This window comes from Dromiciops gliroides, chromosome 5 (genome assembly GCF_019393635.1).
Source record: "Dromiciops gliroides isolate mDroGli1 chromosome 5, mDroGli1.pri, whole genome shotgun sequence".
NCBI classification, from domain to species: domain Eukaryota; kingdom Metazoa; phylum Chordata; class Mammalia; order Microbiotheria; family Microbiotheriidae; genus Dromiciops; species Dromiciops gliroides.
In genome coordinates, this window is record NC_057865.1 from 14,350,530 (window position 1) to 14,411,477 (window position 60,948).

The 60,948-nt window shown below is 43.1% G+C and overlaps 1 protein-coding gene across 1 annotated transcript; it reads left to right on the top strand.

Annotated features, from left to right (window-relative positions):
* The first annotated feature begins 12,372 nt into the window (after window positions 1–12,372).
* KLHL7 (kelch like family member 7) lies at window positions 12,373–60,662 on the top strand. The gene is given in 13 exon segments (XM_043969251.1): window positions 12,373–12,628; window positions 27,431–27,533; window positions 28,315–28,408; window positions 28,833–28,957; window positions 33,439–33,531; window positions 33,534–33,559; window positions 33,562–33,615; window positions 35,489–35,663; window positions 41,188–41,330; window positions 51,289–51,529; window positions 53,284–53,485; window positions 58,499–58,596; window positions 60,259–60,662. Coding segments are annotated over 13 exon segments (1,758 nt in total). The 5' UTR covers window positions 12,373–12,508; the 3' UTR covers window positions 60,543–60,662.
* Window positions 60,663–60,948: the final 286 nt, after the last annotated feature.

A 60,948-nucleotide genomic window follows, 5' to 3' on the forward strand; every position in this document is an offset into this window, starting at 1 on the left:
ACAATCAGATTGGGGATGGGGCAATGTACGCATCACACACTTTTTTAGCTTAACAGTATTAACATTTACTCCATCACTTTCTGAAGTCTAGACAATCCACAGGACAAGAAATCAAATCCCATTATGTAGCACCTTGCTGATTTCCGAGGTGTTAATGCTCACACTGAACATTTAAGCATTACCTCTCACAAGCCAGTCAGAGCTGGCTCAAGCCTGTGACTAATTATAGACCAAAGTCAAAATAGAAGCAATGTATAAGAATAGCTAACCTGTATCATCTCATTTATTCCTCATAATAGCCCTATGAGGTATCATTATTCCCATTTTACAGATGAGGCCTATGATGTTCAGAGAGGTTAAGTAAGTTACCCAAAGTCACATAGGAAATGTCAGAGGTAGGATCTGAAACCACATCTCCTCTGATTCTAAGTCCAACACTTTTTCCACTGATGAAGGCAGGAGTTAGGAGTGGGAATTGATGGAGTTCTAAATACAAAGGCAGTGGGAGATCTGGCAGCAGGTGCCAGGGATGCCAATCTAACAGGGGATCAGAGCTGAGATGTTGGCAGGGTCAGTCACAGACACTGGGGTCGCCAACATCAAGGGTCAGCAGCAGTATAGCCTGGAGACTGAGCCAGAGAATGAGCACTCTTGGTTTTCTGTCCCAACCAGCATTGGTCCTAGAACATGCAGCAAAGAGGAACGAACATGTAGCAGGTGATTGGGGACAGCTGGTGGCACACGAGGGCTGAAGAAGGGAGTGGATAGGCCGACCAGAGACCATGCTCTTGGAGGGCGGGTGCTGGGAGGTGAGGGGGGAATATTTCCATGGAGAATTATAGACCCAGAACTTCACAATGGAGACCTTGAGGTGAGTGGGAAAAGCTGGCCAGAGCTTAGAGATGTGCTCCTCGGGCTTCACCATGAGGCACGGCCTGGTGCAAGAGGACAGGCAGGCAGGCAGGCGGGCAGGAAGAACTGGGGTAAGGTCCTACCCCAGACACTTACTAGTTGTGTGTCTCTGGGCAAATCATCTCAACTCTCTGAGACTCAGTTTCCCCTTCTGTAAAATGGGGTCATAGTTGGGAGGCTCAGATGAGATCATGCATGCAAATGCCCTTGAAATGCTTTATAAGTGTGAGTTAGTTACTCCTGTGACTTCACTGACTTATTAACTGTGTGAGCTGGGGCACAGGACTGAGCTGCTCAGTGTGTAGAGGATACTTAGAAACAATTAGCAGAGAGGCCACTCAGTCATCAGCTTAGTTTCCAGCTAATGTTTTTTTCTACATATGGAGAATTCAGGGAGAGAAGGAGAAATGAGGGGGGAAAGGCCCTTCTTCCTTATGCCCTATAGTCACACAGTCCCCTGTAGGAGATGCCTGCTTGGGCTTTCCTGGGAATGAAATGGAGAATCCTGTGATTCTCAGGCTCTGTGCTGGAAGCAGTTCCAAGGTCATTCCCACTATAGCAACCCTGGTACATTGCCCACACTTCCCTTTACTTTAAGTTACCCCCGAAGATGGCCCAGCCCTCTTTGGGAGAACTCAGGATGTTTGAAGATTACCTTTTTTTTTTCTTGATTTGCTCATTTTTTATGTTGTTGGTTTTTATTATCAGTGAGTGGTTTCATTTAGACATTTCTCTTTACTTTTTGCTTCTATTTGATTTTTTTTTTTTGGTAGGGTGTGAAAATACTTACTCTTTTCAATCAGTCTTCTGACTCCAACATCTTCAATCCAACTCATTTCCTCCAAGGAGCTCCCATTCTAATGGGGGAATATAATATATAAAAAGTATCTGCAAATCAGAATACTGTTTCAAAATACTGAGGAGAGGGGGCAGCTAGGTGGCACAGTGGTTAAAGCACCAGCCCTGGATTCAGGAGTACCTGAGTTCAAATGCAGCCTCAGACACTTGACACTTACTAGCTGTGAGACCCTGGACGAGTCACTTAACCCCCATTGCCCCACCAAAATAATAAAAGTACTGAGGAGAGGAGGAAGAGTAAAGGGTAGAGGCATGATGAAGCTCTGCAGCCTGGCAGGAAGTCTGAAGGTTAACTTTGATGTCAAAGCTCAAATGTGACTACCTGTACCAATTAGCAATCAAGTTATATATGTAAAGTGCTTTGTAACCCCATTTCCCAGGGTTACTGAGAGGAAGTCCTACCTCTGACATATCCTGACTGTATAACCCTTACCAAGTCACCTACCCTCTCAATGCCCCAGGAAACCCTCCAAAAATACACATTATAGCCAAATCAGCTGATCAATATTAGCGTAGAAGGAGTTCTTGTGAAGAACTCCTGATGAACTCCCAATGAAATCATAGGACTGAACCCCTAAATTCCCCTCCCCCAAAAGAATAAATGTATTCTATCTATTGAGCTCAGTTTTGTCCTGTGGAGACATTTAAAACTAATCTAAGGAGAAACTAGCTGAATAAAATAAATATTTATTGATAATAGTATACTAATGACAGGCAACATGGTACAGTGGTCAGAAGACTAGCCTGGGTGTCAGCAAGAACTGGATTCAGGTCCTTCTATGTGCATATAAATGCCCATTGGGATGTCTCAGTTGCTCAAGTCAAGGAGAAGAATTATTGATCTGTCCCTATTAATAATTCTATAACAAGCATTTTGTACACTCTTGAAATCCCAGATCCACATCTAAAACCCCAGAAATGATATTCAAATACACTAATGTATCTGTGATCTTCTCAATCTAAACCTTTCCTACAATGGTGAACATCACTGTCTGTTCTCTACCCATGAGTTTGCCACAGGCGACCCCATGAAACAAAGAACAATAATAAAAATAGCAACTCACATTTCCATTGTGCTCCAAGGTTTGTAAACCTCACAACCAATTTGAGTCAGGTAGTACAAACATTGTTTCCATTTTACAGATGAGAAAACTGATGCTTTGAGAGGTAACATGATCATGGTCACATGGCATGGGGTTGTCATGTGAGATCAATGGCTTGGTTTTTAGCTGCTTAAGGGAAAAAAAATGTTTTTAATTCAAGTCTCCTCCACGAATATAGATTGGACACCAATTATGAGCAAGACAATAGTCAGATCCTTGCTTTGGTAAGTAGTAAGTCAGGGAGCCAAGCCAGGTGGCCCACACCTGTAACCCCTATGGCCTGGAAGCAGGAGGCCAACAGATCTCTGGAGTTCAGCAGCTCTGAGCTGCAGGGGAGTGGGTCCATCGAGGCTCTTCCCTGAGTTTGGCATGACTGTGCTGAACCCTGGGATAGAGGAGGAAGGAAACACCAACCTGCCTAAGGAAGGACAAAGCAACCCAGGTCTGAAAGAGCAGGTCCAAACTACTGCTGATCGGCAGTGGGGCCTGACTTTTGTATTGTCAGCCTGGGCCAGAGAAGGAAAGCTCGTATGAAAAATACAAATGACAAAATGAAAGCAAGGTATCCACTAGAAAAGGTGTGCACCGGAAGGAGACCCCCCAAGGTGCTCCTTGAGTGAAATACAAAAGTTTTAGAGAGAAGAAAGTAGAAACAAAAGACTGTCCTACCTGAATGGCCTCCAGCCAACTCATTAAAGCTGGAGTCTTATTAGACACACAGCAGAGCTGGTTCCACCAAGACAATTAGACAAAGCATCTTGCAAATGTTAGCATGAGATGTAATCGTTAGTTTTTATCATTATTTTTCTAAGGTCAATCATAATTAGGAAAATGAGAACATGTGTATGCTAGCAGTGTGTCAAAGTCAATATCCACATCTCTTGAGGTTTAGTAAATGATCAGTAAGTTACAGGAACATGTACAATTGTTGACAGTCTCTTGTTCAACTTCTGTTTGTTTCCGTCGGCATGCTCATTTTTTCTCCTTTCTAATGCTTTTGTTCATATATTTGAAAAGCTGTAGTTATCACTGTAAGTCAAAATACAATTTATATTTTTTTAAAAGAATTCACAAGCATGGTACCTGGCTCATAAAAGGAATTTAGTAAATGTTTGCTGATTGACTGATAGTTCCCTATAACATACACATAATTCAAAAGTCCTATTTGTGATGTGGATATCTCTCCCTTGCTGTTGGCCATTGTGGCAATTAAAAGGTTCAAGAGACATTTTCTGATTAATTTACTCATTTTATTAATAAGGCCAACACATTTATTAATAAAATTATGGACATTTGACCATCTCTTTTCCACCAAAGAACCCTAATGGTAGTAGGTTCACAGTTTTTATGCCCTTCAAAGACTAGGTATTCTTGAGGGGTGCCAATCAACTCTGATTGGTTAACACAATGGGAGGTGGGCTATAATACAATGAGGGTCTTGGGGTATGTGAATTGGGTCACCCAAATCTTGGTCAAAGACATCAATTTTCATATCACGGATCTTGATGAAAGGAAAAAAAATCAAGATTTCCCCAGAGTTGTCTGAGCAAACCCAATGAGAAGGAGTACATCCACTGGCCCAAACTTAGAATTTCTTTTACTGTCTCATTAGATCTTAGCCTGGGTAAGTCTGTAAGAGAGATATCCCACACTGGTTGGTTTCTGTATGAGGAAGTAGAAAAGGGGGAAAGCCTTGGTCCTAATACAACAATTAGTTATTAAATACAAGAGAGAAATATTAATTGCTCACATCATAAAGGGTGCTGATAATCCAAGTGATTAGGCAAAAAATAAGTTTGTTTCTGTTTTATTATCAAATGTAATTAGAATCAAGTTTTAAGGGCCCAGGGGACACAAATATCTATAATAATTGTTATCGTGTCAGAGAGACATACCCTTTCTCAGTATTAAAATATCACTGGCAAGAGAAATCTTGGCTTACCAGACAAAGAACCTTGAGTTCTGTCACTGTCTTATAGTCTCAGAGTCAATTTGAAGATCAAATGCCCCAAACTGGCAGAGATAATGAGCCAGGGATATTGATGCCACAAGCTCACTGGTCAAACCCAAAGCCAAGCTGGGTCTTTTCAAGGACCTTTCCCAAGCAATACTGTTAGAAGTGGTTTACTGACAGCTGGCTCCATTGGGTATCCACAGGCCATCTCGAACAAGAAAACAGCGTAGTTACAGAAGAGAAAGTCATTGCTGAAGCCATTCGGCGCGCTCCCTTATGATACGGGGAAATCAAGGGAGATTGTCACTAAGTAAGAGAAAAACAGGCAAGGGTGCCAATTCTACCGTCCCCCACTCCCAATCACAGTCCATTAGAGTGCCATAAAGTGACAGAGAGGTGGGAGAGGGTTTTATGGACTCATCCCACCAGGAATAATCTAATGTCCTACATTTAAACTTTCCCAAGATAAAAATAATTTGTCAGTCAAGTCAATTGCCTCTCAAATCAAAGTGGAAACTCCCCATCACGGTCTAACTGTCAGACCCTCCTCTCCTCCTGGAGTCAATTTAGCCTTAAGAGGATTGATCTGTACTTTATCTACTTTATTTCTCCATAAATGGCAGCTAAAGTAAGCTTGGGAGAGATTATTGTCATCTTCAAAACAAATTTAAATTAATTTTAGACAAAAAAGTTCCCACGCTAAAGCCAAGATGCTATCTATCCCCATCACTGGAACAATCAGTGGGAAATTACAGTCACTCGGAAAGGTTCAAAAAGAACATTTCCTTTTGACACAACTACAGGCCAACTTCCTATAACTGGAACTCAACTTCTTTGGATCCTCCATAAATTGGGTCTTTGGGGCCCTTCACTTTTAAGAAGCAGGGGCCAAGGACAATAAAACACCATGGCACTGAGAGCAGAGCTATGGCCTACTCTAGGCTGGGCCCCCTGGGCCCCTTCTCATATTCACTCTTTTCCCCTTTCAAAGTGACTTTAGGGGGCAGCTAGATGGCGCAGTGGTAAAGCACTGGCCCTGGATTCAGGAGGACCTGAGTTCAAATCCGGCCTCAGACACTTGACACTTACTAGCTGTGTGACCCTGGGCAAGTCATTTAACCCCCATTGCCCTGCAAAAAAATAAAACAAACAAACAAACAAAGTGACTTTATATTGCCTTTCATAGCCTCTGTGCCTACTTACCTGGGTATAAGGTATATCTCCCCAGGAGAATGTAAATACCTTGATAGGAATATCTTTGCCATTGCATCTGCAGTGCCCAGCACAATGCCTTGCACATAACAGGCACTTAATAAAGGTTTGTTTGATTGAATTGGATTCAAAAAGCCCCTTCGTTTATAACTAAGGATGCAATATTTCCAGGAAGGTATAATAAGAACATTTCCTCTGTCTCAACTTAAATTCACTACTTAGCATTCATAGACAAATTACAGCCTGATGCCAGGGAAAACTACCTTCCAATGAGAGCTGTCCCAGAGGGAAGCAGGGTCTCCCCAGACCCATGGATCTCCCTTCCTTGAAGGCAGTCAGAAGCTAAATGGTGGTGGCCACTCAGGGACATTCTGGCAGGGACTCCCTTTGGGTAGAGGCTGCAGAATTCCCAGCCAAGTGCCCCATCCTGTTATTTAAGACCCTCCACAGCTGGCTGTCATCCTGATTTTGGTCTCATCCACCCCTTGCATGTGCTTTATGTTCCTATCTTGCTGGGCAATGTTGCCCTGTCTTTCTCTCTCTTTGTGTCTCTCCCCCAACCCCTGACCCCTCCCTTATGCTTTTACTTAGAGAAAGCATCATTTGAGTTGCATTTAAAGTGTGAGGAGACAAAAGGAGGAAAGCTTCCAGGTTGTATGAATGTTGGTATTCTCTTCTGCGAAAAGAGACTTTTCCAATATCTTCCTGAAGGGATCTATTGTCTGCTAATGCAGCAGCCCTGTTATCACCCCCTGAGGTTTCTGCCTTTAAGGACTGGATCCTTTGCTCTCAAAGTCACCAAGCTAGGGAAGTTGGTGTGTGTGTGTGTGTGTGTGTGTGTGTGTGTGTGTGTGTGTGTGTGTGTGTGTGTGTGTAGAAATAGGGAAATATTCAGTTCTATCTTACTTCCCAATCTTTGGTTTAACTCTCTAACTCAGCTCTATTCTTTTGAAAATTCAATAACTAGTTCTTTTCACATGAAAGACAAGGACCACAAACCATACCTAAGACAAAGAGCAGTTGACTTGCTCTGGGTACACAGATAGTGAAGCCATGTCCTCTGATTGAATCCAGTGTCCTTTCCACCACAGTAAGCTGCACGTATTGGGAAATTAATAGAGGCAGAGCTGTACAGGAGAGGGATTAATTTTGTAATCAGGAAATCTGGGTTCTAGTGCCAGAGTTCTTGGACATTAACTTGCCAGTTGATCTCAAGCTTCACTTGAGAGGTATTATCAGAGATCAGGGATAGGAATTAAAGCAAAACAAAAAAACAAAAATGAAGGCCAGAGAGAATCCCACAGGGGTCCAGGAAGGGCCTGCAATGAATCTGGCAGCTGGCATTGTCTGCATGTCCCAAAGAGAAAGGAAACACTGAAAGAAGGTTCTTAGAATGTGAGGCAGCCTGGAGACCTGGTGCTGTGCTTGTTACTAACAGAAAGTCTTCTTGCTTTTCCAGTTGTTTTTTCAGTCTCCAGGCTCATGTGTCTCATTGCTTAACATTGTCACGAGGTTGCCTCATCTTCACTTCTACCTCAGCACTCCTGGCATGGGCCTGATCTCTCCTCTAATTCCCTGGACCTGATTTCCCTCCTTCTGCCAATAGCACCTAAGTTCAGGTCTTCAGCCCTCTGTAGCTCCTCTCTGTTTCAACTTCTATGTTATCAACAAATCCCTTTGACTCTGTTTTTAAAAGAAATATTATTGGGGTAGCTAGGTGGCTCAGTGGATAGAGCACCGGCCCTGGAGTCAGGAGTACCTGAGTTCAAATCCGGCCTCAGACACTTAACACTTACTAGCTGTGTGACCCTGGACAAGTCACTTAACCCCAATTGCCTCACTAAAAAAAAAAAAAGAACAAAGAAAAGAAATATTATCGGGGCAGCTAGGTGGCATAGTGGATAAAGCACTGGCCTTGGATTCAGGAGGACCTGAGTTCAAATCCAGCCTCAGACACTTGACACTAGCTGTGTGACCCTGGGCAAGTCACTTAACCCTCATTTCCCTGCCAAAAAAAAAAAAGACAGAAAGAAAAGAAAAACAAAAGAAAAAAAGAAATATTATCAATCTAACAGTCTCAACAAGACTAACTAAATTACAAAGAAGAAACACAACACAATATAACCCTATCATCAAAACTATTGACATCAAGATACATTTCACCAACAACATAACTTGGTTATTCCATCTCCTTCTGCTGTTTCTTCTGTCCATTTCCATGGAGTTTTGTTGTTTTTGTATTTGTTGTTGTTGGTCAGTCACTCTTTGTGACCCCATTTGGGGTTTTCTTGCCAAAGATGCCGGATTACTTTGCCATTTTCTTCTCCAACTCATTTTCTGTATATAGAGATAGACATGCTCTTTGTTCTGCATTAGTTAATAGATTTTCCCCCTGTAGTCTTCCTACTTCTCATTTTTAAGGATAAAGTAACATTCCATTCCATTGACATGTGATAATTTGTTCTGTCATTCTTCAATTTAATCCAACAAATATTTATTAAGCTCCTACTCTATGCAGGACCTTGTGCTGCTTATTAGTGATACTAAGACAAATATTAGTCCCTAACTTTGAAGAGTTTACATTCTACTTTGAGCATACAATGTATACAGAAAATGACAAAGCATATGCAAAGTGATGCAAATCCACCAACAATTAACTAGTATTTATTAAGTTCTTTCTGTATACCAGACACTATGCTAGGTATTGGAAATAGAGTCACAAAGAATGAAATCATCCCTACTCTTAAGGAGCTTTCATTATTTCAAGCATTAGAGAAAGGTCAGGTGAGAGCCCCTGTAAGATGAAACACCTGAGCCATGCTTTGAAAGAATTGCTGAATGAAGAAAAGATTCAGTAAGCACTTACTATGTGGAAAGTGCCAGGGATGCACACAGCAAAGTAAAACAATGCACTCCTTCTAGGGTCTGACATGTTGGAGGCTTTAGCAGCGAGTCATATGGAAAGGTCCGATGGTCTGTAGGACTCATTGGCAAAGCAAAGGGTAATTTATGTCCTTTAATGGCATTTCCTTTGACAAAGTGATGTCCATTTCTGACATTGAACCATTTGATGGTGTCAAGGATTCTAGTGGCAAGATTAGACAGGGAAGAAGAGATAAGGAGAAAAGGCCTTCCAGACAAGATGGAATGCCATACATCCATTTGTATGAATTAATGGTTTGGTTTGTTTGTTTCTGAATCCAGAGGAGTAAATGGATAGGGGAGATAATCAATGTCTCTGGTCCATATTACCCTACTATTTAGTAACAAATGCTTCTCTACATGAGCAATTGTTTTATGGGGGTGGGGGGATGGTGGGAGTTAGTCTGCAGCCACACTAAGAAAGAACAAGCCCAAGCACAAAACCTATATATGCTAATGAGATTTATTGAAGGGTTTCTTTTGAGGTGATTGAGACCTCAGGAGGGCTGCAAGTTGTTCAGATCTGGTTTTTAAAGTTTTGTTGTTGTTCAGTCATTTCAGTCATGCTGGACTCTTCACGACCTCATTCTTGGCAAAGATACTGGAGTGGTTTGTGGGCCTCCACTATCTGGGCAGCTAATTGCCTGTTATGTAAGATAAATGGGGGTGCAGCCACAAAGATGGCTTTCCAACTTTCCCTTATTATATAGAAATGAGGGACAAACGACAAACAACAATTACAAAGCAAAGGTCCCATCTCTGAAATGTCCCTGATGAGAGGCAGCTTGGTTTAGTGGACTGAGCACAAGACAGGAAGGCTTTCGGTTGGAATCTCTCTTCAGGCATTTAGTAAGTGTGGTTCAGTTTCCTCATCTGATAAATGGGTATAACTACCTAATCAGATTGTTGTAAGAAGCAGATATGAGATAACGAGGGTAAATAACCAATGAGGAATTGGAAAGGGAATTGAAAACCTTGAAGTGTTGTGGAAATGTTGGCTATTATGTCTTCCTTCCCAGGGACTGGTGAGAAGCAGCAAAGTGTTATAGGAAGCCTCTGCTTTGGAATCTTCTGCTTTAATTGCCGAGGAAAATGCAATAGAAAATGAAGGGGAAAGAGAATCTGACTCACTACTTGGCTGATTGTCTTCATGGAGCTAGGTGCCCACTCTCAACACTTTGGCTGGACTCTGGGAAACATTTATCCATGAAAAATATCCCAGAGCTCAGGGACTCAGTCCCTACAGAAAGCTCTGAGCTCCCTAGGAGTTTGCATTGGGGGCATCATGCTACATTGACAACATCGAGAACATGTTACCATGAAGTTTGTTCAAGACCTACATTTCTGACTGAATTCTCCAGAGACCGTCTGGCCCTCTGTAAAGGACTGTACCTCAGAGTCTTAGATTCAGGCCACCTCTGACCCAGTTTGGTCATCGTTTGTCCACAGAACCACAGAAACGCCCAGACACCACTTCTACTTATGTGTCATAGAGGGAGTGCTCATCATGAGAAAACCCCAGAGCTTCAAAGTATCCAAATCTGTTTCATAGTATCTCCTTTGGGGAGCTCAAGGGGCTCCACACCTTGGATGGTCGACTGTGGAGCCTGATACATAGTAGGCAAGGAAAAACTTCTCACTAGGTTACATTTTCAGCAAGGAGAGTTTTCCTCAAAGTGAGTCAAGGGGCTGATCAATGGAATCTGCAATTGAGGCCAGTCTGCGCTTGCCCAAGAATGGGCTCTCTGTCACCCCTCATCTTTGCTTGAAGACCTCCAGTGGGGAGAGCCCCTGAGCTCCCAAGGCAGCCATTTTGGACAGTCCAAATTGTTAGGAAGCTTTTTCACATAACAAGCTGAAGTCTGTGTCTCCCCATTTCTGCCCTCTGAGGCCAGGCAGACATAACAGCTATCATGTTCCTCCTAAGTTGTCAAAACTGGATGTGGTGCTGCAGTGAACAACTGGGGTCTGATCAAGAGTGATGCGTAATGAATAATGCTTATTGGAAAGGCAGGTGTGCATGCTTAGGGCCAGGGATGGTGTTGGGCAAGACCGATGGGAGCTGTCCCCCAGGAGCTGTCCGTGCTTACAGGGGTACAGGATCACCCCATCAAGGCTACTGGATGTGGCTCCCCTTGGGCAGAATCAGCCTAAGTGACAAGCTGGCTGGCTTGTTCTGGCCAAGGTTGGCTGCCCACTGGACAAAACCATGGGTTTTTTCAAAATACTTTTTAGTATGTGCAGGGGCTTTATCTGGGGTACACACACATTGTGAGCTCAGACAGTGGCTGAGGGCCCCTTCGACTTACCTATATGAAACATATGTCTAGGGGTTGTAAGCAGTGGGTGTGATTGAAACATATGCTTCTTTAAATTAAGAAATGAGCTATTTTGCTAAAGGAGGAAGGAGGGAAAAGGCGGGGAGACATGGCTTGCAGTTACCTTCACACCCAATATGGGGACTTTAGGAATTTCATAATTGTACAGAGTCCAAATTTGGTTCTCCTCAGAATCTCAGGTTTAGAAGGGACTTCAGGGGCCTTCTCCTCCAGCCAGTCTGGAGTCTCCTCTATAAGATCCACAGCTAGTGACCATCCAACTCCTAGTTGAAACCTGGTGAGCAGAAGCCAAATACCTTCCGAAGCGGTGCATTCTACTTTGGGAAAACTGGAGTCCTGATCTCCTTCATCTCAGCATCCAGAAGAAAATGATCCACCCAGTTTCCCTGAATTTGAGTGCTTGTCAATGGAGGACCATCATAGGACCTTGACTCCAAATTCTGTACCATCCCCTGTCCACCTCCAGGCAGAGAAGCTGCCATTTACATGGGGCAGAAAATGTTCTGGATTTTTCATTAACTCAGAGGACTCGTGTTCCCCATTTTTAAATGAGAGTTGGACCAGATGGCCAAGGGCCCTTATTAGACTTAGGTGACCATGTGTTAACTACCTTCCTTTATGCCTCAGTTTCCCCATCTAGATATGGGGTGGGTTGAACCAGGTGACCTCCAAGGACCCTTAATAGACCTTGTGTCTTTCCTTTCTGCCTCAGTTTCCCCATCTATATATGGGGTGGGGTTGGACCAGGTGACCTCCAAGGGCCCTTCCAGCTCTGCGTAGGTGACTTTGTGTACGTTTTTTCCCCTTCGGCCTCAGTTTCCCCAGCTGGAGAAGGGCGCTGGCCCCCGGCACCCAGTCCCGCGCCCGCGCCCGCGCCCGGCGGTGACGTGGGTTCGCGGCGGGCCCTCCCCCCTTTCTCCCTCTCTCCCGAGCCCTCCGGGAGACCCTGTGCGCAGACTCGGCGGCCGGGCTCACGTCTGGCCGGCCCAACGTAGCGGGGCCTCCGCGTTCCAAGGGGCGGGGGCGGGAGGGGCCCAAGGCGGGCCGAGGGGCGGGGGAGGGGGCCCGGGGTGTTCCATCTGCCGCTCGCAGGGTTGAACGGGTGTGTGTGTGTGTGTGTGTGTGTGTGTGTGTGTGTGTGTGTGTGCGTGCGTGTGTATGCGTGTGCGCGTGCGCGCGGGGTCGTGCCGCGCGTGTGCCCAGGGAGGATGGCAGCGTCCAGCGCGGAAAAAAGCAACAAGAAGAAAACCGAGAAGAAGCTCGCGGCCCGGGAGGAGGCCAAGCTGCTGGCGAGCTTCATGGGCGTCATGAATAACATGCGGAAGCAGGTACCGCCTCCGGGAGGAGGGGCAGGGCCGGGGAGGGGGGGAGGGGCAGACCCAGGATGGGGGGGAGGGGCAAGGATGGGGCACCCTTCCCCGCGGCCCTTCCGGGGCGCCCGCCCCTTTCCTCCCCCTGGAGTCTGACCACCGAAGGAGGCCCTGGGGCACCGCGGATCCTCCCGTCGTAGCCCCCTGGCTTCAGAGTGAGAAGGGACCTTGACTTGCCCAAGGTCACCCAGGGAGTGAGAGGCCCTACTGGGATTCGAATTCAGGCCTTGTGACTCCAAGCTAGCACTCTGCGTCAAACAAGGAGCATCTATGGTTGTTTAAAAGAAAAAGGCACACCATTCGACTTGCTGGCGATAAAAAGACAAAAGTGAAACTGACCCTGCCCTCAGGGAACTTACTTGGGAGTGGGGGGAGGGGGTACACAAAACCAAAGTGAAACTGACCCTGCCTCCGGGAGTTTACATAAGGGGGGGGGGGAGAAGGAGGGGGAGAATACACAGACAAAAGTGAAACTGACCCTGCCTTCAGGGAGCTTACACTGTGGTGAGGGGAGGGGGGGTACACAAAACCAAAGTGAAACTGACCCTGCCTCCGGGAGCTTACATGGGGGGGGGGGAGAAGGAGGGGGAGAATACACAGACAAAAGCGAAACTGACCCTGCCTTCAGGGAGCTTACACTGTGGTGAGGGGAGGGGGGGGTACACAAAACCAAAGTGAAACTGACCCTGCCTCCGGGAGCTTACATGGGGGGGGGGGGAGAAGGAGGGGGAGAATACACAGACAAAAGCGAAACTGACCCTGCCCTCAGGGAGCTTACACTGTGGTGAGGGGAGGCGGGGTACACAAAACCAAAGTGAAACTGACCCTGCCTCCGGGAGTTTACATAAGGGGGGGGGGGAGAAGGAGGGGGAGAATACACAGACAAAAGTGAAACTGACCCTGCCCTCAGGGAGCTTACACTGTGGTGAGGGGAGGGGGGGTACACAAAACCAAAGTGAAACTGACCCTGCCTCCGGGAGCTTACATGGGGGGGGGGAGAAGGAGGGGGAGAATACACAGACAAAAGCGAAACTGACCCTGCCCTCAGGGAGCTTACACTGTGGTGAGGGGAGGCGGGGTACACAAAACCAAAGTGAAACTGACCCTGCCTCCGGGAGCTTCCTTTCTCTGTTTTGCGGTGGGAGCCCGAGGGTTCCTGAGCTGCTGCCTGGCTGGCTGGGCAGGGAGTCTTGCTCTTTCTCTACACCTCGGCTGCCAAAGGTGCAATGGAAAGCGCACTGGATTTGGCATCAGAAGACCTGAATTTGAATCCTTCCTCTACCAGGTCCTAGTTGGGTGACAAGTCACTTCACTGCTCCCCGTAGTTCTCCTCATGTCCCCTCCAGTTCTGCATCTGTGCTTTGGGGCACATTTCTCATGGTGCTACCAGGGAGGGGATTAGGGAAGGCTGCTTTATTCTACTAAATATTGATGGGGAAGGGAGGGGAGAGAATCATGAGAGCAGGTAGAGACTTCTCCTTCTGTTTCTGTTTATCCAGAACAGAAACATTCACCAATAATCGTGGTGGTGCCTCATGGAAACAGTCGTCTCCCAGGTAGTCGTGCTACTATCTTTTCTCCCCGGGCCGGTGGAGAAAGGAAGGTGTGTTTTGGGAAAAACTCTGGTGATGAGTATAAACTTTAGACTGCTCCAGACTCATGAGCTGTTTATTCAGACTTGCCCTGACATTCAAGTCCCTTCCTCTGACAATCCCAGGGCAGATCTCAGGAGCAGCTGTCTAGGACAAATGCTGTTTCAGCCAGACTGGAGTCATCACAGTACTCTTCTCACTGGGCCTTCACCCATCTACAAGCCTCTTCTCTTGTCCTTCCAGCTCCGCCCCCCCCCCCCCCAAACCTTTCTCCAGGAAGTCTTCCCTGAAGCCAGTGCAGCAGTCAGTCAGCTTCCACACACCTCTCAGCATCTGGCCTGAACTGTAGCTCTTCCTGTATGAATGTTTCCTCTATTGTTGTATAGGCCCCTTGAGGTAGGGACTGGATTGGTTTATCATCTTTCTACTCCCAGCACAGAGGGTTTGGAGGGAAAGAGAGAGTAAGAAGTCTGTTTTGGACCCATTGAGCTTAAGATGACTCTGGGACACCCACTTTGAGGTGTCCAACAGGCTGGTAGTTGGCAGCATGGGACTGAAACTCAGGGGAAAGACTGGGGACTGGATGTGGGGACCTGGGAGTCATCTGCATAGAGCTCCTTCAGCCCCTGGAAGCTGAGTAGGTCACCAAGAAAAGAGGGTTAGAGTTAGGGAGCAGAACAGAGGGCCCAGTGCACACAGTAGGCACCTATTAAATGTTGGTGGAGTTGCACTGCCACCACCCGCTCCAGCACTCTTTGGTTTGCAATGGTTGTCTTCCTCCTGCATTGTTTGCGTTGCTTTCACCCATGGGAATTAAGAACATGAACAATGGTAGGCAGTGGGCAGTTAACTTCAGTGAAGAGGTCAAATCTATTGCTCTTTGTTGTTGCTTTGTAAGTTTGGCCCATGCACATGGGGGAATGGAGAAGCCTGGCTTTGGAGAGAGAGAGCCAGGATACCGAGTGCTGCTCTCTTCATTGAGCCAACGGACTTTGAGTACATGCAGCCCTCTGCTTTGTGCAGGGAAGCTGAGGCCCAAGGGTGGTACCTGACTTGCAAGGGTGGTACAGAAATGTTAGTAGGCTGGTAGCTGACCAGTGTGCCCTGGAAGGCCACAGAGAAGGCCAGAGGCCTGGTGTCCAGGCCAGAGGAGATGATGACTAGGCCTGCCATTCTCAGCCCTAGTCAGACCACCTCTGGAATATGGGGGGGCTAGACTGGAGGACATCCAGAGGATGGCACCTGGGGAAGATGGGATAAGGGCCTCAAGCCAGTGTCAAATGAGGCTACAGGAAGAAGTGGGAGCGGTTTTTTGCCTAAAGAAGAGAATCCTGGGAGTGGGGGTTGGGGGAATGGTACCATTCTTTCAGGATTTGAAGGACTGTCATGTGAAAGAGTGATGGATTTGCTTGGTTTGGTCCTGAGAACAATGGGGAGAAGTGGCAGTAAGGCCCCCTGGCGCTCGGGGGAGAGCTGCCCACACTGACCAGGGGCTATCTCAGCTTGGGGCTGGGGTAGGGTCCCACTCACCCACGTTGTTTAGGTAAAGGCTGAAGCAGGGCCCTCCTCTTGTGGTGGAGACACTTTCCTGGGTTTGGGCTGGATGACAGCTCCACATCCTATGGACAAAGGGTCTGAATGAAGTGATTTCTGGGATTCGGGTGTTAGCAGGTGGCAGGTCTTCCATTTGGATTGAAATGGTGGTTTGGGTCCTCCACAGGTATCCGACGTCGCTGCCTCCTCTCTCCAGGTACCCGATTCACTAACTGAGCTAAATTTATGAAGCTTTTACCTTATGCCGGGTACTGGGCTAAACACGGGACCTAGAAATACCAGCCAGGAAGACAGTCCCTGCCCTCAAGGAGCTTACAGTCTGCCGTGGGAAGATAGCTTATATGGCAGCACTAGAAAGCAGGGACCCATGTGGCAAGGAGGCTTCAGACTGTGGCTCGGAGCATTGGGTCCCAGCAAGAGAAAGCAAAAAGCTCCCCTGGCAGAGCTGGGCAGGGCCAGGGTCCGACCCACGGGTGATGCCAGAGCCACCACCCATGCGTGGCCACAGAACCAACTCCACTCCAACATGGACATCACTTTTGGATTTTTCACATACTTTCCATTTTTTAAGCAATATCAATTTCAGGCAAAGTAAGGAACAAAATTCCAAATAAAACCTACAGATCCCAACTATTTACATTTCAATAAAAGTCCAGCACTTGACCCAAACCTTGTTTGTTCTCTCTTCCCTCCCGGCTTCTGCTGTTGTAGTCTGTAGGTTTCTTTGCTGCTGTGAGAATGGCCACTTCTGCAGTGCAGTCACATTTTGTTACACACTAGGCAAACCCCCTCTTTGGTCACAGAGGGGCTTCCAGTCTTTCACAATTAGAAGTAAAGCCGATACAAATCTTTTTGTACAGCTTGGCCAACTTCTCTATGCTGAATCCTGTTATTCTCTTGTACATGTCCTCCTTTGGTGCCCCTGGACTCTGGGACCCGCCACTGGACAGTGCCTTTGGAGGACCAGCCTCCCTCAGTGCCTCCTGTGTCCCAGGCAGCCGGCGGATAGCTGGAGCATCCCGACCAACCAGGGATGGGCCACTGAGGTGAAGCAGAGACGGCTTGGCAGGGAGATCAGGGACCTGAAGGATGGGATCCCTTTTCTCATCGTATCTATGTTTTTACATGACTTCTTAACGAAATGTGGCTGAAAGAGACCAGAGGACACACCACCAATTAGACAGCTTTACTTAGGTGTTGGTTTGGGTTTGGAAAAGCAATAAATGAATAGAAGCACCGTTGTTTCCAAACAGCAGGACATTTGCCCTCCATTGCTTTCCGTCTGCCCTGCTCCAAATATCTTTGGAGAGATTTGGATGGGCCGCCAGAGAGGAGCTCTGGCATCTACTTCACTGCTTCTGGACACCGTTGGCCCTTGAGCAAGCACTTAACTTATCTCAGCTTCCTCATCTGGAACCAGGAGACCAGAGAAAGGACCCCTCCCCACCCCCACCAGGGTCCTTCTTCCACCCTGGGACTTCTCCTTGTTTGTGTACTGGAACCCTTGGGCAACCTGGCCAGGCCTATTGGCGCCCTCTTAGAATTGGGTTGTTACAGAATTGCAGGAAATGCTAAATTTCAGTTAGAAATGAGTGAAAGTAGAGATGTAGGGCTTTTTCCCATACTAGTTCATAGAGCCATCCAGAAAGTCTGTGCACCACAGGTTGAGAATTCTAATAACACAGAAAAGATTTTGGGAAGAGGTGATGAGTATGAGAGCAAAAAGAGGGAGCCAGAATTGGAAGGGAAGGGGAGGGAACAAGCATGGATTAAGCACCTACTATGTGCCAGGCGCTTTCCTCAGTACTTTACAAAGATTCTCTTATTTAGGCCATAAATGAGGTCTAATTTCTGTGTGGGCTGTGCTGTAGAGCCCAAGCAGGGCACGGTTTTCGGGCAGCAAATGTTAGAGTTCTTTGGTGGAAAGGGGCGTAGGGTCTCACACATGTACACATATTTATATACATATGTGACTATATAAACAGATTTTATATAGAAGAGATACAGATATTTTACACATACATACATAACCTCTTTGGCAACATCAGAATAGACATTCTACACATTACATTCTTCAGGTAGAGTGAAAGCTCTTTGAGGGTAAGGATTTTTTTTTCCGTCTTTGTCATCCCACTGCCTAAGATTTGCCTGAAGCAGGTACTTAATAGCTATTTGACTTGAATGAGCAGAAGTGAAAATAACCTCCTTTAACTAGCCCCAGAAATTAGAATGGGCTGAGATGTGTCACTGTCTTTCTTGATGCCTCCTAACTTCCTCCCTCCTCCTTCAGTCAAAGAATATCTGCCAAAGAACAAACTTCCACAACAGTCAAAGGTAAATGAAGGAGGGGAAAGGCCTTCGCTAGGCATTGTTTTTTGTAGTTGTTACTTCCTCATTTTTCATAAGGTAAAAAAGTTTGATTTCTTTTAAAAAAGCCTTAACACCCCCCCCTCCTTTCAGGGAAGAAATGGGGGCTACCTTAGTAGTAGTTTGGGTGTCATTAAGTCAGGATGTCATGGACAGAGCCCCTGGATGCCGCCAACTAGCAAGTGAGATTAACTGGCATCTTGGTCAGTTTCCTTGACTATAGATACATGAATCAGACAAGGCCTCCAAAGTCCAAGGGATTTTGAGCTAGAAGGGATGTTTCATGGGTCTCCTAGTCCGAGCCCCTTGTTTCTCAGATGACAAATGAGACTCAGCCCAGCCTTGACCTTAGGAAGTGGCATCACCAAGGCTGGTGGTAAATTGCAGAACTCAGATTAGGGCTGTTTGTGGCTTCTAAATTAAAAGCAGGCTGCTTAGATGTTGAAAGGTAAAAATAACAAGGGGAAAATACCTAAATTATCTTTCTGATAGTTCCAGCAAGACTATTTTCTCAAAGGCTGCTTTTCCAAGCTAGTGGCTATGCCAATAAGCTCTGGTGCTTGGCCTGAGTTAGATGATGGTCCTGTCCATTGAGGGTTGTTTGACCCTCACTGGTAGCAGAGACATTCAGATGCAAGAGCAGAACACCATCAGAGGCCCAAGTTGTTTAAAAACAAAGATGCCACAACACTATATGTAGTTGGTCCTTTTTCTTCTTCAAGTTAGCCAGGAATAGAGAGGGAAATTCTCATTCATCATCATCACCATCCTCTTTTAACATCAGTTGGCAGAGAGTGGAGAAATCTCATGAAGCTGAGACCAGCCAGAGAATTCAGAAGAGAATTTCTCAAAGATTGATTGCTGCAGAGAGAAGTCCCATGAACTCTTTGGCATGATATCTTATTTATACAAGGATGTTTGTGTGTGTGTGTGTGTGTGTGTATATATATACATATATACATACATACATATAGATAGATATAGATATACACATATATATTTAAACATCCTTGTCAATTTTTAACCCCTCCCCATAGTGGAGAACCAAGAAGGGCTATTAAACAAACCCAACCCCCGCCAATCTCATGTGACTGCTCACCTGACTGCTCACGTGAGCCTGGCCTCCACACCTCCAGGCCACCATCTCTTGGAAAGTCAAGAAGAAGCCTCCTTGACTGTTTAGCTGGCAAGGACTCTGCTGGTCAGCAAACATTGATCAGAGAGCAGAGAGAGTCGTGATGCTTTCCTGATTCTGTCGTGGTCTTATATCAGTTGCTCTCCTGTGTCTTTACTATGCTCACATTAGATCTCGTGGCCGTGTGGCTCTCACTGGGGGCCGTAATGGGCTGTCTCTGTCAGGCTGAGGGGCTGGAGGTTGGAGTTCTGTCTAAACCCCCAAATCCCAATAAATGAATGTTTACTAAATGCTTGCTATGTGCAAAGACTCAAACTATCACATCAGGGATACAAAGTTGATTAATAAGTAGCCTTTTCTTGGCCCGCATCCATTTCGATCTCACAGTAGCAATGGCCATCGATGGTTCCCTATTCCTTCTCAGTAATCCCCTTCCCTTGGGCTACTGAGATACTAAGTTACTTTCCACTGTCCTTTCCCTGACTCCTCTTCATTTGGTACTTATTGTGGTTCTAATTTTCCTCCAGTCATCTCCTCCAGTCTTTCCTCCTGCCATTTTCTCATTCATTCCCAACCCTTTAGTGTAACTTTCTTGGCTACCTTCAGAATCTATCGGATAAACTGACTTCCATCATCTGACTCCAACTGATCTTTCCATTGTTCTCGTTCTTGTGTCCCTTCCCACCCCACTCCATTTTTCTTTTTCCAGGGCCCACCTCAATTTGTCACTTCCTATCTCTTTATTTTTCTCTCCTTTTTGGAATATTTTAATTTTTAATTTAATTCATTCTAACTTAATTAATGTTTTTATTTTGGTTTTACATAACACCTTCATTTTCAAACATATCTTTTCTCCTCCAGTCATTCTTTGTAACAAAGATTGAGAGAGAGAATAGAAGGATTTATTAAGAGTGCACTGCTAAGTGATTTACACATATCTCATTTCACAACAACCCTATGAGGTAGTTGCATTATCCTTATTTTACAATTGAGGAAACTGAGGCACATGTAAAGTAAGTAACTTACCGGGGGTCATACAGCTAGTAAGTGTCTAAAGTGGGATTTGAACTCAGGTCTTTCTGATGCCAGGCCCAGTGCCCTGTCCAGTGTGCCACCTAGTTGCTTCACTTGTTTATTTGTATAAACTGTTCTGTTTTGCTCACTTGATTCTGCATCACTTTATACAAGTCTTTCTTGGTTTCTCTGAAATGATTTTCATCATTTCTTACAGTAAGATAGTATCATTCCATCACATTTATATACAGAATTTATTTAGCCATCATCAGAAACTGGAGCAGAGATGATGGCAGGTGATGTTCCAGGCAGGGATACGATAGGAGAGAGGGAAGTGGGAGCTCTTGATAATGGTCTCAATTTTTTTTTTTTTATTAAAGCATAAGTTGATGTTTTCAGCAGAGAGGTTAGAGAAGATAGTGGAATGGAAGGCTTATCCTTCTGCTTTTATGTATATTCCCAGGACTCTTAGCATAGTGCCTGGGACACAGGAAGCTTAATAAGTACTTTTTGGCTATTAAGAGAAGAAAAGTTTTGGAAGAACTGATATGGTGGGGAAAGTGGAGCATGGGTAATAAATTAGGAAGAAGGAATAGGATTGCCTTTCTGCACTGAGGGCTCCATTGAGATTACTCTCTATTTGTAGTAGACTCAGCTGTTGTTCAGTCATTTCATTTGTGTCCAACTCTTTGTGTCCATTTGGGGTTTTCTTGGCAGAAATATTGGAGTGGTTTATCATTTCCCCCTCCAGCTCATTTTACAGATGAGGACACTGAGGCAACCAGGGTTATGTGATTTACCCAGGGTCACACAGCTCATAAGTGTCTGAGGCCAGATTTGAACTCAGGAAGATGAGTCTTCCTGCCTCCAGGCCTAGCACTCTATCCACTTTGCTACTTAGCTGTCCCAGTCAACACAATATTGTTATTCCTCTAGTTCTGTGATCAGGAGTGAAGGAGTCAGATGGCAGGAGTAATCCAGAATTGGGATTTAGTAAGACATGAGCAGTGATAGTATAAGGGAACAAGAAATTCAACATGCTAGCACAGTAGAGAGTTGGACTAATTCACCAAGGTCAAGATTAGGAAGGAAGGAGAATTTGGCCAGAGGGATGGATAGCAGAATTAGAGGTCATTGTAAGGGGGCAGAACAGGTTTAGGAATCATTGGGCATAGGAAGAGATGAAAAGAGAAAAGATTCACATTGGTTGGAAGGAAGTTAGAGTTCTCCAATATGGAAAGGAAGAACTTGGATTTAGTACCAAGATCAAGGTGTGTTTTTTGAAATTAATTACTATGGCTATTACTAGATGTCAGTTTTGAGTAAGTATATTTTAATTTAATATTGTATATCAGTAAAGAATTGCACCCTAACTTCTCATGGTCTTGGTCAGTGTGGTAGAGAAAGCAGGGAGAGAGCCTCAGCATGGCAGTTAGTGAGAGCAAAAGAAAAGCCCTAGTAGACTCATACTGTCTCTCAGAGAGACAGCACTTGGTCTCATGGAGACCCAAGAAAGTTCAGAAGACCTACCAGACCTTGAAGACAAAGAAAAAAAAGAAAATATCTGCATAATTGAAGTCAAAATATGTGCAATGTATAACATTTGTTGATCCCCCACCTCTGCCAAGGGAGATGGTATTTTTCAAGTCCTTTATAATTTCACAACATTCATTTAGATTTCTCTGTGTAGTTGTTCTTTCCATTTACATTGTTGGAATCACTGCAGGTTGTTTTCTAGGTTCTGCCTCTTTCACTTCGCGTCAATTCATGGATCTCTATCTAGGTTTCTCTGTCTTGACCACATTTGTCTTTTTTTTTTTCTTTTTTTTTTTTTAGTGAGGCAATTGGGGTTAAGTGACTTGCCCAGAATCACACAGCTAGTAAGTGTTAAGTGTCTAAGGCCGGATTTGAACTCAGGTGTACTCCTGACTCCAGGGCCGGTGCTCTATCCATTGTGCCACCTAGCTGCCCCTTGTCTTTTCTTATGGCACAGGAATCTTCCATTATACTCATGGACCATACCATGTCTAGCCATTCCCCATATTTGTTTCCAATTCTTTGCTCTCACAAAAAGTGCTACTATAAATATTTGGGTATATTATAGATTTTCTTTTATGAATGATCTCCTTAGAGTATAAGCCTAGTAATAGAATCTCTGGATTTTAGTCTCTTTATTTACAGAATTTGAAATTTCTTTCCAAAGTGCTTGTACCCATTCACAGTTCCACCAACAATGCATGATTAGTGTGCCTATCTTCCCACAATCCCTCCAGCATTGACTATTCCTATCTTTTGGCAACTTTGCCAATTTGCAGGGTCTGAGGTGAAAACCTGGAGTTACTTTAACTGGCATTTCTTTTTATTATTGGTGACATGGAACATTTTTCCTTATGGATGCTAATAGTTTGCAATTTTTCTTTTGAGAACTGTTTGTATTTGGTCACTTGTCTATTAGGAAATGTGCACAGTACTTGCTACCTTACCTGGGCCTTTAACACAAAATATGGAAGGATATTAGCATATATGTCTTGCTTCTCCTATTTGATCAGAAACTGTGGGAAGACAGGGCCTTTGTGTTTAGCTTGTGGCCTAGCATAGCATTTTACACACGGAAATCTCTTAATATATGGTCCTTAGATTCAGTGGAAATAGTCCTTTTGTTGGATGAGCATAGTAGAGAAGACAAATTACATAAAAATACTGTATTTTGCTTTGTTTTCTAGTTAAGTGCATAGAGAGGTCCCAAAAGAAAGAGCTCTCTTCAGATTAAGGGGATCAAGGAAAGAAATCTTTGTGGAGGGAATGGCCTCACATTGGACCTTAAAAGATGAATAGGATGCCAGGCAACAGAGATTGAAATTGGGAAGAGGAGGATGAAATCTCTAGGGTGGGGATGGTGAAGAAAATATGCTTAGATGGGTCCCTGCTGGGTACCTGTTAGTACTCTAAGCCTGTCAGCCATGTAACAATGTTGAGAAAGTATATTTCAAGCTATTATAATGATTCAAATGTCCTTACCATTTGCTCTCAAGTGCAGAAGCCACCAGTTGTACTTTTGCTGTTACTTCTTAGAAGCAGCTTAATGTAAGGGAAAGATGGTGGGATATAGAGTTAGGTCTAGAGTTTGAATCCTAGTTCCACTACTTATTACCTGTGTGACATTGGAAAACTTTCTTAACCTCTCTGGGCTTCATCTTTCTCATCTGTAAAAGGAAAGGATAAGACTCAATGACCTCCAAGATCCCTTTCAACTCTGAGAGTCTGATTTTGTAATAATAAAATGGTAGAGATGGGAGATGCTGTAAGAGGGAAGGCAGTGGGCAGTGGCTCTTGGGTAAAGCCAGTGAGTTTCTTGGAGAAGGTAGATCTTCAGCCTGAGGGATGGCTAGCATTGGGATCAGCAAACAGAAGGGGATGGAGTGGTCCTGGTCTGAGGGTGGGGAGAATAATATGAACAGGGCATGAAGCTAGAGAGGTGTGTGTTTGGGGTGGAGAAGGATAAAGAAAGGAGGTGAGCTAGACTTGGGAAGAGCTTGGCAGCCTCCAGTCAGATGAATAATATCAATTGTCTCTAAGGATCAGGCATTTTGCTGGGTTCTGTGGTTATGTAAAGAAGCTTAACATATGAGCTCAACCCTCAAGAGGCTTATGGTTTTGTTATTTTATTTTATTTTATTTTATTTTGGTGAGGGAATTGGGTTTAAGTGACTTGCCCAGGGTCACACAGCTAGTAAGTGTCTGAGGCCGGATTTGAACTCAGGTACTCTTGAATCCAGGGCTGGTGCTTATCCACTGTGCCATCTAGCTGCCCCAGATGTGTTATTTTATTTTATTTTATTTTATTTTATTTTATTTTATTTTATTTTATTTTATTTTATTTTATTTTATTTTATTTTGGTGAGGGAATTGGGGTTAAGTGACTTGCCCAGGGTCACACAGCTAGTAAGTGTCTGAGGCCAGATTTGAACTCAGGTCCTCCTGAATCCAGGGCCAGGAGGCTTATGGTTTTGTTGTGGTGGTAACATGCAAATAAAATGACTAACTCTATCAAGCAGGTACGAAATGAGAAGCAATGGTGGAAGCAAGGCAGGCAGGTTACTTTAGCCTGGGTGCATTTGGAGGTGCCATTTGAGTTGGACTAAGACTTGAACTTTGGATTGAATCAAATCCAGTAGGGATCAATGTAAAGTCTTATGCTTGGGTATAAGAAATCAACTCCACAGGGCGGCTGGGTGGCGCAGTGGATAAAGCACCGGCCCTGGATTCAGGAGTTCCTGCATTCAAATCCGGCCTCAGACACTTGACACTTACTAGCTGTGTGACCTTGGGCAAGTCACTTAAGCCCCATTGCCCTTAAAAAAAAAAAAAGAAAGAAATCAACTCCACAAGTGTAAGATGATAGAGACTTGGAGAGAGAGCCTTGGGCAGGGAGGGAAGATCTGGGTTTTTTTGTGGACAGCAAGTTCATTATACATCAACAGTGTGAGGAGGCAGCTGAAAAAGCAGATGAATGAAGCACTTACTATGTGAAAAGCACTGTGTTAAGCTCTGGGGATACAAATAGGAAAGTCAGAGGATCTCACATTCTAACTGGGGAGACACCGTACCAGGAAGGTTTCAGCTACAGGTGAGCAAGGAAAGTCTTATGGTCCTTAGAGTGTAGCAGGAAAGCAGATGGTCCAGCCTCATCTTTAAAGTCATTTCCACAGATAAAATTCTGTCTCGATGTGGAGCCATTTGACAGGCCTGTGGATTGAGGTGATGAGCACTTTCTTTTCTGAGTCTTTAGTGGCTGTAGGCCCAGCAGGAGCAGGTGCCAGGCTCCATCTCCCTAGAGTTTGTTTCCCAGGATAATGGCTGAGGGCACTGGGTTCTTGGGCTCAGAGTACTGGGCTGAGAGCAGACGGTAGCCTAGACAGTGGCAGGACTAGCATGGGTTATTCAACTTGCAGTCTGAATTGGGGGGGAGGGGTCATAGCTTCCAAGAATAGAGAAGTGCTATTTCCCCCATCCTCTGCCTTGGTCAGATATATTTGGAGTCTCGTGGCTCCCAGATATTGGGAGCCACAACTTGAGAAGGACGCTGATAAACTGGAGTGTCCAGAGGGCAGCAACTGGGATGGAGAAGAGCCTTAAGTCTATGATAGAGGAAGACTGGTTGAAGAAACATATATCACGAAGAAGCGAAGACTCAAGGCAGACATAATAGCTGACTTCAGGTATTTGAAGGACTTTTGTGTTGGAGAACAATTAGCCTTGTTTGATCTTAGCAGGCAGAAGCAGGAGCCTTGTGGGAGAAGTTGCAGAGAGAGATCCCAGCTTTGGGTCATGAAACTTCCTAACAACAAAAGGTTTCCTTCCAAAGTACAATGGCATGCCTCCAGAGGTAATGGGTTCTCCATCTCTGGAGTCTCCAAGAAGAGGTTAGATGAACACTTGTTGGGTATGTTCTAATGGGAATTTCTTTGGCTTATAGGTTGGACTGGATTGGTTGGACCACTGATATACCTTCTAGTTGTCAAATTCTGTGATTCTATGAAATGGGCAAAACAGGAAAGGCAAATAGAAGAGATGGATGACATGAGCTGTGACAGAGGTGCTTGGGAGGACAGAGAGTCCCCACCTAGCCAGAATGAAGTGTTCACTGTCAAACATGAAGGCCTCTGATGAAGGGCTTTGGGCTTGATTTTCTTGGGAGCATGGAGCCAGTGAAGGCTTTTGAGGGAAGGAGCGGCCTTCTGAGAGGCATCTATGAGAGCTCAGTCAGCCTTGATGGAGAGGCCAGTTGGAATAGTCCAGACATGACATGATGACGGTGGGATTAGACAAGATGGGAAAACACTGAAGGCAGAATCAGCCAGGACATGGTGACTGACCAGTTGTGAGGAAGTAGGCTGCTCACACCTCTAGGCGTATGGGTTGGTATCCACGGTTTGCTCCTGGGATGGGAACTTGTCTTTTAAAATTCATTGTTAAAGAAAATGATCGCTATACCCTTTGTTTCCCTGGTCCAGCTTGCTTCAGCAAGGGCTTAGTAAGCTTCTGTTATGTGCCAGGCATTATTCTATACCCTGGGCGACATAGACAAAAATGGCAGCCCCTCCCCCATGGGCCATTGATGCGAGGGAAACTAGGAATGGATCCTTAAAGGAAGGAGCACTTGAGTCCAGCCACAAAGGGATTAAGGAAGTTAAAATGTGTTCCAGGAATGGAGAATAGCTAGTGCAGAGGCTGAGAGATGGGAAATCAAAAGTCGTGTAAGGGAAACAGCAAGTAACCCATCTTGGCTGATGGAAAGTATGAGGGGGAATAGTTGTGGAATCAGTGTGAGAAGGCAGGTTAGGGCCCAAATGCCAGAAGCATTTGTGTTTTGTCCTAGAGATAAGAGTGAGCCATTGAAGCTTCTGAGGCAGGGAGGTGACATTATGAATGGGAAAATAACCCCATCCCTGAGAACATTTTTAAGGGCTCTACAAAATGTTTTTCCAAGAGAACAGGGTATTGATATATGATATCCTGATCACAAAGCACATTGTAAATCCCTGTTTTCATGCTTTTCACAGTCAGACCCTATGGGTCATCTTTAAAATGAATATGATCTAATTGCAGGGGACCCAGTAAGGAAGGATGGTACCCACCTTCAGAGAGAGAGTCGATGAGTTCAATGTGCAGAGAGAAACAGACATTTTTGGATACAGCTGACATGGGAATTGGCTTTGTTCCATGATGCATATTTGTTACAAAGGCTTTATTTATCTTATTTTTTTACATTTGCAGGGGGTAGGGGCATTAGAACAGAGAGGGAGTTAGTGATAAAGGGTGCCAAAAAAAGGAAAAGAGAGTCATCGAACTGTTGTGTGGGGGTTTTTTAATGCACAGAATATTCCAACAGAAAGATCAGAAACAATCACAGAAGGAAGTTACATATTAAATTTGTCCTCTAATTAAAAGGAAAGGTCAGCTGAACATGAGAGATTTACAGTATCACGTATTGTCCTTTTCTGGTTCGCATATGGAAATGCTCATTTTATTTGATATTTAAGTTCAGAATAAACAATTTTTAAAATAAAAACGAGTATGATCTTTCTCTTTAAATAGAAAACTCTGTGTGATGTGATTCTCATGGTCCAGGAGAGAAAAATCCCTGCTCATCGAGTTGTTCTTGCTGCAGCCAGTCATTTTTTTAACTTAATGTTTACAAGTAAGTATCTAAAGTAAAAAATAAATCCATTTTGCTGACCCCGTTTTTAATAAAGGGCACTAAGAAATAAAGGTGACAATTATGGAGACACTCAGGGGATGGAGTCTTGCAAAGCCTTAGTGGTGATCCATCATGGAATCCCTAGCTGTCATGGTGTTAGGCCAGATGCCTTAATTGTTATTAAGAAGTGCTTTGGAAGTGAGGTTAGTCCTACCCACAGACTTAGGGCCCTGTCGGTGGTTTTCCTGAGATTTTCCTTTTGGGATGTACTAGAGAAGGGAAAAAACAGAGGAATACCACTCTGACCTGACTGGCGCCCTAAAGCAAGAATTAAATTTGGAAAAGTTGAAATCAGTCCAAACTCACTTGTCCTATTGCAATTCAGCTTCTGAAAGTTGTTTTTAGGACTAGTGGAAGCCAAATGAGCCAATTTTAGAGGTAATATTTACCTTCTTTCAAAGGTACTTGTAAGTAATATGGAAAGCAAAAGATGTTGCACAAAGCCAACTCCTTCATAGAAAGCATTTTTACTTACTGAAGACTCTGATAATATGCAGAAAGAACTGTGTAAGCCTTAAAGCCCTAGATAAATGATACCTACGGGTCTCCCTATTGTTACTGTTAGGGATAACCTCCTTTTGGGAAATGAGTGGGTTGCATTTCTTCTACATTAACTGCATCCTGGAATGTCCCCATTGTTGACACACTCACAAAGTCTTTGCAAGCTGGTAGGAGCACTGGGCAGGGTCAAGCACAAGCTACTTGTCCCTTCTCCTTTTAGCCAACATGCTGGAATCAAAGTCTTTTGAAGTTGAGCTCAAAGATGCTGAGCCGGACATCATTGAGCAGCTGGTGGAGTTTGCTTACACTGCCCGGTGAGTGAAGGAGGGAAGGGTCCTATTTTACACCAACCATGTGACCTTTGTTTAAGTGCCCCAGCCTAGGCTTATGGTTGAGGTACTTCATAGACTGAGTTCCAACATGTTTTCATGGGCAGTGCACAAAGTAATCTGCCACCCAGGTCTTCATTGGTGGGGGAAGGAGGGGAGTGTGGGATGCCTTCTTGCTCCAGAAAGACTGAACAGAGTTTGGTGTAGAGGCAGAAGGAACAGGACAGAGAGAATGCTTCCAGGGTCAAACTCAGCACCTCTGATGTTGTAGGTGCCTATATAAAGCAATACTCAAGCAATGTTCAATAATTCAAATGTTGGTTTTTATTGAAGATGCCATGGGGAAGACACTGAAATGGTGCATGTGGCTTATGGAAAAGCACATTAACTTTGAACGTTGTGTTTACAGGATCTCTGTGAACAGTAACAATGTGCAGTCTCTTTTGGATGCTGCAAACCAGTATCAGATTGAGCCTGTGAAGAAGATGTGTGTGGATTTTTTAAAAGAACAAGTTGATGCATCCAACTGTCTTGGTAAGGAAATGAGACCCTCTTAGAAGTCAGTCCTTTTTCTTGTTTTGTTGTTGTTGTTGTTGTTTGTTTTTTGGTGAGGCAATTGGGTTAAGTGACTTGCCCAGGGTCACACAGCTAGTAAGTGTCAAGTGTCTGAAGCCAGATTTGAACTCAGGTCCTCCTGAATCCAGGGCCGGTGCTCTATCCACTGTACCACCTAGCTGCCCCGTCAGTCCCTTTTCAAGGCAATTTGAATTAGGCTCATGTCCCCTGGCTATTATTTTTATTATCTGGTGAACTTGTAGGACCTGGGTTCAAATATTGTATCTGCACCTTCCTGGTTGTATGATCTGGGCCAAATCGTTCCATGTCACTGTGCTTCCCTCAGTTTCCTCATCTGGAGAATGAGGAGGTTGGACTCGACGGCTTTTGAGTTCCCTTTTTGCTCTAAAGTTTGGTCCGATGACATGTTTTGGTGGACCGCAGAAAACTAAAAACTTTCTGTAAGCACAGGAGCCCACTAATGCAGGGAATCGAATCATCTTGCAATGTACAAGAACTTGTTCCTTGATGTACAACAACAAGAGTTACAGCTCCTGTCACTAAAGCACAATTTCTGTCAACATGTTAGTCAACAACAGGATTTCCCTGGGCTCTAACGAAGGTAATGTTACAGGGGGCCTGGCACAGGATTCTGTGTCTTGTGGCTCCTAATGAGTCCTTTTGTAGCTGGCAATGCCAGACTGACGGTGGGAGGGAGGAAGCTATGAGGGGTGGAAGAATAATCACGGCTCCCATTCAGCTAGCCCTTGTTATCTCTGTATCCTCACTCCAGCCCAGGAGGCACAAAGGACATGTAAGCCTGTGATCACTCTCTGCTGTGGCAGAGAAAAAGCACCGGACGGAGAGCAGGCACTTCTGTTTTCTGGGAGCGCCTCTGTGGCTAATTAGCTGTGGGACCTGGAGCTTTAGCCTCTCCTGGTCTTAGTCTCCCCATCTCAAAGATCGGGGAAGCTTCTTTTCGTTTCTAACATTCTGGGATTCAATTTAGCAAACATTTATGAAATATGTACTATGTACAAGATATTGGAGACAGACAGAAAACTGCCTGTATTTTGGGGGAGCTTATCTTCTACTGAGGAGAAGCAACAGCACAAGCAAATAAATTCAAAAATAGTTGGCTGATATAGAGGAAAATACCTATGGAAAAGAAAAAAGTATTCATAATGCCTGGTAACAATCTCCATATGTATTAGGGCTCAGTGTTAACTGCCCTCATGTGTTGGTGATCACCACTCTTTCTCCTCTAATCTCCTAAATTAATCCCCTGACTATACAGTTTATTAGCAGTATAACAAACAATAAAACAAAGACCCAAATAAGTATTTACAAAATATCATCTGTGAGAAAGGTCACAACCAGTTAACTTTAGCTATCACTGTAACTGCTGACTTCTCAGTTCTGGAAAGAGTCTCACCATTTAGTTCTCTCAGGGTACCAATTAAAGTCTTTTCCCAAGTATTCTCTTTACTTTCCTTCCAAGATAGAGTTAAAATAGTTCTCTCAAGAAAGAAGTTCTCTCTGTACCTCACTCAGTTTCTCTCCAGTCATTTCAGGTAACTCAACAGAAAGTAAAAAACTATCTCCACAAAGGATGTAACTCCAAGGTTATATTGCCTCTTTTTGTTTTGTTTTGTTTTTTGGTGAGGCAATTGGGGTTAAGTGACTTGCCCAGGGTCACACAGCTAGTAAGTGTCAAGTGTCTGAAGCCAGATTTGAACTCAGGTCCTCCTGAATCCAAGGCTGGTGCTTTATCCACTGAGCCACCTAGCTGCCCCCCATGCCTCTTAAAGATACAGTAATTCTCAGTAGGTAAGCCTCCTGAAGCTAGTGTTATTGTAATGTAAAGTAATTTCAAGAGGGAGAAAATGTTAATAGCTAGGAAAGACCTTGTGGAAGAGGCAGTACCTGAGTTGATCTTTAAAGGGAACAGGGATATATAAATGAGAAGCCCAGGATAATGAGAACAGAGAATTTGTAAAGGGGAATAAAATAAGACTGGAAAGATAGCAGCCAAATTATGGAAGGCTTGAAATGTTAAGCTGAGGAATCTCAGATTCAGGTTTTCTTCTTATACAAATAGTCTGAATGATCTTATAAGTTTAATTCATTTAAAGAGATTACTTTTTTTTTTAATGCACTGCCAGACCTGATGAGACTCCTTGCACCTAACTCAGCCTCTTTCTTTCTCCTGCTTATCAGCCACATGTCCTTGCTCATTCTAATGTCCAGCACTGCTCAGGCTCTGAAAGGTAGAGGGCTAGTTTTGCAAGGTGGTAGTGACAGCCATGCTGAGAGGCTAGAGACATCTGGCTAACGTAGAATCCCAGACAAATCTGAATATGACTTATCTGTGTTACTTGCACATCCAGGAGCCAAACCAGAAGATAGTGGAAGAGATTCCTGGATTTTATAAGGATCAAAAATCTTTGATAGCACAAAAAGAAAAAAAATGTGGTGGAAATGTTGACTTGAAAACTTTGTAAGGGACATTCTTTCTCTTTGCCTGAGTCATGGTTTGCTGGGCCCTTACACACAGAGCTTGAATCTTTGTGTACACTGAGCATCTACAGAATTTGAACTTCAAGAGTCTTAGAACACTAGGATCCTAAAGCTTCCATGGGCCACTTCCCTCATTTTATAAATGGAGAAACCTAGTGAGCCCCAGAGAAGTGAAGGGACACAAAATGTTTTAAAGAGAAAAAACATCATAACTGATGAACACATTGCAAAAGTATGAAAACAGATGCAGTGTACCACACTTGTGAACAAGGGGCATGTCACATCTCTTCTTTCACATAAGACTTGTTCTTTAAAATTTTGTACCCTTGAATTGTGTGTGTGTGTGTGTGTGTGTGTGTGTGTGGTCACACTTTCTATTTATATTATTGTAGACATTGTGTAGATTGTTTTCTTGGTTCTGCTTATTTAGTTCTGCATCAGTTCATACAGATCCTCCCATGCTTCTCTGTCTTCATCACACACATCATTTCTTACAGCCCAGTCACATTCTATTACATTCATGTATGATATGTGTTTAGTCATTCTTCAGTTGAGTGGGTAGGCATCTGCTTTGTTTCCAGTCATTTGCTATTACAAAAAAAAAAAATGGTGTTATCAATATTTAGGTGTATATGAGGTCTGTCTTCTTAATGACTTCCTTGTAGTGTAAGCCTATTAGTGGAATTCTTGGGTCAAAGGGTAGGGGCATTTTCCATAGTAGAGACTTAAAATAAATTCTTGTTGCAGCAGCTCTTTTCCTCTATGTCCTAAAGGCTTTAGTTTTAGATGATATTTTCATTCATTGAACTGGCCAGAGCCCCTTCTAGCATCCTTACAGGCAACTTTTTAAGGAACAGTTTCTCTTCCTAGGCACATCAGTGAATTGTAGTAAGGAGAAAGCAACCATTGGGGAGACTTTTGCTATCACTATTATTTTATCTTGCAGTTCACAGAGAGAGTAAGGCAATCTTTTCTTTTTTGAATATTTTGTTTAGAGATCCAGAAATTACACTTATGCCTACATACATATTTTTAATTTCTGCTTCTTCTGGTCTAGATAGTGGTTGGGAATGGCATGTGTGACTGTGAATGTATATGTGAGTGTGTGTGTGGAACTATGAATGTGTGACTATGCATATGTAAATGCATGTGACTGAGTATATGTGACTATGTGAGTGTATATCTGTGTGCATGTGTGAGTGTGTGTGATATTCTGGTACAAGGTTTTCTTTCCCCTGCTCTTCAAAAGCCCCTCCAGTGTTTTTAGATACCCCTGCCCTTTGGTTCATTCCTAAAATATTATCAGAGGGTTAGAAAGTTCACCTCACTGCATCTAAATCCTCAGTCATCAATAGGTAGCATGGGTGACAGGGATGACATGGATACATAAAATCCATTTCATTTCAACTTTCATTCAGTCTCTCCCATTAGAATGTAAGCTCCTTGAGGGTAGGGGCTGTTTTTACTTTTTTTTTTCTGTCCTCAGAACTTAGCATAGTGCTTAGCGCATAGCGTGTTCTTGTTGATGGATTAATAAATACATTTAAATTTGAAAACAATCTTTAAAAATAAGCAGTTATTTCCTCCTTTATCAAATCTTTCCTTAGAGATATTAACAAATAACAAAGACAACTGATGGGAATCATACTTTCCCCACTCATCTTCTGGATGTATGTGACTGCTAAGATTAAATTAGGATCTATTATTCGTGGCTGAATCTAAGTTTGTTTGTTTATACATTTTAGCATAAAATTTAAAACAGCTTAAAAGAAACCTGTTCCCTGTTTTTTGCTTTGAAATTGAAATCTATGAAATTGATCTACAGTGGCATCATTTTCCTATTTTCACTGGCCACAGTTGCTATTCCTCTGTGCTTGTCTTTCTAAATGTAGCTCATTGGTTGGTTGTTCTTTATCTTTTCACTTTCCTGCTATGTGTAGGTATAAGTGTTCTAGCTGAGTGCCTTGACTGTCCTGAACTGAAGGCCACAGCTGATGACTTCATTCATCAGCATTTCACTGAAGGTTACAAAACAGTGAGTTCCTACAACTTGATGTTAAACGCGGGTGACCCACCTTCTGAACCAGGATACCCTGACTGTGAGAGCAGAGGATCAGGTGAGACTCTGACAGCATCTGGGTGAAGGAGAGAGGGGTCCTGGGTGCTGAAAAATCACCACCCTCGTTGGGGGGTTTTGATCACCCAATTCCCCATCAAAGCATTGATTAAATCTAGAAATGTAAGATGAGCATATGGAAAAGGAGCGATTGAGGAAGATTGGTTGTGACTGTGATGAGAAATGGGGGAAGAAATGAGGTTTTGAAAGACTAGAACACCTGATTAGAGGACATATGGGTACAGGCTTGTAAAGGAAGCTGTTCTTTTACTCAGAGCCGCTTGGTGGCATGGTGGATAAAGCAATGAACTTGGAGTCAGTAAAACTTGGGTTCAAATCCAACATCAGACATTTAGTGAGCTGTGTGATCCTAGGCAAGTCACTAACCTTCCCTATCTTCAGTGTGTTCATCTATAAAAGGGGATAATAGTGGCAACTACCCCCAGGCTTGTTGTGTAAGATAAATGAGAAAACACGTAAAGTGCTTTGCCAACCCTGAAGAGCTGTACAAATACTAAAATTATACCTGGAAACTTTAAGGTTTATAAAGCACTTTCCCATCAGCAACCGAAGTGAAAATGTAAATAGTATTCTTTCTATTTTGCACCCCAGGAAATGAGGCTCAGAGAAGGAAATGACTTTTCCAGGGCCAATGAGCTAGTCAGTGCCCAGACTGGGTGTGCATGTACCAAGATGATGCTGTGAGCACCCAGCAGGAAACTCTGTTCTGGGCATTTCTGTTGGCAGCAGGTTTGCTCTACTCTGCTCCGTTCCCTTGGAGGCAGGAGCACACACTTATGGGTAGATGCCCTAGCACAGAGCAGTTTTCATCACGCAGGGTTAATGGCTATTATACTGGGAGCAAAACAAACTGTCCTCATTGGTATTAGACTTTTGCCTGCTGAGGAATGACCACACCCCACACCCTTTGGATTAGTTAAAAGGTCAGCTCTATACCCTCCATAAGTGCCCTTGCTTTATGCTAATAGAATTGTTCTGAAAAGGCTGGGGTGCACATAGGTCTTTTTGTGGTACAAATATTTTCAATGATAATAAGAGAGATCTATTCAAAGCAGCTGCACTGAAATGGAAAAAGGCACAGATAATATGAGTTGCTAACTTCTAATTGAAATTGATACAGGAAGTAGAATTTAAGGTAGAGCTGTGGTTGTTATTATCATTATTTACACTATGTGACTTACCAAGTATGATAAGTGACCTCTGGTTTTGAGGTCAGTATGTGATTTTATTTCAGGAGGCTTCTGGGGACATTGAGACAACCTTCTTAAAGATGGGACTGGAGATAGATGTACAAGTTGTCACAGTCCAGCAGAGTAATTGGCATTTAATTCCACACATGAAGATTTACGAAACCTTTATGCACATGTCCATTTGAACCTGATAATAACCACTAGAAGGAAGAGACTCTAGGATTATTGTCCCATTATTACAGAGGAGAAAGCTGAAGTCCAGGGAGGCTGAGTGTCTCTGGCAGTTCCACTGACCAGCCAAAAACTTATTTACTTACAAACAACTTCCAAGGGAGGCCCTGCCGCAGAAGGGCAGGGGGGACATGGAGTTCTGGTAACAGGCACCAGAATGAGTTCATGGTTAAGGATGCAAGAGTTTTTCTTTCAGGACAAGATTGGATTTACTTGTAGTGATTAGCTCTAGTAAACCAACATGTTACAAGTGGATTTCAAGGTGTCTAAAATATGGAGACATCACATGTATGCTTGGAGGCTCTAGCGAGCTCCAGGGCCACCCATGTGTGCTGGGGTGGGGGGAGGAGGGTCAGCAAAGCCATTTGGGAAATAGTGTTTGCCCCAGCACAACTCTGACTTTGCTTTCTCATTGTTCTTTTTTGGCTTTAGGTATATGATGCTGCAGTCAGGTGGCTGAAATATGATGAACCCAACCGGCAGTCATTCATGGTCGACATTCTTGCTAAAGTCAGATTTCCCCTCATATCAAAGAATTTCTTAAGTAAAACGGTACAAGCTGAACCACTAATTCAGGACAATCCCGAGTGCCTTAAAATGGTGATAAGTAAGTAAGTTGCCTTCATATCCATCTATAAGCTAAGTCATGTTACCAGCTTTTTCTTCTCTATCCATTCAACAAATATCTACTGAAAGTCAACCCAGTGCCTTCCCTTCAAGGAGTTTCCAATCTAAAGGAGAGAAATGGCTTGTATATTCACATAACAAGTCTAATGCACAGTGGAATGTGAACGTTCTTGGTGAGGTCAAAGGAGGGGAAGATTGCTCTTGGCTAGTGGGAGCAAGGGGAACATCACTGAGGGAGGTGGAATTTGAGCAAGGCCTTGAAGGAAATATTAGATGAGCAGAGCAGCTGTTCAAGGAAGGCTCTGCCAGACAGAGGGGAGAGTGTGATCAAAGGCATGGAGGTTGGAAAGCACAAGGCAGAGAATGGCTAAAGCTAGGAAGCTTGAAAGGGCCTTGACTCCAGACTAAGGAAATGAGATTTGCTTCTTTAACAGTAGTGGCCACTGCAGGTCTTTGTACAAGGGAATGTTTTGATCAGGGCTGTATTTTAGGCATATCTGGTAAAGAATGTATGGGAGAGACTGAAAGGAGAAAAGATTGTAGGCAGGGACACCACTGGAGCAGCAATGGGAATGTGAACTGGACCAATACAAGTGTGAGTAGAAAGGAGGAGACAGAATTGAAAGATGCTGGAGGTGAAGAGGAGTAAGAGGCTGAAGAGCCTGCCAGACAACCAAGAATATGGTGTGCTGGTCACAAGACTAAGGAAGTCAGGAAGACAAACAGCCATTTGGACATACTATATTTGAGCAGTGTGTGAGACATCTGGGTAAAGATAAGCTGCAACGAGATGGAAATCTGCAGCTGGACAGAGAAGTTGGATTGGGGAGATCATTCACATGATGGTGATAGCTGGAGGGGGAAGATGAGGCAGTCAAAGGAGGGTATGTAGAAAGAGAAGAATGTTAATAAATGGAACTATGGGAATGTCTATGTTGAGGGGGTGAGGTTTTTTTTTCTGAAAGCATCCTGCTCATCACTTCTTATTGCACAATAGTATTCCATCCCCATCATATACCATAACTTGTTCAATCATTCCTCAATTGATGGGTATCCCCTCAATGTTCAATTCTTTTCCACCACAAAAAACCCCCACTGAAATGAATATTTTTGTATATATAAGTCCTTTTCCTTTTTCTTTAATCTTTTGGGGTACTGAGTAGTGACATTGCCTGGGTCAAAGGGTATGCCAAAGTTTTATAGCCCTTTGGGCACAGTTCCTAATTGCTCTCCAGAGCAGTTGAACCAGTTCACAAATCAACAACAGTGCATTAGTGTCCCCTGCTTTTCCACATTCCCTCCAACATTTATCATTTTCCTTTTCTGTATCTTAGCCAATGTAATAGGTATGAGGTGGTACCTCAGAATTGTTTTAATTTGCCTTCCTCTAATCAAGATCGATTTAGAGCATTTTTTTCATAAGACTATAGATTGCTTTGATTTCTTCTTCTGAGAACTGCCTGTTTGCATCAATTGAAGAATGGCTCTAGTTTTTATAAATTTGAACCCAGTTCCTTATGTATTTGAGAAATGAGGCCTTTATCAGAGAAACTTACTATAAAACTTGTTGATATTAATTCATTGTCTGTGGGTACCTTTTAGCAAAAATGTAGTTTCCCACATTATCTACTTTAATTAGGTTTATTTTTTCTTTTTCTTTGTCTGATTGCCACCTGTGCCTTTTTTTTTACTTCAGCTGACGCCTAATGGATTCTGTTCTAGCCCCTTATTTTAAAACTCTGTGTGTGTGTGTGTGTGTGTGTGTGTTTCTTTTTCAAGTGTGTCTCTTGTAAACAGCATACTGCTGGATTCTGGTTCTAAACTATTCTGCAATCCACTTCCATTTTATGGATGAGTTCACTCATTCACATTCACAATTATGATTACTGTGTATTCTCTCATCCTATTATCCTTCCTCTCCTCCTCTCTTTTACCCTGTGTCTTCCCCAAAAGTCGGTTTTGCTTCTTTCCAATGCCTCCCTTAATCTGCCTTCCTTTTTATCAACATCTCTCCGCAACTTGCTCTTATCCCCTTCCCCTCCTACCTTCCATGTTGGGTAAAATAGATCTTCTAATCCAACTGTGGATATGTATGGTGTGTGTGTGTATTCTTTCCTTTTTGAACCAATTCTGATGAGACTGATGTTCAAGAGTTTCCCTGCTATTCACTCTCCTCCCATTTCTCCTCTACACTGTAAAAGCTTTTCCTTTCACTCTTCTTTTATGTGAGAGAATTTTCCCCCATTTTTCCTAAAGAGAGATCTTTTTGTTACAGTCCCTAGAATATTCTTATGCGTACTAAATAAGCCAAATAAGAAACAGTTCACATAAGTAGACCATTGCCTAACATTCAAAAGCTTTCTTCAATAGGGGTCTTAGTACTGTACTTTGTTTTTGCTATCTGTCTAAGGATGAACCTTCTTTCACTAAAGGAGTAGACTAGAGGGCAGTGTGGCTCATTGATGACCTCAGAATGCATTATATGTCAGTCATTCAGCACAACTTTATTAAGCATCTACACTATGCCAGGGACTGTGCTGGATTCTGAGGCTACAAATACCAAAGAATGCAATGATCCCTATTCTCAAAGAACTAGTCTGATAGGTGGACTGATAAATTCACATTCATTCAACACAAATTGTGACCTGAAGAATTCTTTTGCCTCTATAGCCTTCAAAGCAGGAGACTTTGCCTTGTGGTTGGCATCCAAGAGATTAGCTTTTTTGCTTAAAATATTTCTTGATGATAAAAAATACTTTTTGTCAGTTCAGTCAACAAACATGTATTGTGAGCATACTGTGGTCAACAAATACTTGAGATTGTCTTTGGTTTTTCCTTAAATAGGTATCATCAGGCAGTTCTGTACTGTTACTCTGAGTACCCATGAGATACTTTGTACAGAACATCAAGGGCTTCTAAGATAGAAGAGCCATTGGGTAGCATTTCTTGGCACACTAAAATTTCCCTGCAGTTGGCTCATTTAGAACAAAGAGCATTGTTTCATTTATCCAATTAAATGAGTCTGATTAGTAGTGGAATGTGGACCTTTTTATAGGAGTCTTTTTCAGATATTTGGACATTTGTATTTTTCACCAACATGTCTTAACTTTGATTCTTAGATGCTTATCCTAAATAGTTAAGATCAAGAGTTGGTGCTATCATAATCAACAGCTTTTAAAAACGGTATCAGTGATCAGTTTTTTCGTTCAGATAGTTTTTTACTTTCCTTTTGCTGGAAGTCACTGTGGCACAGTGGAAAGGGGCCAGATTTGAAGTTAGAAGACCTGGGTTCAAATCCTCGCTCTACAGCTCACCTAACTCACTGTAGCTTTTGTGACTTTGGGCGAGTCACTGCATCTCGGGACCTGGCTCCTCACCGAATCAAATGAAGAGTTTCATCAACTCTGGAGTCCCCTTCCACCTTGAAACTTCTGTTACTGACTTAATTTTTTTTTTACTCCCAACTATAATTTGAGAGAATCAAGAAATATTTTGCCCGAATAATTTCCTCTCCTATTCCAAGACTGCCAATAAGGGAGGGAGTTGCTATTTCCCACTGACTGGAGCAGAGTGACAAGAAGAATGAGTCAACGATCTTCTGTTCCTGGCCTCTTGCCTGTCCTTCTGACTCCTCATTGATCTTCCCCTTCCCATGCCCCCACAGGCTAGGGGTACAGTGGATGCTAGCCTTGCTCATGTGCATCCAAGTCTTTATCAGACCAAAGCAGATAGGCCACCAAGTACAGAGAATGGGAGGAGGCCCAGTCTGGCCCTGTCAGTGGTGTCCGCTGAAACCTGACAAGATGAAATAGATAGAAGGCTCTAGAAGGGTAACCCTTATTTCACTAAAGGAGCAAGACTAGAGGGCACTGTGGAGTGACACTGTGTATTAAGATATGCTCCTGTGAGGATATTTGGTGGAGAGCATTTGGGTGAAGATCAACAGTGGCAGAAGAGAGCATATGCTCCTCAGGATAAACTCTAAACCACTTGTATAGGAAGAGTAAATAGAGGGCTTCGGGTAGCACCTCACAGGTCTACCACGGCAGCAGGAGGTATACTAGAGCCTGATCTCAGGCAAAAGGAAAGCACCTGCCTATAGAGGAGCCAGCTCTGGCAGCTGCTCCTCTTGGTTGGATTCCCAACAATCAAGAGGCACTCATCGCTGGGGCTAGAAATGATGGAAACCTGAAGGGGAAATGAACATTCAGTCTCAGAATTTGTTATAGAGAAGGACCATACCAGGAAGAATTTGATGTTAGCCAGAGGCTTCAGAGAAAGCTTAGGTGGGATCCCACAGATTGAAATGCTATGGGGGAACTCAGCCCAGGAAGGAATATGAAGCTCTCAGGAATGAATTAGGAGGGTAAAAAGAAACAGTTTCTGACAAGAGCATGGGCAGAATAATCTACAGAGCCTAATAGGACTGTACGGGACCATGTAAATGAGCTTTAAAAAAATATGTATAGAAATTGGAGGCAACAGCACTTCATAGGATGAATAAAACCAGCAAGAATAGTCTTGTCAGATAGTACCCCAGAGGTCAGAAGTCAGAGATAAGATGTTGTCAGTCATGTCTGACTTCTGGTGACCCCGTGGACCACAGCACATCAGACCCTTCTATCTTCCACTATCTCTGGCAGTCTGTCCAAGTTCATGTTTGTTGTTTCCCGTGATGCCATCTCTCCCTCTCCTCCCCTGACATCCCCTTTTCCTTTTGTCTTCAATCTTTCCCATATCAGGGGACTTTTCCCAGTGTGCCCCATCTTCTCATTATGTGGCCAAAGTAGGTAAGCTTAGGCTTCAGTATTTGACCTTCCAGTGAAGAGTCTGAATTAGTTTCTTTAAGTATTGAGCAGTAAAGTGATATTAAGACCATCTCACTGCCTCTACATTGGTCACCAGGCCTGACTTATATCCTCAGATTCTTAAAGAATAGACTTAGGATTACTTAGCTATGTTGAGCAACCTTTGGAAGATTATGGGAAACTAATGGAAGAGGTCGAGTTATATAAGGAGCAGTGAAGGAATGGAGCTTTTGGGGCCTAGAGGAGGCTCAGGGGGGTGTGATTTGAAGGACTATCATGAACAGGATAAGGTAGAATAATCAATGAGGCAAGTTTAGGTTTTAACAATAAGAGCTGTCCCAGAATGGAATGGGCTGTGGACTCGGCTACTGCCACACACCCACCTCCCATTCAGGGGTCCTTTGAGGACACTAGAGAAGGTAGTCTTATTCAGTCTTATTTTATTATCAGTTGGACTAGGTGGCCCTGAGGTATCTGCCAACTCTGTGTCTGTGATTCAGAATAAAGAAGGTTCCTAAGGGTGGTGGTGGGACTAGACCCCAGCTTCATTCCTTCTACCAGTTCCCTTCTTCCAATTTTAGAGGAAAACTATGAGGAAAATCATGTGAGGAAATGTGACACAGTGGCTGTGACCATAGGTTTTCAAAGGGGTCAGGAATCTGAAGTTCTTAGCAGTAAATAGTCATCTCTCTCTAGGTGGGATGAGGTACCATCTGCTTTCCCCAGAGGATAGAGAAGAATTGGTAGAAGGCACACGGCCTCGAAGGAAAAAGCATGACTATCGGATTGCCCTGTTTGGAGGATCCCAACCACAGTCCTGTAGATATTTCAATCCAAAGGTAACTGAATTCTCTCCCCTTTCACCCAGGACCCATTCCAGAAGCCTTGGCACCAACAGAGCAGGCATTTGTGGGTATCATCCGAGTGAATGAGGGAGTGAATCTCTCCAAAGTTTTCTCCTTTTCTTCCAAACTTGTCCAAGGTTTCCATCTGTACTTCCAGCTGTGTTTGCCTAAAATACATAAAACAGTGAGATTGAATGAGTGGGTGAGAGACCATTAGGTTCCCCCTTTTATGTCCTCTTGAGGAAGGCTTTAGCTAGTCAGTATCTGTCCAAAGCATTTCTCTGGGACCCCTATTGAAGTCTAACCTCATTAACAGCCAGTAACTGATTGGGAATTATTGCCAACTAGTAAGCTGGACTTTTTTCCTTCCTCCATTATTCCCTCCTGTAGAGACCAGTTGAAAGGTGAAATTCCAAATTATTCCTTTCTCTTCATAAGCTACAGCATGAGGAACAGAGTGGGTTTCTTCTAGTAGTGACATGTTAGGCACCTTCAGCACTAAGCAATCCATCTCCTCGGGGCCCTGGAGAATTGTCACCCTGACAAATTGGTCTCCCCCTCATAGCACAACTGGCAGGCCCCGGCTGGTTAACATTTGCAAGGCCTCTACATGCTCAGAAGAAACTTCATTTGGGGACATTACTAGGCAGAAAAATGATGCATGAGCTTTGGAGAGTTTGTTCGTGGTGATGAGGGCTGGGGAGAAAAATGAAGCTCCTTGTAATCCATTGTTCTTGGATATCTGTTTCTTCAGACCGCACATATCCACTGTCTCAATTCCAGTGTGGCTAAAGCTATTGGAAATAATTACATCCCTGTAGATTTAGAAGGCCTATCAGTGAAGCTTCTCTTTATTAGGACCAGAAAGGCCAAGGACCCTGCTGACATCTAATTTCAGGTGGAAAGAACATTTAGAAATCAAATAAAAATCCTCTAAGGGTAGCCTGGAAGGAACCAGAGAGAGGCTCCCTTTTGCAGATGAGAAAGCAAAGGATCAGAAAAGTTATCTCAGTTGTTCCAGTTATCCTCCTGGTCCATGAGCACACAGAACCCAAACATGGCTTTACCTCAGGACAGAATGCCACTTAGCCAAGGCTGCCTGCCAGGGAGAGGAAGGAGGGGAATGGGAAGCTGGAGTGGAGAACAGATCTTTTAAGAATATGATTAGGAGGCCTGGAAATGTGTTCTATGGGGTAAATTTGGAATTGGGTGGTTTTCCCCATGTTTTCACTCATTTCTTTGTTCATTTGGAAAGAAATAACCATCATTCACACACTTAGGGTTGTGAGGGAACATGAGAGAGTGTTTTCCTTGGCAATTTGCAGAAAGAATGGAACTCTTAGGTGTTCTACTCCCCGCCCCAGACCATTAGGCCTCAAGTTCTCACTCTCTTTGGAAGGAAGAAACTCTTCACTGAGCCTCTGATCACTTGTAGACTGAATGCCCTGGACTCTCAGCCATTAGTCTTGCTTCCCCTGAAGCACAGAGGACTGGAATCCCTTTGTGCCAATCTGAAGAACCACTATTATTGCTTCATTTTGTGAATATCAGTCTTGAAAGTTTTTATTTTTACCACTTTCTGTTATTTAAGTGTCACTTCTTGACATTAGTGGGTAAATTCATTGAAGTTCCTCTCTTCAATAACAAAAAAACTGGTTTCACAACAGATCACTGAAAAGAACGTTCCAAAGCACAAACTATCCATAGATATCATAAGATCATGGACCTAAAGTTGGAAAGGGCCTCAGGCCATCTCATTTTATAGAGGAGGAAACTGAAGTCCAGCAAGGTTCAAATTTGCCATGGGTCAGAGCAATCACCCAAGGCTAGATTTGCATCTGTGTTCTCTGCCAGGCTATATGTCACAGTACACCAGATGTGTTACATGAGAAATAGAAGGCTTGGCCAATTTGTTACAGCCTGAGACTTCCCATTTATGTAAAGGATTCTGGATTCAGTGTGATGAAGCCATTGTAGCAATGCCTCGGCCATACCAGCCAAGGATGGGGGTGACTATTTCCAGCGGGAGAAATTATAGGGAGCATTTACTTAATTGAATTACATGGAATTAGGCCAATAATCCTTAAACTAAGATGCAGAGATTTATTTTTAAAAGAACTCAGAAATGGTTCCTTGCCCATCAGTAGTGACAGAATTCTATTTTAATTACAATGTGAAAGTCAGTGGGACAATGTTATGTACTGAGACAGGAAGCAAGTGATTATTTTGTTACTGTATTGAGTTGAAATGCTACCTTTGTTCAGACACTAGTTATTTTTCTGAAGCCTGCTGGATTCTCCCCTTGGAATTGTTTGTTCAACCAGTACCAAGTGTCAGTGGTCTTCTCCCCACCCCATTACTCTGTAGCTGTAAGTCTGCAAATCTACAGGGAGGGCTGTTGATACCTGAATCCAAACTGACATGAATAGCAGAGGCAGACCTTTGAGCATGGATCCCTCTGGTCTGCTAATGAGCTGAATTCAGGAAAGAAAAAGGAGCGTGGACTCATCTTTCTCCCTGGGGAAGATCCTAGGCATTCCAAGTTTTTGTCTTCCCCTGTTCTTCCTTCCGCCTCCTCCTCCCCCCCTACTAGGCCCAGAGCATCATCGGGACAGTGTAGGCATGGTGGCTATGGAGAAGCCTGAAATGAAAAGGAAAAAAATGTCACAGCTGCTTGGAACTCTTTTATCAGAAACCCCATCATCAACAAACATAAAAATTCAATATGGAAAGAACAAAAAAGAGGATTATGTGAGAGGCTGTGGCTTTCTGTCATATACATTGTTTTTTAAAGAAAAATATGCCTAACTTCAGTGAAATAGTTTGTGCCTCCTTCTGTGTTGCTTTTTGTTTTCTTCAATTAAAAAAAAAGTATTGATGCTCTTAAAAGAAATTACCACTTGTCCCCCCTCCCCTTCAGAGAAAACCCCTCCCTTGTAACAGATGCATATTCAAGCACAGCAAATGAGAAGGGAGAGAGGGAATAAGCATTTAAGTGTCTGCTATGTTGTGCTTTACAAACATCATCTCATCTGATTCTTACAACAACCCCGAGAGGCAGGTGCTGTTATTAAACCTACTTTAAAGTTGAGGAAACTGAGGCAGACAGAGGTTCAATAACTTGTCCTGGGTCACATGACTTGTAAGCATCTGAGGCTGTTTTTGATCTCAAGTCTTCCTGACTCCAAGCCCAGTGCTCTCTCCACTCCTGCCACCAGCAGCAGCAAGCTGCCTTAGAACAAACACATTGTTGCTACACCAAGTGAAGCAACACGTGAGGTTCTATGACCTCATCTCAAGATTTCATTAGGAACCCTGGCAGACCCGTAAGGATCACTTAACATGAAGTTCAGTGTGGTTCTTCACTTACTAAGGGACTGCATTAAATTTAGTCATCCCCACTACCCTAACCATCTGGGATATGGTTCTTCACATTGACCATTCAAGTCATCAAATCCTTTCCCAACCCTTTATGAAACTTCCTTTTCTATATGAAGTATAGAATTATGGGGCTCTTATGAGTGACACTTTATCAAATACAAAAGGCCCAAGCCTTTGAAATGAAATAAATTGATATTTTTGTCTTTTGTTTTCATATTCCCTACATTTGCTATTGTTTTTGCCCACCCTTTTCCTAGAGCTTCTAAGATAGGAGGGGAAATAATAGCTCTGGCAAAAAAGCCCATGGAGCAGAAGAGTGTGGCATTATAGGCAGTGTTCCCTGCTCCTTGTTCCCCCAGCTCTGCCAAGGAGGAGGGAAGTACTGTCTCATCTGATTTGGGGGTGTGATGTTTAAAATATAAATGTGGGATGTCTAAAAAAAAATCTAATGTGTGGTTGCCTTAAATTAGAAGCTTTAGCACCAGTCTTTGGGCATTAAGCATTTGTTTTGGTTTTGGGTTTTTGGGGTTTTTTGCAGGGCAGTGAGGGTTAAGTGACTTGCCCAGGGTCACACAGCTAGTAAGCTTCAAATGTCTGAGGTTAGATTTGAACTCAGGTCCTCCTGAATCCAGGGCTGTTGCTTTATCCACTGCACCACCTAAGCTGCTCCCCATTAAGGATTTATTAAGGCATACCAGGTATTAGTAAAAAGGAAAACACATGGAGTTCAGAAAGTTAAGAAAAGGCCTCTCTAGCCTAGAGTTCCAGCCTGGTCTGGTTCTTCCTCAAGTCCTCCACCACGAGCTTGCTTCAACCATGAACTCCCTCAAACTGAGTGTGGAAGCTTGCTGTAGAGGCGGTCCTTACACACTGCTTCAAGCGGATTGAGGCATCATCCAAATCCATTGGTTCACTGGACTTGAAGGTGGTCTCCAGTTAAGTTCAAAGTCTTTAGCTTCTGAGAACAATACCTCTTTAAGGGCCAGCTGGGTGTGGTTACAATCTAATTAACTTGAAGTAGGCTAATCAGCAATCAATCACTCTCACTTAATTCAATCAGTTTAGATTAATCTCCAGGTGAGCCTTTGAGTATCTGCCAAATCCTATTATTTTCTCACAGGAGAAAGGCTCATGTCTAGGACCCGAAATTTGATTCTCTGTCTATGGACCCCATCACTTCTTCTCTTCTGCCTTCTTCTACCCAGCCAGTCCTTTAAGGTGCCTCTTGAGGCTCCCCTCCTCCATGAAGCCTTCCCAAGCATGGCATAGTGCAGAGAAAGCTGTTCTTAGAGAATTGAAGATACCCTCTCAGGACCCAGGCTTAAAGAGTATAAGTCATAGGGAATGTACTGATCTCTACTGGTAGGGAGAGGTTTTTTTACTTGATTATATGTGCACACATGTGTAATATACACATACACATATATTTTACTTTTTTACATACATATGTATATGTATTTCTCTCACACACACATGTACAAGAGAAAGAACCCTCTAGAGCCTGTGACCCTGACTGCAGTGCTATAAAAAGTTTTCACCTGCTATCAATCAGCTAATGGGGGGGTTAATTTTAAGAAATCAAAACTGATACCTGTTCTTTAATACCATATAGAGTTCCAGCTGCCCAGATTTTTGTTAATACAGCAATCTGCCTGGTAATGAGAGATGGGGGGGGGGGGACCCACAGAGTTAATTTAATTAAAAGCTTCTCTTCATCCAAGACAGCCATGCAGAAAACTGAAGACATTGTCTGCCAAAGACCAGCCCGGCTGGGCACACAGAGCTGGGCATTTGTAGGTCAGTCACTCTGGAAAGCATCTGTGACTGGGAGAGGATTCAGGGCATCAGGATAATTGCTTGAAGCTAATAGGTCATAATGTTGCTCACTGATCTAAAGCCAAATTTAAAAATCATTTCATAGCAAGTTCCCCTGGTAGAGAAGTGGCATGGTAGATAAGATGAGGATGGGAGTGCCCTTCCCTGTCCATTACATTCTTTCATTATTAACTGTTCAGAAAAGACTCTGGCAAGACCTGGCACCTGATGCTCCCCTGACAAGGTGCTTCAAGATTTGGCTTCCAGGGACTCTGGTTAAAATGGAGTACTTTAAAGGGTGGGACAAGGGAAGAGCCCTTCATGATATATTACTTTAGCTGTGATTCTTAATTAGTAATTATCTTGAGCTAGTCCCTGGTGTCCCCTTTGACCCTTTGCTATTTTAGCTGATCTTTAACTACTGGGAAATGGCCCATTTGCATGCTGTTGTTAATGAAGCCTAATTGTACCTAACTACTTCCAGCATCCCTAAGTCTAGGGGCCTTTTGTTACTGAACAGAAGACTTCAATCATGAGATGAGCATATTCTTCCTCCGTGGCTGTTCATTAACCCTTTTCCTCCTTGGGGAGTGGGACTCATTTAGTAGGCTCTCTTTGTCAGGCTCTGTGGCCTTGCCAGAAACATTCGGAGCTGGTCCAAAAACCAGCTCAGAGTTAATTAGGTCCTGTCCTCCCAAGTCACACTTTTACTAGTTATAAAACTACATTATACATTGTAGTTTATTTGCGATACACATATAAATACAAACTTCAGTGTAGATTAAGGCACCACAATTTATTTGGCCATTTCCCAATCAAAGGATATCGTCTTTCCAGTTCTTCACTCCAACAAAAATATGCTACTATAAACATTGGTACATATGGGACCTTTATATTGTGAACTTCCTTGAGGCATATACCTTCCAATAGAATCTTTGGTTCAGATGGTATAGACATTTCAAGCTAATTTTCATCATTTCAAGCTGATTTTCAGCTCTACCAATTAGTGCATGAGTCTTTCCACAGCCTTGCTGTCATTGACAATAACAACAACCACAGTAAGCATTTTTAGACTGTTTTAAAGGTCTGCATTTGTCATCTTTGCCAATTACCTAGGTGTGAAGTGAAATGGGGTTTTGTTTCGTATTCCTCATTCATGGTGATTTGAAACAGTCTTTTATATGGTGGTCAGTGGTTGGCCATTCTTTTGAGAACTATTTATTCAGATCCTTTGGTCATTTATCCATTGGGAAATGGCTTTGGGTTGTACACAGTAGTTAGTTCCCTATATATTTTGGATCCCCACCACTCTTGAACCCTCCAAGTCCTACCCTTTTTTCCAGGCCAAGCTGAAGGCCCATCTCCTCCAGGATGCCTTCCCTGATTGATCTCCTACAACCCACTTGATCATATATTGAAATATGTTATTATTTCATCCCCTCATGTACAGCATGAGCTCCTCAACACAAATATGGAGAGATGTGGACAGTTGGAGAATTGGTGGGGGAAAGGATAATTAAGGATTTACCCTTCTTTCTTCTCTTCTACCCTCCCTCCCCCCATTATTTCTGCCTCCTCACTGCATTTTCTTTTGCTTGGGGATTTCCTAAATTTCCATTTTGAAAGATTTTTCATCCTAGGGTCTTTTTCTGCAGAGAATCATGTCCAATCTTTCTTTACTGGAGAAATAATCCATTCAGTAGCAACATTTCATTTCACTTGGCTTGTGTCAAATTAGTCAGATCCCAGCATCCGGTCTTTAGCTATGACCTATGTATTGAGGATTCTGTACTTGGGGGTCTCTAAATAGAGGAGAGCTCCTAGAGACCAAGTTGTAAGTGTAAATGTGTTTGCCTTCCTCCTGATTAAATTTTTATCATTTTCTCATGCTTCAGTTTGTTAGGAGAAAACATCGGTTGAATTCTAGTCATTGCAACATAACCATATTCTACAAATAACTGTTCATTCTCTACTTTAATCACAAGGAATTAGTTCACTTCAAATACAAACTCTTTTCTTAATGATTTGCCTCTTTGGTCCCTTAATAATAATAATAATATCTTCTTTTTGCATAACCCCTGACATTTTTCAAAGTGTCTCCATAACCATGATCTCATTTGATCAGGCTAAAAGCAACCAAACATTTTATTGGCAAAGAAAAAACTTTTGCCAGCTTCTAGATCCCTGTAAATTATATTGACTTGGAAAGGCTGCTCTTCTGAATAACTTTAGGAAGCCTCAGTTTCCTGGCCACCATCAGTCGGGGTGAGGGGGAGCACTGGAAGATAGGTGAGTTGTCTCGAGAGTTTCATTAGTCAAGTCTTTTAAAAAAATGTTCACTCTTACAGTGTGTTCCAGAAGGAAATCAATGCTTTCAATCAGTTGAATGGGGAGGAGCACCTTGTCAGCAACATGCCCTACTCATGAAATTGGTTTGGCTGTGTTTTTCTCTTGGTTACTTCAGCCAAACTAGGATGAAGAGTGAATTTTAGGAGGCCATGAGAGTTAACTCCTTCACCACTGAGGGACAGCCCACTCTGCAGGTCATCATCATTATCATCACTAGCATTTACCTATCACCTGCCAAGTGCCAGACATGGTGCTAAAGGCTTTATTATATTATCTCTGATACTCACAACAGCCCTGGGGCTCTTAACAACCCCATTTTTTTATAGTTGAAAAAATGGAGGCAAGCAGAAGCTAAGTGACTTGCCCAAGGTCACATAGCTATTAAGTGTCTGAGGCTAGATATGAACTTGTCTTCCTAACTCCAGAGCCAGTGTTCTACCCACCATGCTACCTGCTTCCTAGGCTGATTCTGAGGGTGGTTTCTAAGGAAGGCAAAGAGATAGACAGCATCTGTTCCAGAAGAGCTGTCAAAATCCCAGAAGTAGAACTGTAGCCATTAAGGTCATCACACAGGCATCATCACATATCATTTAAGGATCCTGGAGGATTATAACATTAGTGTTTTTATGTTGGTGCATGACAAGCAGAGCATGCCTGAGCATTCCGAGTCATGCCAGGGAGACGGCACCCCTCCAGTCCACAGACACCTCTTTGTGTCACAGCTGATGGAAAAGTCTCATGTGCCCCTGGCCAGCACGACCCAGACTGTCATTCTGTACTCAGAGGGATCTTCCTAAAGTATAGGTCTGACCATGTCACCCCCACCTCAGTAAACTCCGTTGGCTCCTCATCACCTCCAGCATCAAACAGATACTAGGCAGCTGGTGGTTTGGTGGAGAAAGCTCTAGACTTAGAAATGGTGCCTCGGGGCAGCTAGGTGGCACAGTGGATAGAGCACTGTCCCTGGATTCAGGAGGACCTGAGTTTAAATCCAACCTCAGACACTTGACACTTACTAGCTGTGTGACCCTGGGCAAGTCACTTAACCCCAATTGCCTAACCAAAAAAAAAAAAAAGTAAAAGTCAATGAAACTTAAAAAAAAACTAAGAAATGGTGCCTCAGACACTTACTAGCTGTGAAACTCTGGGCAAGTCACTGATTCTCTTCATGCCTCAGTTTCCTAAATTGTAAAATAGGTGTAACAATAACACCTCCCAAGATTGTTTTGAGGACAAAATAAGATGATGATTCTAAACTGTTTCACAAACTATAAAGCATTATAGAAATGCTATTAATGGTAGTTATTATTAAAATTAATGAAAACATAAATAATTATTAATTATCAATATTCAATTGGTCAATGGATTTTTTATTCAATTAAGCACCTACTATAAGCCAGGTACTGTGCTAAGTAATTGGGATAAACAGAAATAGAAAATATAGTCTCTACCTTCAAGAAGTTCACAATTTAATGGGGGAGAAAACATGCAATTAACTGCACAAACAAGCTATGTGCAGGATAAATAGGAAATAATGAACAGAGAGAAGGCACTAGAATGAAGAGAGATCTTGCTGTGGAAGGTGAGTTTGAACTAAGACTTGAAGAGAGCCAGGAGGCAGAGATGAGGAGGAAGGGCATTCCAGGCATAGGGCATAGCCAGGGAAAATGCCTGGATTCTGGAGATGGACGAAGGAGGCCGGTATCACTGGATGACAGGGTATTAGGTAGGACGGAAGGTGTAAGAACACTGGAAGGAGGAGCAGATTGTGAAGGTCTTTGAGCATTAGAGGATTTTGTGTGTGATCTTGGAAAGAATAGGGAGCCACTACAACTGACTGAGTAGGAGAGTGATGGAATCAGATCTGTACTTTAGGAAGGTCCTCTTGGCAATTGGGTTGGGGGTGGGACAGGCAGCCCCACCAGCAGGGAGCTTCTTGAGGAACTGAAGGCAGACTCGGGCTTCCTGTTTTGTCTTCAACCATCAATGCAATCTTGCATCTTTTGTCACTTTAATTCTTTTATCCAATGAGCTTCAAGGGTCTGTGCCAATTGGGGGGGGGGGGTGGGAGGTGAAAAAAATATGGGAGTGAGTTTACATTAGAAAACGAAAGCTGTTTTCACCATCAAAAGTGCACTTATTTGGGGCATTATTATAAACAGTTAATAGGAGGGAAGGTGACACATCTAAGATTCTTCATCAAATCTACTTCAGAGCTGGAAGCAGGGACCACCCAACCCTTGAATTAACAGCTATTCTCAAGAAATCATTGCAGTTTAAATCAGATGCTTAGGCTTGGGCAAGATATTACTTTGTTTTTCCATATGACATCATGTAGATGAATTTATAAACTTGCACACTGTTCACTGACCCTCATCAAACTGAATCTCATTCTCTCCTGTTATAGGACTATAGCTGGACAGACATCCGCTGCCCCTTTGAAAAGCGCAGAGATGCAGCTTGTGTCTTCTGGGACAATGTAGTGTACATTTTGGGAGGTTCTCAGCTCTTCCCTATAAAGCGGATGGACTGCTATAATGTCGTCAAGGACAGCTGGTACTCCAAACTAGGACCTCCAGCACCCCGAGATAGCCTAGCAGCCTGTGCTGCAGAAGGCAAAATTTATACATCTGGAGGCTCAGAAGTGGGTAAGAATTGGGAGTTTTGTTATACTTTTCTGATGTTTGGAATGCTTTCACAGGCATTTCTTATGTTTCTGAACAGAGGCTGTTACATTGTCTGTTACCGTTCAGAGCCAACTCCGTTCATAAAAGAGGTTGTTGTTAACCGCCCACTCTTAGAAAGGGCCCCAGCTTCTGGAGGCCATTGAAGGACCTGTGGTTCTTCTCAGAAGGCACTGATGACGCAGTCTAGAGATGCCATACTACATTTGCTGCCTTGGGGCTTTCAGCTTTAGGGGTCAGTTATAAGAGCCACCCCCCTAAGAATAACTTGGCATGAGCCAACCCCTTCAACATGAGGCTCTTCTTCCACTACCCTTGTAGCTTTGTTTTGTGTGGGAGAGTTTTAAACTATCTCTTGGTTGATCAGAAAAAACAGCCTTCTGCCTGTCCCACGATAATGGGTGCTTCCATGGTAGGCCTTATGTGGCCCATGTGGGGTGATGGCACAGAGCTGCCCTCTGTCTCACTCTTCTGCCACATCATCAGTTGGCTTCAGTTTCTTATTTCAACACCAGCTGTTCAGAAAATCTTCCGTGTCTTTTAGATTTCCCCCAAGAGTCAGTGAAATGATGCTACCAAATTACCAGTACATAAGAGAATGGAGAGCCCCAACAATCAGTACAGGGGGAAAACCCATCTGAGGTACCTAGAGCTAAGTCATCAGGCTACTTCTTGAAAAACTATCTGTTGATGCTTCTTCTGTCTAAGTGTTTTTGTGGCTGTTTTCCTCATTGAAGGCTTGGAGAATGGACTCTTTTTCTGGTCTTAATATCTGTAAACTCCAGAGGTAGGAAAGGAATTAGGATCCAACCGAATTCAGGCCCTTCAACAGATATTTGTGGAAGCACCTACTACATATCATTCACTGTGCTAAGCTGTGGGGAGACAAGACACCCTACTCTTAAGGAGGTGACATTCTCCTGGGCTAGTGGAGCCATCTTAGGGTTCAGAATTCTAAGGTAGCATAGAGAAAGGCATTGATCCATAGCAATAACATTGTCAAAAATGCATCCTGAGCTCCTACTAAAGGCGAAATTGCAAAGAGAAATGTGTGGGTCTTGCCCTCAGAGATGTACAATTCAAATGAAGAGCAGGAAAGAGGTAAACTGGCTCCTAATGCACAGTTTACACAAGTGGGACAGACCAATAATGACCTTGGTTATCGGCAAACACAGTCAGTCACCAAAGGGAGGACCAAGGGGAAATGTGGATAGCACACCCTTAAGGAGGGACCATTTGTTACGTGATAAAGAAGTCTGATAGCACTTGGAGTTCTATGGGATGGTTTTTTCCTTTTTTCTAATTTTTTTTAGATGTGGGTTTACCATCTGGGCTCAGTTGGACTGTTTTCCCTCCATTTGTACAAACATTGCTGGTTTAGGTAGCTTCCTTCATGGACCACTAGCTTGGAGGCATATTTCACTTTTCTTCTGAAGCTCAGCCACCCACGAAACAGTCTCTGTGACAGATTCTCCCTTCCACGTTTTTCTAACATCTGTATCACTAAAGCCAGCCGCTCTAAAAACAACATGCAACACAGGAACGATTTCATTCTCTTTATGCTGAAATCCATAACATTTTGGGGTGTAGGAATAAAGCTGATCTCCAAACCATACATTCTTCCCTCCTGTCACTAATGACCTGGGTTCAAATCTGAATTCACACATGATGGCGAAACTAAGTGAAACAAACACTGACAGGGCCTTTTTTTCCCAAAGGAAACTCTGCTTTATACTTGTTTGAATGCTATGACACCAGAACAGAAAGCTGGCACACAAAGCCGAGCATGCTGACTCAGCGATGCAGCCATGGGATGGTGGAAGCCAATGGCCTCATCTATGTGTGTGGTGGAAGCTTAGGGAACAATGTTTCTGGAAGAGTTTTGAATTCCTGTGAAGTCTATGATCCTGCCACAGAGACGTATGTACTGATCAAGAACTTTTCTCATTTAACAAGCATTTATGTTTTCTCTCTCCTACCATATTCCCCCACTGAAAAAACCCTCTAGCAAATGGACACCTTCCCTTGAGCAAAACCAATTCCCACATTGGCCACATTCAAAAATGGATGTTTTCTGCCTCTTGAGTCCATCCCCTCGGTCAGGAGAGGGAGGATGGGCTTCGTCATTGGCCCATTGACCTTGTGTTTGGTCATGCTGTTGGTCAGAATTCTCTTGTCTTTCAGAGTACTTTGTCCTCACCTATTGTTATAGCAGTAGATGTTGTTCATCTGATTCTGCTCACTTTGTTCTGCATCAGTTCATACAAATCTTCCCTGCTTTCTCTGACACCATTCCTTCGTCATTTCTTATGGCACAGTAGTACTCCATTACATTCAAACAGCATACTTTGTTATTCAAGTCCCCAACTGATGGCCACTCCCTTAGTTTCCCATTTTTTGCCACTATAGAAGCAAAATGCCACTATAAATATTTTCCAATATATGGACCCTTTTCTTCTTTCTTCATCTCTTAGCCTTAGCATAGCCCTAGTAGCAGTATCAAACCACATAGAAGTAGGCACCATCTAGTGACTTTATGAGCATGGATCCGAATTGCTTTCCAGGATGACTGACCAGCTCATAATTTCAGGGCACTAGTGTGCCTGTGTTCTCACAATCCCCCCAACAATTGTCATTTTACTTTTTTTTCATCATCTTTGTGCATGAGATGGTGCCTCAAAGTTGTTTTAATTTTCATTTTTCTGATTATTAGTAATTTGGAGCAGTTTTTCATGTGGCTATTGGTAGTTTAGATTTCTTCATTATTCATAGCTTTGGACTATTTCTCTATTGGGAAATGGTGCTTGTTCTTATAAATTTGAGTCTGTTCTTTATGTATCTTTGATATAAAATTTTTTTCAAAGAAACTTGATGCAAAGAATTTTTTTTCCTCAGTTACCTATTTGACAGTACATCCCTGGCATGGGGGACAGTTTAAACAAAGGTGCCAAGACCAAAAAATGGAATGTTATGCATAAAGAACATAAAAAAAGCGGTTTGGTTTGTCCATAGAGATAATGAATAAAATCCTTGAGTAATGAGGCTGAAAGGGGACACTGAAAACAGTTTGTGACGGGCTTTAAATGCCAAACTGAGGAGTCTGTTATGTATCCTAGCAGTAATAGGAAGTCAATCAATAAGCATTTATTAAGTGCTTACTTTGTAGCAGGCACTCTGCTAAACAGTGGTTATACAAACAAAGGGACAGCTAGGTGGAGCCATAGTGCATAGGACACTGGGCCTGGAGTCAAGAAGACTCATCTTTCCAAGTTCAAATCCAGCCTCAGGTACTAGCTGTGTGACCTTGAGCAAGTCACTTAACCCTTCTTTCCTCAGCTTCCTTATCTGTCGAACGAGCTAGAGAAGGAAATGCCCCCCCCCCACCGCCCTGCCCCAGTATATTTGCCCGGAAAACCCTAACTAGGGTCAAGAAGAGTTGAACGTGACTGAACAGTAACAACAAATACAAAGAAGGGCAAAAAAAAAAATGGCCCCTGCCCACAAGGAGTTTACAGCCCAATGTAGGAGACAATAACTGGGAAGGGCCTCCTGCAGAAGGTGGGATTTGAGCTGATTCTTAAGAAAAGCCAGCAGTCAGAGGTTGGGAAGGAGAGCATTCCAGGCATAAAAAGGCACAGAGTTGGAAGCTCCACAGCCAGACAGCCAGTGTTCATGGAGGGAAGTAAATGTCAGAAGACTGAAGAGGTAGGAAGGGGACAGGTTGTGATCCTGGAGGTAAAAGAGAGCTGCTAGAAATCACTGAGTGTGGGAATGGTGCAGTCCAGGGATGAGATAATGAAGACCTGGCAGCCGTGTGAGGAGAAAGAAGGGGACATGTATGAGCTATATTGTGAAGGTAGAAATGATAAGAACTGATAACAGACTGATTATGGGAATGAGTGAGACGAACTGAGGATAACACCTAAGATGTCAACCTGGATTGCTCGGAGGAGTTTGGCCCTCAACAGTTGTAGGGAAGTTGGGAAGATGATAGGGCTTCAGGGCGAAAATGAGTTTTCTTCTGAACATGTTGAGTTTGAAATCCCTCTGAGACATTCAATTTGAGTAGATGATGTAAGGTTGCAGTTTGAGAGAAATGCCAGAGCATGTCCATCTATGACAACCAATGAAAGAGCATGTCGTTGGGAGGGCCTCAGAGAAAAATAAACACACACACACACAGATACATATATAAAAATCTGGAAATCATCTGTATAAAGATGAAAAGCAAACATTGGTAATTGATGTTAGATAAGAGAAGGACCGGGAAATGACAGTCATAAGAAGCCAGAGAGCACAGACTTTTCAGAAGAGGGTGACTGGCAGTTTCAGATGCTGCAGCAAAGTCAAGAAGGATAAGAACTGAGAATAAGCCATTCAGTTTGTCAGTGAAGAAATTGCTGATTTGGGAAAGAGCAGTTAGGGTTTAATGGTGCAGTTAGACAAGAAATGAGTCGGAGAAGTGATATGCTCAGACCTGTGCTTTAGAAGCATTACCCAAACTTTAGGGAGATCGGGGGCAGCTAGGTGGCACAGTGGATAAAGCACTGGCCCTGGATTCAGGAGTACATGAGTTCAAATCCAGCCTCAGACACTTGACACTTACTAGCTGTGTGACCCTGGGCAAATCACTTAACCCCCATTGCCCCGCAAAAAAAAACAAAACAAAAAAACAAACTTTAGGGAGATCAATACCTCTCCTAGGCTAACATGCAGGATCAGCACCTTCACACTCAAGCCATCTTTCCTTCCACAATTTTAGTTTAAACCAAGCCACAGTTGTTCACTACTGAAGAAGAGAGCAATGAAGATCTGTATTCCTGGTGGTTTTGTTTTTATTTTATCTTTAAATAAGCTTTACGGATGCCTTTTGTTTTGGCATCAGTCATTTCTGGAAACTGTCCCCCTCCTCATGCTTAGAACGGAACCCTTTCTTATAACAAGGAAAACCAGTGAAGCAAAAAGCCGCCAGCTCAGTGAGCTCATCTAGCAGTTTTTACAGCGTCCTGCCACAGAGGTCCCTCGCCTTTCCAATAGGGGGAGGTCTTCTCTTTTCCAAGACCATTATTGGTTTTCGGATTATTCAGGGACTGTATAGCACTAAGAATTTTGGAAACCAACTGCATTTATTCAACGTAGAGAATATTTGAAACATATGGCACCTAAATACTGTTCTGCAATTTAAAAGCATGTGTGTTGAAATAGAATTCAATATTTTTTAAAGAGTACTTAACTACTATGAACACATTATCTGATCTAGTTATCCAAAGGAAAAACATCATCTGTGGACCGAATTTCACTTCTAAAATGCAATGCAAATATCCGAGTTACCTTTTTATGAAGATTTCTCTACCTGTTTTGACATATTCCTGAACAGTTTTTTCTTTTTCATTTTAATCCTAAACTAGGGAATTAAGCTAATTGGCTTCTATTTGTGAAATATAGAAATTCACAAACTGTCAGCTTCTGGGAGTCAGACTATCTGTAGACCAGAAAGGGGCCAGGTCTAAGCACTACATATGGTGTATCAAAGGAAGTATATTTGTGGCATTTACTGATCTTTGTGTCTACAGTGGAAACATATACATGTATATACACGTTTATGCATGCACTTATGCATACGTAGGTACACTTTGTATCATTTTTGTGAGGGGAAAGGCATGTAAATTGAATTTTTGTAGTTCAGCTCATTTCTGCCATGTGTAATATGGCCTCACCATTTAAAAACTCTTGTTCCAATGCTTCATTTTAGTGTGGAGGTGACCCAGAGTTCTAAAAGGGCACGGCCATGGAACCCAAGCTTTGGCAGATTGTACCCATCTGTAAAGGCTTTGTTGATGTAGGAGAGGCTCAGTACCAGGAGAGCCTCCGGGAGGTGACTTTTTATTTTTTGGCTGTCCCAACTCCCAGAGGACATTTCCTAGTATTCAGAGGGGCTGCTGTTCTATGCATTGGCAGAGGGACTTCGGACATTAATGTTATCAAAGATCCTAGAAATATACGGATGGAAGGAAATGTTTGGACAAGCAGTATGATACAGTACCCAAAGCCCTGGAAAAGGAGTCACAAGACTTGAATTCAAGTCCTGCTTATCCCACTGACTTACTTGGTGACATCAAGCAAGTTCTACCCTTCATTGAGACCTCATTTTCTTATCTAGAAAAGAAGAGGTTTGTACCAGATGGTCTCAAAGGTCTTGTCCTAGAGTCTTGCCTCTATCCCCTGCCTCAGTGAGCTCATAATTCTAGAACTTTGACAAGGTGCTCTCATTACAACATCCTGCAAAGTAGGTGTTGCAGTGATTCTCCCCATCTTACAGGCGAGGAAACTGAGGCTCAGAGAAGGGAAGTGAGCAGTTGGCCACTGTTAAGTCACTCATCTGATTTGTGTCTGAAGGTGGATTTCACTGAGGGTTTCTTATGACTCCATGGCCATTGCTAGGTGGTAATCGTTGGGAAAGGACTTTGAAAACTTCAAAAAGGGTTCTATCAGGTGAAAAGAATCTTCTGGCAAATCTTTTTCCTGAAGTCCTTTTATAATAATGAGTGATCACATCCTACTCTATTTACTTTGTGAACTTGTATTTTTGTTTATTTTGCGTGTTGTGTTTTCTTCAAGTAGATCTACATCTCTATGTGACTACAAGGTCAGTTATGCCCGACATAGGTCAGCATTTGTCAGCTATGATCTCTGCAGCCACCACAAAGCATGCTGGGAACAATGGGGACAGCAGAACCTCAAGCTCAGACCCAAAGATGATTTAGCATAGTTGTGTGTGTGTGCATGTGCACACACCATTACCAGCAACAAGTAATTAATGAACTTCTGTAGATAACTGCTTGAAAAGAACTGCCCCTTTTCTCATAGACAAGAGCCAAAGTCCTTTTTTCTTCCTCCGACCCACTCAGAAGTCTGTTTCTTTTCTTTCCTCAGGTGGACTGAGCTGTGTCCGATGATTGAAGCCAGGAAGAATCATGGACTGGTGTTTGTAAAAGACAAGATATTTGCTGTGGGCGGCCAAAATGGCTTAGGTATCTGACTTGGCCATTCCTCACTGGTGCTCAGGAATAGCAGTTGTGCCCGCGTTCCTCCCTCATTTCAGATTACTAAAGAGTATTTCTAATCTAAAAACATGAAGCTTGTGTTACAATCTTTCACAGAGTGTAGATATAATTAATAGATCCTTGTGTGACACAAAGCAGGTTTTCCAAATGAAAACTTGGATAAAATATTTTCATTGCAAAGGCTCAATGAATCTGAGCCAAACCTACAATGCCCCAGGTAGGAGAATCATCAAAGAGAGGCTGCTTGCAAAACAGAATGACCCTACTTTATAGTGAATGAGGAAAGAGGTCCCAAGAAACTTGGGCAGGAATTAATGCTGAGAGAAAGGGACTGTAATGGACTAAGGTGTGTGGTGATGCCCGGCTTGCATGTACCTTGTGTCCAACAAGCATGGGTTCCTATTTTGTAGGTCACACCTGCTTTGGGCCTGTTTTCTTCCCCCTCTCAGAATGCTCCCCATGGAGGGCAGGGGCACTGCACTTCTGAAGGTGATCCTTTTACATCAGTTTCTCCTGGGAAGAAAAAGTAGAATAGCCTCAGGAATGCACCAATGATTCTGTGATGTCACTGATGCCGTCAGGCACCTTCTCTAGTGATGCAGCTCGCGGCCATACGAGCCTTCCAGTTTTGTGCAGCTCTCATTCATGCTTTCCTATGAATTCACTGTAGATGGTCCACACCATGTGTCAGCAGCCTTTCTTCTTTTCTTCTGCCATTTCGAGGGTAGCAGTGGAACATCTCCACTGTCCATAGGTTGGACAATGTGTATAGCTCTGAGCTACCACTCCCCCGCCCCTCCCCCATGCCATCCTGTAGCCAGCCCGTCATCTCTCTGATCACATGTTTTGCCCACCGTTATACACCACACTGGAGTAACAGTGTACAATAGCTAATATAATTAATACAGTTAAGGTACTGAGCAATAAGTATTGTTTCTCCTGCTTATCTTGATCTCATAAGACAGGCCACCATTTTTTAACTGAAGGTTTAAACATTAATTTTTCCTGAGCATGTTCTAGCTGTATTTAAAAATTTTGTTGAAATCCTATGGACAAATTCTAAATGTGAACAAACTCAAAAACAAACTCAAAAGTGAAAGAAATAATATTCAAATAAGTTTAAAACTACATTTAAACATCAACACAAATATGTTGAGATAGAAAGTAAATGTGTTATTTTTAATTATCACAGTAGGAAGGAAGAACCTGGATAAGTGAATCAATAGATCATCGGGAAACTTTATTTTGGCCACTAACTTTAACCTGTTTGCCAAACTTGACTGAAGAGGCAGTTCCACGCCCCCACCCCTTCCTTCTCTTGGCTGCTGTTTTATTGACCAGTAGAATGTTTGAAAAGGTCAGGAGGAAGATAAAAGAAATCAGGAGTTGGATAATAATAAAATTCCACTGATTATTTTCCTTCATCCATATATCTGATTCGGCACAACAGGCCACCTGTCTCTTCATTTAAAAATGCACTAGCACATATTTATATGATTCTAACCCAAGAAAAGTTATACAAATTGAAATGTCTTTATAAGTTTGTTCAGTATTTGAGGCCTTAGAAGAAATTTATAAAATTGGAATTATTCATTCTGAGCAGTGATTTCTTGTTTCTGTCTTTCAAAGGTGGTCTGGACAATGTGGAATATTATGATATTAAGCTGAATGAATGGAAGATGGTGTCACCAATGCCATGGAAGGGTGTAACAGTGAAATGTGCCGCAGTTGGCGCTATAGTTTATGTCTTGGCTGGTTTCCAGGGTGTGGGTCGTTTAGGACACATCCTTGAATATAATACTGAAACAGACAAGTGGGTGGCCAACTCAAAAGTCCGGGCTTTTCCAGTAACAAGCTGTTTAATTTGTGTTGTTGACACCTGCGGAGCAAATGAAGAAACCCTTGAAACATGAAGTGTTCCCACGGACAAGCTATTTTCTGAGGCTCTGAAAACAATGACTCCCTGTGCTTCCTTCTGACATTTTTGTTACATTTTTTAAAAACTAAGATTTGTAATTGAAGTAAAATCCCTATAAAATGCTTGTTTTATGTGGGTTTTCTTCCTTCACAATCTAGCAAGAATAAACTTACAAAATTGTAAGTATTCTATGAAAATATAAGTTGCTGACCAAGTGTGTTTGTCCTTGCAGCTTTTCAAGTCCAGATGTGATCACAGTGCTGTGCAGTTCGATGGCTAGGAAAATGCAGATAACTCAGCTCTCAGTGAAGGCCCTGTGCTGCCTGGTGTAATTTACCATTTCTGCTAAGATCATAGCAGCAGTTGAGTCAAGGCCAAGCTGCTTTGCTGGAATACTTGGT